This window comes from Balaenoptera musculus, chromosome 14 (assembly GCF_009873245.2).
Source record: "Balaenoptera musculus isolate JJ_BM4_2016_0621 chromosome 14, mBalMus1.pri.v3, whole genome shotgun sequence".
Classification (NCBI taxonomy): Eukaryota; Metazoa; Chordata; class Mammalia; order Artiodactyla; family Balaenopteridae; genus Balaenoptera; species Balaenoptera musculus.
In genome coordinates, this window is record NC_045798.1 from 26,650,145 (window position 1) to 26,716,665 (window position 66,521).

Consider the following 66,521-nt stretch of genomic DNA (forward strand, 5'->3'; position numbering starts at 1 on the left):
CCCTCGCTTGGCTGAGGGCTCCAGGCCCCACAGCCACGCACCAGCCTGCCTTGAATTCCCTACGCAGGCTGCTTGGCCAGGCCACCCAGGGGTCTTAGGCAGACAGGGATGGAAGGCAGGTGGGGGGACCCTGTTGGAGAATTGCTTTTGGTCTTTTTCTACCCCTAAAACCCAGTGTATTTGCTTGCCGGGGCCGCCATAACAAAGCACCACAGACTGGGCAGCTTAAACAGCAGGATTTATATCTCACAGTCTGGAGGCTGGGAGTCTCAGATCAAGGTGTCGGCTAGTTTGGTTTCTCCTGAGGCCTCTCTCCTTGTCTTGTAGACAGTCATCTTCACCCTGTGTCCCTGTATGATCACCCTCTGTGTCTCCATCTTCTTATCTTATAAAGACATCAGTCAGATTGGATTAGGGCCCACCGTAATGGCCTCATTTTAATCTAATCACCTTTAAAGACCCCCATCTCCAAGTACAGTGACATCTGGGGGGACACAGTTCAGCCAGTTGACACCCACCTGACTGGGTCCTCGGGGAGGCTGCCTGCACCCCGGCCTCCGGGACACAGCTGAGAAGGAACCAAGCCCCTGCCCACCATGGCTGGTGTCCTGGTGAGGGGAGGGGGCAAGAAACCAAACCAAGAAGACACTTGCTGGGGGGTGTTAAGGAGGGAAAACAAATCCAGGGGATGTGAGGCAGCGAGTGGTGGGCACGGTGGTCCCCCGAGCTTGGAGGGCATGGGGACACATTTGAGCAGAATCCCGGGAATGAGGGGCCTTCGGGAGAGGGGATGGCAGGTGCGGAGTCCCCGAGACGGAGCGGAGCGGCAGGAGGCGCTGTGTCTGGAGGCGGTGAGCAAGGTGGGGCTTCCTGGGAAAGAATTTACCATCGCCCCTTGCTTCTGGGAGGTGGTCTCTCAGCCCTCACAAGAGCGCCCATTTGCCTGGGGGCCTGGAGCCTGAGATCAGTAAGTCATGCCTGTGTGATGGAGCCCTAGGAAGAACTCTGCCCCTGACCCTGTGAAGGCCGAGTTTAATCTGGATCCTTTCTCTGCTGTAAACTGAAACCATGAGTGTAACACTTTCCACGAGTCCTTCTGTGAGACGGTCAAACCTGAGGGTCATCTTGGAGACCCCAAGCCTGCATTTGGTGTCAGAAGTCCCCTCCCAACGTCCAGCTGCCTCAAAGCTTGAGGGGACAGAAGCAGGAAGTTAGGGGAGCCGGGGACCAGCCATGCCACGTGGGGCATTGGAGGGACTCTGGCTTTTAGTCTGCGCGAAGCAGAAAGCTCCTGGGAGCTTTCAGAGATGGCGGATCTGGTTGTTATTTTAAAAGCATCTGTCCACAGAGAACACAGTTAAGGAGGCAAAGCCTGCAGCTCAGGGCCACGTGGGCTGGGGCAAGGATCTAGGCGAGAGAGGAGTGTGGCGTGGCCCTGGGTGCGGGGGTGGCTGCGGGGTGTGATGGGGAGAGAGGAGGTGAGGGGCTGGGGGTTCTGGCTGGTGCTGGGAGGGGGCAGCGCCTTCTGCCGAGGTGAGGAAGAAGGCAGCTTGATGGAGGGTGTGCAGAGCTTGAGGTCTCATGGAACTCCGAGGGGGATGCAGTCGGCAGCTGGACGTGAGCCTGGAGTGCGGGGCTCAAGGGAGTTGTCAGTGCTGGGAACTGTCGGGGCCCCAGCCTCAGGAGGGTGGGAGCTCCGGTGACGCGGGGCCAGAGAGGAGGAGAGAGCAGAGCCCGGGACCAGAGTGAGAAAGCGGTTAAAGAAGGTGACCAGCTGAGTGAAATGCTGCTCGGACCGTCCTGTCAGATGTGTCTAGGACCAGACCCGAGGTTTGGTGGGGAGGGTGGGATGGGAATCTCAGAATGGGAAGAGCCGGGCTGGCTCTGCAGGGTTGCAGGGAAGCATGGTGACAGCGGAGGGGGGTGTGGAGATGACAGCAGGTCCCATAATCTGCTGGGACCACCCAGGGAAGAGGGGACCGAGGATGCAGGAGAAAGGGTGTGTGCACTGGTGGACCGCATGGACTGGTGGTGGCGGGCGGGCAGGGAGCCGGCTGGGAGCAGGACACAGCAGAGGGGGAGGAGCAGAAGGAGGGAGGAGCACCGTCCAGGAAGGGGGCTTGGACGGACAAAAGAGGTGTGGCAGGTGTAGGGTAGCCAGGAGGAGGGCACTGCCCCGGAACCCAGTCTCCCCGAGCCACGCAGAGTCCCATCCACCCGGGACGGGGTCTGCCCAGAAAGTATGTGGTGTGAGAAGGGGGCCGAGGCAGGAGGTGAGACATGAGGGTGGGTAGGTGGGGGGGGGGGGGGACAGTGAGTGTGGCCCTGAGTGTGGTGACGGCGGTTGTGGTGGGGACGCCAGCAGGAGGGGGCCAGGGAGCAGAGTGGTGTCCCAGAGAGGGCTGCCCATAACTGAGGGTATGGAGGGTGGTGACCAGGGAATGGGTGGCAGCCTGCTGGCTGTGGCGGATGGAGGGCTTGTGAAATTGTGTAGGGAGTCATATGCAGGCTGTGGTTAAGTAAAATAAAACAGGAGAGTATAGAAAACATTAGGGCCTTGCACAAGGATGCAGATTATATCATGAAACTTGTCCTATACATGTGGGTGCTGGATCATAATGTAGAATGTGTTTTGTACTATTTTTTACTATAGTAAAGCACAATAACATAACATTTGCCATTTTAACCATTCTTAAGTGTGTAATGCAGTAGTGTTAAGTGCATGCACATTCTTGTGCAACCATCCCCCCGATTTTTCATCATCCGAAACAGAAACTTTGTACCTATAAAATGTAAATTTTACTGTGGTCATAGTTAAAAACATTTGAAAGGCACTGGTCAATGGCCAGCGAGGGGGTTCGTGTCTGGGGTCGTGCAGAGGGCAAGATCCTTACAGGAGAGGGCCAGTGAGCTGACAGGCCAGGGCACTGTGGCTGCACTCACTTCGATTCTAAGGGAAAGCTGTGTCTCCAAGAAGGAAGCCAGGAAATGCAAAGAACAACAGCGAATCTGGTGCTAAATTTTTCAAAGAATGAAGGGGTCTGAAGAAATAGTGCAAAACTAATAAAAGTGCCCAACTACCACTCATAGCTAGATATTTAGGTTAGTATTGAGCAGCCAGGAAAAATATCTGTTAAAAAACCTGCAATAACAGAATAAAAGCAGGATACAAAATTATAAAACTTTGCCTCACATCAAAATTAGGATTTTTTTTTTCAGCAGAGGACTGGCTGAGAAAAAATATTTACAATAGCAAAAACAACCAAAGCTTAATATTTAAAACAATCAAAGGAATCTTGAAAATTCACAAGAAAAAAGAAACCCAGTTGGAAATGGAAGGAGACCTGAAAGGCTCAATAGTTCTTGAAAATGTGCAAGAACCGTCTTCAAGTCACTTAGCAGCGGGCTCTGTGGAAGCCGGGAGCTGCGGACGTGGCCGGGAGAACGGCCGCGCTCCAACAGCAGATGGGACTCCCCCAGAGGCACCGAGAGCTGTGCGGATACATTGCATCACAGGAAGGAAACAAAATCATGGGCGCTACCATGTATAGAAAGGGTATCTACGCTGTGACCCAAACGGGGTGGGCTGATGCTGATGCTGGGATTTAAACATCAGTCTAGGGAGAAAGGCCGGGGGACCCACACAATGAACACAGGGGAGGCCTGCGGGGCGGAGTGCGGACGCGGGGCGGGGCGGGCTGTCCGGAGCTTCCCCACGGGCCACGTGTGCATCCAAGGCGCTCAGGTCCAGCAGCTCCGAGCGGCCGGGAGGGGGGCGGGGTGGCGACGCGGAGGACCCGCCCTCGGGACGGGGTCGTCGAGGGGTCCGGCCAGGAAGCCCGGCCCGCGCCCCCTCCCCCAGCCCCCGGGGCTGTGAGCCGGCGTGGCCTCCGCCGACCCACGTGTGCCGGGGAGAGCGGGCGACCGCCAGCTCCCCGGACTCGTGGTTCCGACCGCCGCTGACCCCGCAGCCGAGATCTCAGCTCAGGGCAACCCGCGCCTGCGCGGCGCGCTCCTCTTTTGAGCCCGCCCCGCCCTAGCCCCGCCCCATCCTCCCCTCCCTCCCCGCGCGGCCCCGCCCCCGCACCCCTCGACCCTCACTGGCGGGCTCCGAGGCCGCGCTCGGCGGGCCGGCCAATGGGAGCGCGGCGCGCCCCGCGGCACGTGCGCCCTGCCCTGCCCAGCCGAGGGCGAGCCGGCCGAGCTGCGGGCGGGGGCGCGCGGGGCGGGGGCGCGCGGTCGGGGCGGGGCGCGGGGCGGGACGCGCGGTGTGTCCGGGGGCAGGGCCGCGCGCTGATTGGTCGGCGCCGCGCTCCCAGGCCGTTAACGGCGTCGCGGCGGGGCAGCGGCTTCAAAACAAAGGGCAGGCGGCCCGGGGGCGGCGGCGGCGGCGGGGATGCCTCGCGCGCGGCCGGGGAGCCAACGGCCGCAGCGCGTCCCGGGCCGCGCCGGGGCCGCCGGAGAGCCGCGCCCGAGCTGAGCGAGGCCGGGCCGATGGGCGCTGCGGGCCGGGGCGCGGACCGGCGGGCGGCGGTGAGTAGGGCGGGCCCGGCGGGCGTACCGGGCGGTGTCGGCCGGGGGGCGGGGGGCGCGCTGCGGCGGGACCACACGGGTTCGGCGCGGACCGCGACGCCGGGTCAGGAGCGTTTCCCCGGTTCTCCCTCCTCCCGCCCCTCCCCACCCCGCCCTGGAGAAGGCTCGGGAGGAGCCGCCCGCCTGACGGTAACAGGCTTTTCCCCTAAAAGAAAGGTCGCGCCTGGGGAGGGAAATGAGGACAAAAGGGGCCTCCCAGCGTGTTCATGGAAGGGGGGCGTTTAAAGTTGCCCACGTGAAGGGCGAGGCCGAAATGCCTCGTCCCGCATTCGTTCCCCACTTGTGGCACCGACTGAGCTTCACGGGCGCAGAGCCTGCAGGAGCCTGAGCCTCCTCTCCCTGGCGGGGCCGGCCTCCAACGGGCATCGCCGGGAGTCCAGGTTAAGTGCCGAGTTCTGCGTGGGAAAGGGCTGCAGTTCCGTCTTAGATGGACCACGGTGTGGACGACGTTGGCGTCCCCACCCCAAGCTTTTTCTGTGCAGTTGCATTTTTCTTCTGTATGAAACATACACACCTCAACCTGTTGTTTCCTTTGCTAAGAATGTTAGTCTTTCCACCCATAACCCTCAGTCTCCTGAACTCCTACCCAGGCCTCCCTCCTCCGGGGATGGCCTTCAGGTGCGTCCCTGAGCAAGCTGCTGCTCTCCCTGCACCTGTGCCTGCTGCGGCCTCCGCTCTGCTCCAAGAGATGGAACACACGTTGGTTGAGCCCCTGCCCCTCCGCGGCAGCTGTGCTTAATCCCGGTGTTGAGCGTTGCGATCCTGCCCGGGTCCCCCCCACCCTCGCCGTGGGATCTGGTCTGAGGGGAGCTAACTCAGGCTCTGGGGGCCCCTCCCGCTGCCTCTCCTTGCATCTCAGGGGCTAGAGTGTCTTCTGCGTGTGGGAGCCCCTCAGCCAGGACCAGGGGGACCCCATCTTAGCACAGCTGTAGCACAAGCCTTGGCCTGTAGTGGGCACTTTAAAAAAGTAACTGAATGATCCTAATCACCAATCTGATTAATCGTCTTTATGATTTTTTTTAAAGGATATTTATTTTACTTTTTTTTTTTTAAAAGGAATTCCTTTTATTTTTATTATTTATTTATTTAGTTAGTTAGTTAGTTTTGGCTGTGTTGGGTCTTCGTTTCTGTGCGAGGGCTTTCTCTAGTTGCGGCAAGCGGGGGCCACTCTTCATCGCGGTGCGCGGGCCTGTCACTGCCGCGGCCTCTCCCGTTGCGGAGCACAGGCTCCAGACGCGCAGGCTCAGTAATTGTGGCTCACGGGCCTAGTTGCTCCGCGGCATGTGGGATCTTCCCAGACCAGGGCTCGAACCCGTGTCCCCTGCATTGGCAGGCAGATTCTCAACCACTGCGCCACCAGGGAAGCCCTGATTTTTTTTTTTAAATAAATTTATTTTATTTATTTATTTTTGGCTGCGTTGGGTCTTTGTTGCTGCGTGCAGACTTTCTCTAGTTGTGGCGAGCGGGGGCTACTCTTTGTTGCTGTGCGCGGGCTTCTCCTCGCAGTGGCTTGTTGCAGAGCACGGTCTAGGTGTTCAGGCTTCAGTAGTTGTGGCACACGGGCTCAGTAGTTGTGGCTCGTGGGCTCTAGAGCACAGGCTCAGTAGTTGTGGCGCACGGGCTTAGTTGCTCCGCGGCATGTGGGATCTTCCCGGACCAGGGCTCAAACCCGTGTCCCCTGCATTGGCAGGCGGATTCTTAACTACTGCAGCACCAGGGAAGTCCCCGTCTTTCTGATTTTAAATCAACTTCTTTATTTTGGAAACTTCAGATTTACACAAAAGTTGCAAAGATAGTACAGACAGTCCCAACGTGCCCCGCGCTCCGTGTCCCCGGTGTTACCATCCCATGTAGCCATGGTACGTTTGCCAAAATTAAAAACTGATAGAGGTATATGCCTTTGACTAAACTCCAGACATTACTTTTTCCGTTTTTGAAGCACTAAAATTTATAAAGCTCTTTATGTTGAGAGCCTTTGACCCCTACCTGCCTTCACCAGGTTCCGCCAGGATCCTCTCAAGGGGCGGGGGTGGCAGGTACAGAGGGCAAGGACTTTCCATGCAGTGTCTTTTTCTCCCTGGTAGCCTGATGAGTGGAACATAGTTTCAAATATGAAGAAGCAGTAGAAGTCCCCTGCTTTAAAACCTTCTCATCTCTGACACTTTATTCGCAAGTCATTTGCTTTTAACTTTTTAGAAAGTAGTTAGATCTGCTAATCAGCAAAACCTGCAGGGAGTGGGAATTGTGAGCAGAGAGTTGAGTGAGGGGAGGATGGAGAAAGTTCTGAACCGCCAGGTCACTGGAGGCTGAGGGTTCCGGGGAGGGCAGTGTGAGTTGGATTCAGGAAAGAAGTCGAGAGAATGAGGTCCAGTCAGCTGCCGGCGACATCACTCCCGTGATGGTGGCACCGGCACTGCTGAAAGCCTGTCGCCGGTGATGGAGCCAAGCCACGTAGTCCACACCTGGGAAGCCTGAGAACCAGGACCAGAGTTCCCCGTGGGGTTTGTGAGGCGTTGAGACAGCTTGCCAACCCTCGGCCACTGCAACAGCAACCTGACACCTGGTATGATTCTCGGGTCCTCCGTGGGACTCACGATTACCCCCATTTTACAGATTGGGTACCAGCTCGGCTTGAGGCCCCACAGGCTCCGCATATGTGGCTTGGTTGGGTCGAGCCCCCGCAGCAGCCTGGCCCCCGCAGCCACACGGCCCCCACCCCCCAGCACCAGCCCCATTCTGGCTTCTCTCTGCCTCTCTGTTTTTTCCCTTCCCTTCCCCAACACAGGGATGCTTGATTATGTTTCAGTTAGCATGTGGTTAATAAAATGGCATAAGATTCCCAGGCTCTTTCCTCCCACTTCCAGCTGAAGACAGGGCAGCCCTCCCTCTGTCATGCCTGCATCTTCCCTTCTTAGCGAGGAAAAAGGCAACCTCTGCTAGGAGGCATCCCAGGGCCACGGCTGGGAAACTTAGTTAGTGGGAGAAATTAAAAAGAATGTATCACAGGTTCTTAGAAAAGAAAGGCTCAGTGCCAGCGCCCTCCTCAGCAGTCTGGTGGGAGGAGGTGGAGGCAGGCCACGCTGGGGGAATGAGGGGGCTGGTTACGGGGGGACGCGGGGGCAGCTGGTGGGGCATGAGGGCAGAGGGGGCTTCATCTGAGGGCATAGGAGGCGGCCGGGAGAACTGAAGGAGTCTTCTCGCCCCTCCCAGCGGATCCAGGGATCCAGGAAGGCTGCGGTTCCAGAGACGTGGAAAAAAGCTTTTCACCCTGTAATTTAAGTAGGAAGTCCATGTGTGCGAAGGGAAGCTGGTACTGCCCGAAGCAAATTTTACACATGCTGTTGCTCTTTGATGGACACCTTCCAGGCCCCCCGACGCCTTGGGCCCATGTGCTGTGTGTGTGTGTTTGTGGTCAGTACCTACACTTGGTATCAAGATCAAAAGTTACAAAAAAGTAGATGGTGAGAAAGAAGTGGCTGAGGCCCCACCTTGGAAACAGTTCTGATAAGTCCATCAGTGCGTTTGGCCGGTCCCTCTTAGTGAGATGGGAGATGGTTTCTAATCTCTAGTTATTACAGGCAATGTTGTAACAGCCTTTTCCGGGTTACTTTGCGCAGGGGCCAGGCAGCCTGGAGGGAAATGCCGGGGATGGACCCTGGGCCTGGGGCCTGCGCCCGGGTGCGCCAGTGGGTGCTGCCAGATGGCAGCGATGTCCCAGGTGCCTTTGCCAGTGGAGTTGTCAACTTTTTAAAATCTTTGCCAGCCTGCTAGGTTGTAAGACAGGTACAGTGCGCCTTTGGTTTGCATCCGTTTGTGATGTTCACACCTGCTCACCTGTCTACAGACACATGTTTACAGGGGTCCAGGGTGTAGATTCTCAGCTTTGAATCCAGCTGCACAGCTTGCTTACTAGCTCTCGGGGTGTCCGTTTCCCTGTCTGCACGGTGGGACTGATCAGACCACTCGTGTCTTAGGGCTGCTGTTAATTCATGGGATTCTCATAGACCAGCAGCAGCCTGGGCCACAAGGCTCTTGGGCGCCTCGTGATGGTGCTGGATGGGCTGCTCTCTCCTTGCTGGATGGCGCGGGCGCGTGGGCAGCACCTCGGCCTTCTGAGCTGTGTTCTTCCCCGCTGTTGCCAGCGCCGGAGCTTGTGCACCAGCCCCAGGGAGACCCGCTTCCCTGCCCGCCTGTGCCTCCGTCCCTCCCCGCAGCCAGGTGGGCGAGGCAGGGCCGGGAGGACAAGTGAACCCGTATGGGGACGAGAAGGGCCGGGAGCCCGCGCCCTCCCGGGAGTGTCAGCTGCTTGCTTGGGTGGTGGTTCTCAGGATTTGTCTTTGGAAGCGTGGTAACAGCACCATATGGACATGGGCCTGATTTACGCTCTCTTAAAATAAATATCCATGCTTATTTTAGGAGAGAAACTTCTGGAATCCAGAATGTTGTTTTTGGCCTAAGAACTTACCCCACACTAACATCTTCGTGGGGTGGTGGCTGCTCCCCAAACCCAGGGGACACGGCGGCTGCAGTAGAAGTGAGGCACGTGATGCATTTCACCTCAGGTACTAAGGTGGGTCCTGACTTGTCAGCAGGTGTGGTTGGAAGAGCCTGTTTGTGTACTGGTGGCTGGAGAACTTGGCCAGGATTTCCCTGCCTCGGGGACATCCAGCCTGAAAACCTAGTTTAATCACGACACGCTTCTCTGTGACTGAGATCCAGCCAGGTTGGGCCGCTGCTCCTCTAGGACCCCCGGGAGGGCGGTGACAGGGGCGGAGGGCAGGACACAGATGGCAGGACGCCAGGGTGGGAGGCAAACCCAGCCCTTGAAGGGTGACTGTGGGTGCTGAGGATGGACCGGGCTCCACAAAGGTGACAGGAGCCCAAGAGTGGGGCTGCTCCGAGGGAAGGGGCGTTCAGGTAGGCCCCCTGCATGTGGGGGGCATTCACGGCGTGGAGAAATTCAAAGAAACAGAAACGCTTGGCAAGTTGCCACTTTATTTTATTTGCGGGATCTTAGTTCCCCAACCAGGGACTAAACCCGGGCCCCTTGCAGTGGGGGATGGAGTCCTAACCTCTGGACCGCCGGGGACATCCTAAGTTGCCCCTTTAAACAGAGTCGCCCCATCAGAGGCCACTCCGATTTAGAAACGAGGGGTGTCCTGCTTTCTAATCATGAGTCAGAGTGGTGTCATTTGTCTAAAGGATGGGCTAAGTGAAGGCCGTTTCTTTAGTCTCTGTTCAGGTCACTGGGAGCCATGCTTCTGCCACTAACGGGGCCCAGGACTCTGAAGGCCTGAACCACCAGGGATAAGAGAGGAGTTTATTCATTTAAGGGTCCTTTAAATACAAAGAGAAAAACTCAGGTGAAGATACTGAAACAGACAACATGCGTTCAGTCAGCACTGCAGTCAGAACAAGTGCATTCTGTCCTTGCTAAGGCTGGTTTTTCTATCCTGAGCCGGGATACCCCAGCCTTGGTGAGTCTGAATGACCCTGAAATGACCGCTCCCGGGCCGGCTCCGGCGCAGCACGAGCTTCCCTCTGGCTGCTTCTGGCCTCTGATGTGATGGAGTTCAGGACACGCCACCCTAACGTGTGGCACCTAGGCTTCCTGAGTATCTTAAGCTTGAAGGAGTTTGAGAAAACAGCAGAAGGGGGGTGGTCAGAGTGACCTTCTTCCCTGAACCTGGCCATGAAACTCCCCTTTGAGAGGGCCCCCTCCCTGCACCAGGAAGAGGGAAGGCAGGGAATTGGGGCCGAGAAATCTGTATAAACAAACCTTGTCTTGTCTTCCTAGTTACTCCTTCACCATGGACCACCCCAGCCCAAACCCCTCCGGCCTCGTCAGTTCTTCACAAACTTATTGATTTGTTGTCTAAAAGGTATAAAAGCTTCCTGCTCCTGTTACTCTGTTCATTTTCAGACCCAGCCAGGGACCCTAAGAGGGTCAAGGAAAACTTTCCCTCCCCTACAGACACTTGTAAGATAAGTTCTAGACTCAAAGCTCTCTCTTTGTCTCACTGGCTCTCTGGCTCATTTGTACACACACATACACCCTCCTGGATTGTGATTTGAATTGCATTTAACGATTACTTTGGGGACGATTCATATATTTACAGTATCTTCCAGTCCTGGTCATGATTTAGCTCTCCATTGATTTAGGTTTTTATTATACCCCTCAGAGTTTTCTAATGTTCTCTGTAAAGGTGTTTCCAGTCTTTGAATGTGCTCTTAGATACTTTATTGTTACACTGTTGTATGAGAGTATGTTTTCCCTTATAAGCCTTTTCTTGACTTACCAGCTGGCTGGGACTTCTGGTACCGTTGAATGGAAGTGGCGGTATAGAGAGCATCCTGGTTTATTCCTGATGTCAAAGATAATGTTTTCTAAGTTTTACCATTAAGCATGATGCTTGCTGTGAGTGGTTTTGGGATTTTTTTATTTGTTTGGTAGATGCCTCGTAAAAGGTAAGGAAGTTCTCTTACAATCTTAGTTTGTGTGGAATGTTTTTTAAATTGTGAATGGATGTTAAAATTTTGTTGAATGCTTTTTTTTTTTTTTTTTTGCATCTATTGAGATAAACAGAACAATTGGTGGTAAATTTTTCTGATATTAAATTATCTTGCATTCCTGTGATAAAATCACCTTAACTATATTGTACCATCCTTTAAAATACTGCTAGACCCTGTTTGGTCATATTACTTAGGATGTTTGCATCTTGGTTTCTTTGAAGAAACTTAGTGAATTCCCTTTTTTTTTTTTTCCCCTGCACCGCGGGGCTTTCAGGATCTGTTCCCTGACCAGGGGTTGAACCCGGGCCACAGCAGTGAAAGCCCAGAATCCTAACCACTAGGTCACCAGGGAACTCCCCTGAATTCCATTCTTGTACTGCCCTGACCCAGGTTTGGTGTCAGTTTAAGCTACATCAGATGGTTGGAGAGTGCTTCCCCTTTCTCTTTCCTGAAAGAGTTTGTGTTGGATTGAAATGAATTCTTCCTTGAAGTATGGTGGAGCTCTCCAGGGAAGCTCCTTGCCTGTAGGTGTATTTGATTTGCATTGATATGTGTGCATATTGGGGGAGGAGACTTTTTACCAGTGATTTGATTTCCCTAATGTTTATAGGATTATTCAGGTTTTCTATTTCTTCTTGAATCATATTTTTAACTTAACGTTTTCCAGGAATTTATCTGTGTGGTTTACATTTTCCAATATATTGACTTAAATTGACCACAGCACCTCTTCCCCATGAGTCTTGCCCCCAGAAGGCGCTACCCGTTTGCATTTCTGATGGCTGGCTCTGCTGTCAGAGGTCATTAGTCTTTTCCGAGAACGCACATTTGCCTTGTCGATCCCCCCTAGTGGATCCAAGTTTTCCTTTTCTGTTTCAATATTTTTTTCCTATTTCTTTCCCTCCTTATATTTTTTGGGGGTTGTTTTCCTGTTCTCAAACTTCTTAAAGATGGGTGTTTAGCTCATTAATTCCACCTGCTTATTTTCTATTAAGAGTCTACATTTCCCTTTAAGTTCTGGTAAGTACCTATTCTGTTATTGTTTAGTTCAAAATATTTTCTAATTTCCATTATTCTTAGACACATGGGTATATAGAAGTACATTTCCTAAATTATAAACATATGAGGATTTTTCTAGTTATACTTTATTATTGATTTCTAATTTAATTGTATTGTGGTCAGAGAATATACTGTGGTTTCAGTCCTTGAATTTGTTGAGATGTGCTATGTGGTCAACTTTTGTAAATGTATAGGTGCAGTAAATGAGTCTGTGGTTCTTAGATAGTTTTTTTTTTTTTTTTTTTTTTTTAGAATGTTGGGGGGTTTTTTGTTTTGTTTTTAATTAATTAATTTATTTATTTATTTATTTTTGGCTGTGTTGGGTCTTCGTTTCTGTGCGAGGGCTTTCTCCAGTTGCGGCGAGCGGGGGCCACTCTTCATCGCGGTGCACGGGCCTCTCACTGTCGCGGCCTCTCCCGTTGCGGACCATAGGCTCCAGATGCGCAGGCTCTGTAGTTGTGGCTCACGGGCTTAGTTGCTCCGTGGCATGTGGGATCTTCCCAGACCAGGGCACGAACCCGTGTCCCCTGCATTGGCAGGCAGATTCTTAACCACTGCGCCACCAGGGAAGCCCTCTTAGATAGTTTTCTACATGTATTTTAGTTCCAGTTTCTTCATTACAATGTGCAAATCCTGTATATCTGCCCTAGTTTGTGGTGTTCTACCAGTTAGTGAAAGATGCAGTAAAATACATACTATATTTTATACAACTATATACTATGTATTTATATATACTAAATATACTATAAATATATAAATTACTATGTAAACTATTTATATACTACAATTACTAGTCCTATTGATTATAAATTTACCTCTTAAGGTTTTTTCAATTTTTGACTTACATATTTTGAGACTGTGTTATTAGGTAACAAGATTTACGCTTGCTGTTTATCTCCCTGCTGTTTTATCTCATAAAGTTTTTCTATTAAATGTTACTATGTAGGGACTTACTGGTGGCACAGTGGTTAAGAATCCGCCTGCCAATGCAGGGGACATGGGTTCGATCCCTGGTCCAGGAAGATCCCACATACCCCGGAGCAACTAAGCCCGTGCGCCACAACTACTGAAGCCCGCGTGCCACAACTACTGAAGCCTGCACACCTAGAGCCCGTGCTCTGCAACAAGAGAAGCCGCTGCAGTGAGAAGCCTGCGCACCACAACGAAGAGTAGCCCCTGCTCATGGCAACTAGAGAAAGCTTGCGCGCAGCAACAGAGACCCAATGCAGCCAAAAATAATTAATTTTTAAAAATTTAAAAATGTTACTATGTAAGCAAAATATAAATATATTTAATATAGTTTTTACTTTATTATTATTTTTCAGTATTTGTTTTTATTTATTATTTATTTTGGCTGTGCTGGGTCTTTGTTGCGGCATGCGGGCTTCTTAGTTGCGGCATGCAGTATCTAGTTCCCTGACCAGGGATCGAACCCGGGCCCCGTGCATTGGGAGTGCAGAGTCTTACCCACTGGACCACCAGGGAAGTCCCTTTACTTTATTATTTAAATATCTTTCTCTGTCCTTTTGCTACTTCTTTTTTTTGTTAATTTTTATTGAAATATAGTTGATGTACAATGTTGTGTTAGTTTCAGGTATACAGCAAAGTGATTCAGTTATACATATATACATATATTCATTCTTTTTCAGATATTTTTCCCTATATGGGAACGATTACAGAATATTTAGTAGAGTTCTCTGTGCTATACAGCAGGTCCTTGTTGGTTATCTATTTATATATAGTAGTGTGTGTAAATTAATCCCAAGCTTCTAATTTATCCCTTCCCCCCAACCCCCTGCCCTACCTTTCCCCTTTGGGAACCATAAGTTTGGTATTCTAAGTCTGTGAGTCTGTTTCTGTTTTGTAAATTAGTTCATTTGTATCAGTTTTTAGATTGTACCTGTAAGTGGTATCATATAATATTTATCTTTCTTTGTCTGACTTACTTCATTTAGTATGATCATCTCTAAGTCAGTCCATGTTGCTGCAAGTGGCATTATTTCATTCTTTTTTATGGCTGAGTAATATTTCATTGTAGAACTATACCACATCTTCTTTATCCATTTATCTGTCAATGGACACTTAGGTTGCTTCTGTATCTTGCCTATTGTAAATAGTGCTGCAATGAACATTGGGGTGCATGTATCTTTTCAAAGTATGGTTTTCTTTGGATATTTGTCCAGGAGTGGGATTGCTGGATCATATGGTAGCTCTGTTTTTAGTTTTTAAGGAACCTTCATACTGTTTGCAATAGTGGCTGCACCAATTTACATTCCCAACAACAGTGTAGGAGGGCTCCCTTTTCTCCACATCCTCACCAACATTTGTTATTTGTGTTCTTTTTGATGATAGCCATTCTGACAGGTGTGAGGTGATAGCTCATTGTGGTTTTGATTTGCATTTTTCTATTTTAACTTCTTTGTGTGAATCACATACATACAAGATATTCATAAAACAAATATACTGTTAGCAAATAATTATGATTCATAGGTCTGTGTTGCCACCACCGAGGTTCTAGCCATATCTTTTTATCCTTTCTGCGTCCTTGTTTAAGGTGTGTGTCTCATAAGTAGCATCTAGATAAAGTTTGTTTTCTGTCTAGTTGAAACCTTCAACTCTAACATTTAGTTCATTTATATTTAATATACGCATTGAAATATTTGGGTTTAAATCTTCGGTCGTTGTGCTTCCTGTTCTTCCCATGGTGTTTTTCCTCCCTTCCTCACCGCCCTTTACAGTTTTGGAAGTTATACACCTGCTCTTTGTTCTTACAGAAGTTTCATCAGAAATTACAACATTTATCCTTAATGTACCAGAATCTACATTTAATCCATATGTGGGTCTTCTTTTTTGGACAGTACCCAGACTCTGGGAGTCGTTGGTCTGCGCCTTCACCCTGGCTTCTGCTCACATATCATGAGCGGATCTCTTCAAAGTTCCGTGAGACACTGCTGCTCTGCCCACCTGCACATGGACCGTTTTCTTTACTCACCATTCTGCCTTCTTTTAGAGTCTGAAGTTTAGACTTTAGTGGGGTTTTTTGTTTTGTTTTTCTGTCTGAATCATATCCTTGAATTTCCTTTAGAGATATTTTGCAGAAGTCAAACTTTTTAGTTGTCTGCAAATGTCATTTCCTGAATTCTTTTTATTTATTTATTTATTTATTTATTTATGGCTGTGTTGGGTCTTCGTTGCTGCGCGCAGGCTTTCTCTAGTTGCATCAAGCAGGGGCTGCTCTTCATTCCAGTGTGTGGGCTTCTCACTGAGGTGGCTCCTCTTGTTGCGGAGCACGGGCTCTAGGCACGTGGGCTTCAGTAGTTGTGGCTTGCGGGCTCTAGACCGCAGGCTCAGTAGTTGTGGCACACGGGCCTAGTTGCTCTGCGGCATGTGGGATCTTCCCGGACCAGGGCTCAAACCCTGCATTGGCAGGCAGATTCTTAACCACTGCGCCACCAGGGAAGCCCCCATTTCCCGAAATCTTGAAAGATATTTTCACTGCATGTAGAATTCTGGGATAGCAGTTATTATCTTTCAGGAATTTACAGGTACCTTCCCCTACTGCCTTCTGGGTTCCACTGTTTTACTTGGGAAGTTGCTGTTGAAAGGTAATTTTCCCTTCCCTTCTGGATGCTTCTAAGACTTTTTTGCTTTTTTCTTTGGTGTTCTGCAGTTTCACTATTATGTGATCAGGTGTGGCTTTTTTATTTATCTTGCTTGGGATTGTTGGACTTGTCTGTGGATTGGTGTCTTTCTTCAGTTCTGGAATCGCCTCCTCATCTCCTCACATAGTGCCTCTGCCCCATTTTCCTCTCACTTTACCTTCTGTAAATCCACACACATCTGTGCTTTTGCTATCAGATCCAAGAAGTCACTGCCAAATCCAACATCGTGAAGATTGTTCCCTACATTTTCTTCTAAGGGTCTTATAGTTTTAGTTTTTACATTTAGTTCCTTGATCCATTTTGAGTGCATTTTTGTATATGGTGTGAGGCAGGGGTCCAACTTCATTCTTTCACATGTCAATATCTTGTTTTCCCGCACTATTTGTTGAAAAGACTGTTCTATCCACATTGAATGGTTGTGACACCCTTGTTGAAAATCACTTGACTATATATGTGAGGGTTTACTTCTGGACTGATACGTAATTTCTCAGAGATTAATACCGGATCCATCACACGTATTCATAAATGACATGGTGCTTTGAGTCGCCAATTCCATCATTTGGGACAAGATGTATCCAGTGCTGCTGGCCTCACTCAGATGGGAGTCGTGTTGGCTGCTGTTTCTTTCACGTTTTCTGAGCCACACGATATAAGATGTATTTGGGCAAAAGTTTTCTCAAATTATTTATGTGTAAAAGTAGTTCACCTGCCACTTCCAACTAAATTTAGAATGGCTAAGCCGTGATTAGCTATTAGTATTTTTATGTACTCATATTACTATTTAAGTATTAGATCTTTAACATCTAGGCCTGCCCTTCCCTTCTTTACAACAGGCTTCCTAAACACACTTTTTGTGTTTCATTCTCTCTGTGACCCTCTGCTCTGTGTTGACTTGTTGACAGGTTGTGGCGTTTTTCTCTCACCCCAGCTGTGTGGACAGGGCCACACGCCCTCCAAACAACAACGGCTCTTGCGTGCATGTTCCAGTGTTTCTTCTGTCAGAGAGCCCAGCAGAGCTGCAGCTCCTCCCGTGCCAGCCCTGAGCTGAGCCAGGAGTGCCCAGCGGAGATGGTGAAGATGACAAGGTCCAAAACTTTCCAAGCGTATCTGCCAAACTGCCACCGAACGTACAGTTGTGTCCACTGCAGGGCCCACCTGGCCAATCACGATGAGCTGATCTCCAAGGCAAGTGTCTGGTCAAGAACTCGGCAGGCTGCCCTCAGCCATGATCACTGAGCCTAAGTGTAGACAAATACTGAACCACCCCATGGCCTCCTGGGTTTGCTGGGCCCAGAATGTCTGGAGCCCTGTGGGCGGCACTGAGGGAAATTGTGTGTGTGAGTGAGGACAGCTACGTCGTGGTCTTGGCCGTGGTCTTTGCCGAGTGGTGGGTTTTGGGGGCCAGGCCACGGGCCTCTGAAGATCCCACAGTAAGATGTCAGTGACTTGTCAGAGCAGTTAAAGTCATGTAAAGCCAGAGGACATGGACAGTACAAAGGAAGCCTGGAAAATCTGTGTAAATAGTTTCATAATAAGGGAATTAAGAAAGTTTTAAAACTCAGAATGGTTAAGAAGAGAAGAGGCTGCCTTGGGGGAAATGGGATCTTTCAGGAAAGAACCTGGGAGGGAAGCTCTGCCAGGGCTGCAGCGCTGTGCGGGCCACGAGCAGCCCCTGGGGGCGAAGAGGGCAGGACCCACCTCATTGCCTTGAACTCTTGACTAGCAGTTTGTCATGTTTATAACCAACCACTTGGGAACATTTAAAACAATCCCTCGGGAGACAGTGACTGTCCTCTCTCCCCGTGCTGTGGGTCACGACCCCCACCCGTCCTCTAAGTCCGCCTCCCTGGGCAGGAGCCTTCTGCTCCTTTGAAAACAAAGTCATCAAGAAGTTTCTGGAATCCATGCTTAGGCCTCTTGTTTCAGGCAGTTAGAAGAACATCTCTGTACTTGTGGTAAGGAAGTGACAGGGTCCTTTTTTTGGAGGGGACACACGTGCGGCTTGCAGGATCTTAGTTCCCTAACCAGGGATGGAACCTGTACCTCGTGTAGTGGAAGTGCAGAGTCCTAACCACTGGACCACCAGGGAAGTCCTGGGTCCATCATCTTAAGGGAAAACCGTCAGATAAGGTGGTGTCTGTGCCATCACTGCTTCTGTGGCCCCTCTGTGCGTCCAGAAGCTTCAGTGGAAGGGCAGCCCCTCAGCACCGGCTTCGGAGGCAGAGCTGCTCCGGGGCCTCCAGATCGGCCATGTAGCTCAGGCGCTGCTCTGGCCACACGGTGGGGGGGAGTGGGTTGTTAGTGTCCAAAAGGAATTTGAGGTGCTTTTTTCAAAGGACCCCAAAGCCAGTAGTAAGCTGTTCTTTAAAATAATCAAGCACAGAGGCCCTCTGGGTGGAGCCGCCCTGACGTGGCCTCGCGTTCCAGCTGGTGATGAATGGCGTCACTTCCATCTGACCACGACAAAGCCTTTAACCCCTCTTTCTTCTTCGCAGTCCTTTCAGGGAAGTCAGGGACGAGCCTACCTCTTCAACTCAGTGTGAGTATCGCTGCCGTGGCCTCACCAGTGCCGCGTCCGCCACCAGGCCCTGCGTGCTGCTTCCGAGAGCCTGCCAGTGCTCGCTGCCGTCGAGGGCTCAGGAAAGCAGTATGCCTTTTTCCCAGGCTGGGTGTGGTTTGTTTCCTACTGGGGTAGATCTTGATTTCCACCGAGACAGCAGGACTGTGGGCCCCTCCCCACAGCCTGTCCCATCCTGGATTCTCGGGGGAGGCAAGAAGTTGTTCCTTCTCATCATAGGTGGGGGGAGGCAGGGACAGGAGGGGAGTCAGGAAGGACACCCTGTGTCCTGGGAACAGCTGGTGGGGGCGGAACTGTGGGCCCGGGGCCCCATGAGGGTCCCAGCACCTCCTCCCCACAGGGTGAACGTGGGCTGCGGCCCTGCGGAGGAGCGGGTCCTTCTTACCGGCCTGCACGCCGTGGCGGACATCTACTGTGAGAACTGCAAGACCACACTCGGGTGGAAATACGTGAGTGACCGCGGGTCCGCTGTAATAAAGAACACGTTCCCAGTGGAAACAAAACATGCCAGGAAGCGGGATAGGTGCTGCCAGTCAAGGAACACGTTTTAAAACCGCATCTTTCAGAGTCCATGGACTGGGGGAGGGAGGGATGGTCACCAGCCAGGTGGGAGGTGGGGAACTGGACATGACCCTGCAGTTGCGCTCACGGCAGACCCCTCTGCAGCGCTCGGGGCCCCACCCCCAGGACCCACCTGGGCCCTGTGCCCTGGTGCTGTCCCACACACCACCCACTCCCATACTCCAGCACGGGGCAGGGGGGGGCCTGTGTCTGAGCCATTGCATCCCTTGCCCCTGAGAAGGGCCTTCCCCTCTCCACCATCTGTGACCCTGAGGACTTCACTCCCCTATACCTGGAGTCCCGGGAAGGAGGCCTTTGCTTGGCTTCCCTTCCCAAACTAACCCCGCACGTGGTCGGTGCTCAGTAACAAACTTGAATCAGTAGTTCCCGACAAGTTTCACCATCACTCTGCAAGTCCAGGCCAGACCTGCCCTGCTCCTGAGGGCTGGTCACCCAGATAGCCACCCCTCCCCGGCCCTGGACCGCACGGCACAAGGGGCGTCTGGGGAGACATGATACTGCAGTTATTTTCTTTGCGAAGTGTAAAATGAAGTTGAAAAACAAAACTGATTCTGTCCTGAAACCTTGTCTCTCTCTTTTCAAGGAACACGCCTTTGAGAGCAGTCAGAAATATAAGGAAGGAAAATTTATCATTGAGCTTGCTCACATGATCAAAGACAATGGTTGGGAGTAAAGTGAAAACTTCCTGTTCTCTTTTGAATATGATTTTGTGAAAGAGACGGTAAATGTAATGGAAACATAGGCACATCTGATGGCAGTGTTTCTTGAACTCAAGTCTCACAGGCGGCCTCTCCAGGCCAATCCCCTGGGTAAGGCGTCCCTCCGATCTGTGTCTTCAATAACACGGTTATTTCTGAAAAGTTTCAATGACCTTTTTCTAATTTCTCAAGATGTAGAGAAAAGACCTAACCAACTGGTGACTTATCCATCCAGTTAACACCTTCTTTAACCAATGCCTTTAAGATAGTTTGGCTCTGCTCTTTCGTGTTTGATAGAAAACCAGACCGAAGCCCCAAAGCCCACAGGGAGGTCTCTTCGGAGAGCCAGCTTCCCCTCTTGTTTGGATAGAAGGTACAGTAACCACTGCTCCCCGATTCGTGGAACAACACGTTGGTTATTCTTCTCGCAGATGAGCTGTGAGGGCAGTGCTTATTTAGGAATCTCTCAGACATCTATGAATCTATGCACCAAGGGTGTTTTTTAGCCTTGTTCAAAAACCGAGGCCACCAGTGATAACATTTTAGATAAGCTATAAATAGAGAAGTGTGTCTAATGGAACATGCTGTTTATTTAAGTCAGTAGCTCCCTTATCTCACAGGCAAGTGAATGAGTAGTTAGCAGAGACAGTCTCGGGCTGGTGTGCAGGCACAGGCCCACGGGGGCTCCAGGTCAGGCACTGGGCCGCTGGTCCATGGAGTTAGGGTGGAACGCGCTGGACCAAGAGAAATCGGGTTTCCTTTTCTACTCTGATGTATTTGAAGAAAAAATTATTTTTTGCATATTTGAAAGAGGCCAGAGCAGGCTAGGCTTCCAAATTTAACATTTGCCAGATAGTTTTAAAATTTTTTTGGAAAAGGTTACAGTCAGAAGACAAGGTTTAAACTTTGCAGTGAAGATGTTTGGTTTATTCAGCAGGTCCCCGTGCCTCCCTGGTTCTGTCCTGTGGGCCGACACAGGCAGGGCCCAGCAGCCTCCCGAGTCCTGCGTTTCTGCCACAGGTTCAAGTTCCGACTCACCCGTGCCTATGCAGGGAGTGGGCACCACCCACGGGTTTTGGCCGCTTTGCAGAGAATGGAGGCCAAAAGGCATCCCCACAACAGTTTTCGTGTTCAGTGTTCTACCTGGCTCTGGCCAGTGGGCCCAGCCTGCCACTGGGCGTCTGGGGGCCTTCAGTGTGGTCACCGGGGCATGAGACTCCCGGGACCCCAGTGCTGAGGGTCAGAGAGAGGGCTGAGGGAGTGGGGAAGAGAGGAGGGCACAGGCCGGCTCCCAAACTCCTTCAGACGAGGTTAGTCCTATGGCCACAAGCGCGAGCTGGCTAGGGACAGAGAGGGACCGGCTGCCAGTTGGTGGGTGGCCCTCCCCTGACCCCCAGCCACTCACCTGGGCTTCCCTTTGACACCATCTCTGCCTGGACCTGCAGCCTGGATTGTGGGGAGTGTCCTGCCTGCCCTGGGTGCTGGGTCGTCCACGAGGGTGCCCAGCGGGCCTGGATGCATCTCAAGTTGCCAAGGAAGTGCTTGGCACGGCGCAAGCCTCCACTGCAGGCACTCTGCCGCCTCCCAAGCTGGGCCCCGGGCCTGGTCCTCAGTGCCCCGTGAAGGCCCGGCCAGCACCTTCCCTGAGACGTGAGTACGAATCCCTGAGACCCCACCTGAGCCAGCGGCTCCTCAGCCGGGCCTCCTCCCCAAGCTTCAGCCTGTGGCCCAGCTGCTTCTCCAAAAGATGCTTGCTGATGCTGAGGAACCTCCTAAAATTCCTCTGTATACACTCAACTTATATTTAGAGCTTTTGTATGTTCTGGGCACAGTTACCGCTCCTCCGCTCTGAGCACTTTGGTTTTGTGCCGTCTCTGTGGTGGCATTGAAGTGTTTTTACCAGTGGTCCATGATGACTTTTGTATTTTTGTAGCTGACACCAACAAAGACTCTTAACAATTTTCTTGTTAGTCTTCTGCAAAATCCGAGCTCCTTTTGAAACCAAATGAACTGACTGTGAGCAGCTTCAAGGACGGACACTCACGAGACCACAACCAGATGTGCTGGTCGAGTGCTCTGGAATGCGCCACCCTTTTAAATTCCTAAACAGTAAATATCACCCTGTGACTTTTATTTATTTAAGATATTTTTTTCCTTGCGAAGAGTGGGAGGTGATGCCAGGATTATAAATGCATTTAAGTTAAACTATGTAATGTCTTCTGCACAGTACATATATATATAGTATTTTTATACCTTAACGCTTGTTCTTGATGGCATCTGTCAGATATTAGGAGGGATCAGAAATGGGAATTGTTTAAAAAGTCCTTTAATTTACCTGATAACCTCACCAGGGACTTAACAAAATCTGAACGTTTTTAATATCTAGAAAACTAAAATTTAAGCTCAAAATGACCTACAGAAATGTAAACCCTCATTTATCAAAGCCTCTGGGCAGGCCTGTCCTCTGCTGTGGGTGGCGCCGCGGGGCTGCAGCCCAGGGTGGCCGGCCTTCCCTCAGGGCAGTTGGGCACAGCTGCCGGACAGACGGATGGACAGAAGCCCAGGCCAGCCCGAAGGTTTGCCCCTCAAGCAGGACTGCCAAGCTCACGTGCACAGGCTTCCTCTGGCCCCACGTCCGGCTCTCCGTCCTCTGTCTGTGTGAGGTTTAAAAATAAAGCTTCCAACATCCAGTGTCTCCTAGTTAGCAGCATCACGGGTCTCGCGGCCTGACGGGGTAGCCAAGGAGCTGCTGAGGGCAGAGCCCCCAATCCGGGGGTCCAGGAGCCCTAGGCAAGCGTCCCCGCGTGGCCCACAAGGGCACTTAACGCTGGCCGTCACCAGGCCCTGCCACCTCCTCCCCGTGACCCCAGCTCCCGGAGACAGCACGGGTGTGTAAGCCCCTCAATGGTGAGAGGGTTGGGAAGATGTGAGGGACAGCAGCCTGGCCCAAGGCATCGGGGGAGTGGGAAGGTCACCATAGAGTCCAGGTCCCAGCTGACGGATATGGGCAGGGGCCTCGGAGGACGGGCTGCAGGGCGGGTCCGTGCGCAGGGAAGGCGCCGCCATCCGTGGGGACCTGCACGTGAGGCTCGGAGGAGGCAGGTGAGACAGGCCCAGGGCTCAGAAGCAGAGATGCGGAAAGAGCCACAGTACCTTCTAGAAATAAGAGCTGTAGGCACTCACTGACGTGAGGTTTTGGGTGACGCAGGAAAGGAGAGAAACGGACCAGAGCCCAAGGGGGTGGTGGCCGTGCTGACCCGAGGGCACAGGTGCTGAGAGTAGGGGAGGGCAGCGATGACCCTGTTGGCCTCGCAGCAGGAGCAGACGGGGCCTGGGAGGAGGCAGCTCCTTCCTCCACGGGAGCTCCTTGGAAGCCAAGGGAGCAGTGTCACAGTCAGGAGGACTGCAGGATGGAGGGTGCAGAAAGGGCAGGCTTTGAAGATCTTCAATAGAGACACCCCCGAGCAGGTCCCCAGGTCGTGTGTGAGCACAAGGCCAGGCCCTGAGGCTGGAGAGGAGTTGGCAGGGGGGGACACCAGCTCCCAGGGCCTCTGCTCGCCCTTTGCCAGGAACAGTGGGAGCCAGCTGGCTTCGCCCTCCTGACTGAGGCAGAGGGGCAGAGGTGGAGACAGACAGGGCCAGGCCATCCTACCCAGGGAGAGACGAGGTGGCCCGTGGACTCCCAAGGCCAGGAAAGAGGACCCAGGCCAATAAACCAGAGCTTTATTGAGTCGCAGCTCGAAGGGCAGACAACTCAGGGACACAGTCCAAGTCCCTACCAGAATCCAGAGCGGCCAGCCTGCTGCTACCACGAGCTGAAGTCCCCAAAACCTCGGCTGGGCTTTTTCTTGGCCACGGGGACAGCTGCACTGGTGGAGGGTTCTTCCTCTGCTACCCGTTTCCTGGGGAGAGAAGCAGCAGACGAGAGCTGCCATGTGGGTACCAGGCCCCGAACTGGGAGCCCTGACCCCCCCTCCTTCACCCTGCACCAAGGCGCCCCCAGCAGCCAGCTCATGGCACAATCCCGTGCCCCCGGCTGCCCACCCCCCGGCGGTAAGTGCAGGGAGGGCACCGTGGAGACTCACGTGACCACCGGGCTGATGTACTTGCCCACCCCCTGGCGGTACGTCTGGGGGCCCTGGCTCCCCTGCTGGGGCTGGCTGGTCTTGGCTGTGCTCTCCAGGGCCGCTGCCTCCAGCCGCGTCTTCTTCCGCTCCTCAGCGATCTGCGGCAGGCAGGGGAGTGTCTGGCCTGGAGCCCTTGGGCCAGGTGGGGCTCCTGGGGACAGAACGGGCCCCGAGTGCCCCCCTCACCTTGGCATCGGCTTCCTCGTAGGGGTCCACAAACACTGTGGCGGAGTCCATGCGAATCTCCTCCTGGTGGGGGCGGGAGGGGGTGAGCAGAGCTGGCGCAGGCCCCCAGCCCGCCTAGGGCCCGCCCAGTGCCAAGCCTGAGGAGCAGCCCCCATGCTCCCAGGCACATACCTTAGGGCGGTCAGTTTTGGGGTCACTCTCCACATTCTCCATGGCCGTCAGTGTGTCAAAGCCTCCAACAACCCTGCAGCAGAGCAATGGGGCGCCTGAGAATGTGCCCAGGGCAGGGCACCCACAAAGGCCATGTCCCTGCGCAGGCCAGGGGCACAGAGTGGCTCCAGAATGAGCCAGTAGGACCCAGAGATGAGGGGCGGGGTCCCCGGGCCCGGCTGGTGGCCAAGTCCAGCTGGCAGCCAGCTCTGTCAACAAAGATTGATCGGGACCCGTCCACGCTCATAATGTCTGTAGCTGATTTTGTGCTATGACCAGAGCGGGGGTGTAACAGAGACCATGAAGCCACAGAGCTGGAAATACCATCTGGGCCTTCACAGGATGGGTGCCGAGCCCCAGACAGGAGATGGGGAGAGAGACAGGATGTGGCCCAGCTTTGAGATTCGGGACCATTCAAGGGAGAGCCTGAGGGGGTCAGGCAGGGCGCTGGGTAGGCCACTGGGGCGGGTCTCAGGTCCAGAGGGCCAAACTCCCTGCCCACCCCCATCCCCCCCCCCAAGAGAAGCCCCAAGCCCCCACTTGTGCAGACACACAGACGGGGCAAGTGGGAGCTGGCCCAACCCAGGGAAAGGTAGACCTCACGTGCAGCTCCTTACCGCCCGAAGATGGTGTGCTTCTTGTCCAGGTAAGCGCAGGAGCGGAAGGTGATGAAGCTGGGGAAAGAGGGATGGTCAGGGAGAGCCTGCGCCCCCCCCACCCGCCTGCCTCGGCCCCCTACCAGGCCGCCCAGGAAGGGGCAGGGGCTCTGCCTCCAGGCCTGACCGCCACCAACCTCCTCCTGGGCCTACGCTGTGCCCAGAGCCCGTCCCATCAAGAGACTGACTACAGGACCACAGACTGTAGCCTGGAAGAAAGGAGGCGACGAGCAGGAAGGGGTCCGGACACAGACACATGCGGGAAAGGGACACAAGGGCCAACCTCAAAAATCTTCACGTCTAATTTGGTATAAAAATGGGCAAATCAGGGGGCTTCCCTGGTGATGCAGTGGTTGAGAATCCATCTGCCAATGCAGGGGACACGGGTTCAAGCCCTGGTCCGGGAGGATCCCACATGCCACGGAGCAACTAAGCCCGTGCGCCACAACTACTGAGCCTGCGCTCTAGAGCCCAGAAGCCACAGCTACTGAAGCCCACGTGCCACAGCTACTGAAGCCTGCGCGCCTAGAGCCCGTGCTCCACAACAAGAGAAGCCACCGCAATGAGAAGCCCGCGCACCGCAACAAAGAGTAGCCCCCGCTCACCGCAACTAGAGAGAAAGCCCGCATGCAGCAACGAAGACCCAACACAGCCAAAAATAAATAAATAAATAAAGATTTTTTTTTTAACGGTAAATTAAACTCCCCGAGGACACGGATGTGAGAGCCGGCGGGTTGACTGAGAGGGAGGGGGGGAAGGGCGCTAACCAGTAACTTCAGACATTAGACGGATGTACTTCCTGACGTGAGGCCACAAGGAAAACGTTTAAGTTCCAAACCAGGAGAGAGAGAAAAGAAGGAAACAAAAAGAAATAGAAGAAAAGGCTAAGTAGAAAACAAATTAAGATCACCAGAAGCAGCAAAGTGACTGGAAAGTTAAATACACACTTAGGACTGTCAGGCTGAATTAAAATAAACCAAGATCTAGGTGTGTGCTGTGTAAGATACTGCTTTAAGACTTCAAGAATCTACAAGGCTAAAAGCAGGGATAGAGGCAGGAAGTGTGGCGACGGTCGCAACATGGAGCAGTCCCCAGAGAAGTGCAGCGATGCCCCCACACCCCCACAGCCCGTGCGGGACCGAGCTCCATCAACACGCGTCAGCAGCCGCCCAGGGAGCGCATGCCTTCCAAGCCCATCGGACTGCCAAACGTCAAAAATCGCGGAATTGTGCGTCCCCGACCTCCGGCCGCCAGGCAGGGCTCCTATTCTCACTTCTAACACAGTTAAAGAAACTCAAGAGAGAATGGAATAAACCTAAAGTAACAGGAGGAAAACAGAAAAACAACAAAAGGGAGACCAAAACATAACAGAAAGGAAATAAAGTCTAAAGTTAGCTCTTTGAAAAGACAAAGAAAACACCCGATAATATTAGAAATAAAAAGAGAAAACCGCCACCAATCCAGCAGCGGTTTTACTGGCTATTTAAGCAGAGTCGGAAATAATAAAAAAAAAGGTGACACCACCAGCCCTGCCAACAGCACGCAGAGCACCCACCCAGCCCCGTGGGGCTAAGAAACGCCACATAGCCCTGCCAGGACAAGACAGACGGAACCACCAGCCACCAGCAAGCAGTGGGCGGGGGATGCACAGGCCGAGGCTGCAGGGGGAGAGACACGAAAATAAGAAAGGAGAGAACAGAAACCAGGAAGAAGCAATTCGAGGTAGAAACTGAAAATAACTACAGAGAAAGTGAGAGTAGACAACCCTTGTAAGCCCCGAGGAAGAACGGACACAGATGTGGTCAGGGATGGGGAGAGAGGGGGATGCATGGACACAGGCTGAGAATCCAGAGATGGGTGAGTCCCATTCCAGCAAAATGTGAATCAGTGCTTGGCCGGAGCAGCAAAGCCCACCTAAGGGTCAGCAGGACGCTCTGCGGCCGTCCCTGCCCAGCGAGGTCACAACAGCTGCCTCGCCTCCAAAGCTGCTCAGCTGTCCCCCCAGAAGGCACCGGCCACCTCGCCCTGTGGGCAGCGCCCACGGTACTCAGACCCCATCAAACCAGTGCAGATGACCCAGGCCAGCCCCCATGTGGAGGGAGCAGCAGTCTACAATCTTGGCCAGGACAGACACACGGACACAGCAGAAAGGCTGGCCCACAGCCTCCGGGAGAAAAACAGCATACGCTACAGTGACAGACGCTACAGGAAAGCGTCTGCAAACTCAGCAACCTCGCCTGAAAAAGTAGGCCCAACAGCAAACCTGATCGGGTGACACAACAGAGCCCATGTCCTCCCCCGCACAGCCCGACGGTGAGGGGACCATGTCTGCACCAGGAAGGAGAGGACATCCCCTCAAGCTGATAACGTGAAATGTCTACGAAGCCTAAGACAGTTTCAGTAAACAACTACTGGAAATATAAGAGAATTTGATAAAGTGCCTAAGTAATAGTTTTTCTCTACATGAACAATAACCACCCAGAATTAGGGGAAGAAAATTCTGTTTTCAAAAATATCACAAACTACAAAATCCTTAAGGAATAGCTTTATCCAGGAAGGCAAAGGACCCAAGTGAAGAAACTGTAAAATCGCATTAGAAGACAGAAGACATCCACAGGAGAAGTCAAGGCACATCCTTAGATGGAAACTACCCCACGCACGTCCGTTGTTCTAAAACACACGTCGCAAAAAAATTTTTTTTAATTTTTAAATTTTAAATAAATAAATAAATAAATAAAACACACGTCATGTCGCTCCAATTAGAATAAAGTCCAGATTAGAGAATAAGCAATCAAAGCCAAAGCAACGTGCAAACAGACAGTGAGGGTGGACCTCCTTCTGGAACTCACTGCAGAGCCCAGTGCGGAGCTGGTGTGAGCAGGTTAAGTGTAACGTTGGCGGAAGTAACAACAAACAGAGTGAGAGCCAATTCCCACAGGAAGGTGCCGAGTGCCAGGGCACGAGGAGGACGACCCGAGGCCCTCATGGCTGGCGGGAAGTGCCTTCTCTGTGGGAAGCTCTCTCAGGGGCTCCGCTGGAGGATGAGCAGGGAAATCACTGGGAAGGAGTCACCTAAGACAGGGGACCACCCATCAGGTAGGAGGGCGTGTTCCGCCCTTCGGGGGCCCCTCCCCACTCCACCGGTGCCCGCGATGGCCGGGGGGCCAACTAGCCACCTGACAGCCTGTGACGGGCATCCTGACTGTTCAGTCGCCAGCAAGGCTGCCATCCACCTGGGGATGCTCTGAGTGACACCAGCACAACTGGGAGGAAACAAACCCTGTGCCCATGCCACACACAATCACCACGGACAAGCGAGATCTCAAAACCAAAGCCTTCCACAACTTCCCCAAGACACACGCACGATGGCACTGGGGACTCCTTAAGCACAAGTGGAAATGCCACAGGAGATATGTAAAAACATGTGCCACCTTCCCACGAAATTTTTAAAGTCTGGGGAAAATATCTGGAACACAGGTAAAAATTTAAGGATTTTTAAGAATCATAAATCAAGAAACGTAGATGAACTCATAAAGCTCCTAGAGAAGGCTGAGCGGGAGAGAAACACTCCACCTGGGGCCCCATTCCACCAAGCCAGGCGGCTCTGCAGGTGAAGCCAGCAAACGTGCATGCGAGCCGCCACCCAAACCGTCCTCGACGCGCCATCAGTGGCCATGTGGCCCAAACCAACCTCCGCAGGCAGCGTGTGGCTCCTGGGAAAACACTCTCCTCTGCGGCCCCGCAGCTCCCCTGCGCCGCCCCCCACCTTCCACTGCTCCTGGTGGCCCCCACGACACTTAGACACAGGCCGCCCAAGCCTGTACGTCTAGCCTGTTCTCACCCTCTCAGCACCAAAACTTAGACCTACTAGGACCAAGGTGGGTGTCCTGGGTATCTAACGCCGCCGAAACACTCACAGCAGAGTTCCCGACCCCTCATTGGGTCTCTGCCCCCCGGCCGGGCATCCACATCCACACCCGTATCTGGTGCCGCCCTGGCCTGTTGCAGGCACCACCACGAGGCACGGGGTTGCCGGATGACTCGTTTTACGTGCAAGTGCACACGCCCAGCGCTCAGGCAGGTCTGCGCGTGTCCCCACACTTTCTGGATTCGGGGGAGGGGTGGCACAACATGTAGGGCGAGGCTGACAGAGAATCTGCAGGAGCCACCCCCTCCCCGGGCCCCTCCCATGGCCGCGCATTGACTCACAACTGAGACTTGTTGGTGTTGGGCCCTGAGTTGGCCATGCTGAGGACGCCGCGGCCCGTGTGCGAGAGGTTGGGCCGGAACTCGTCTCGGAAGGGCTTTCCCCAGTACGACTCCCCCCCTGGAGGAGGAGGGGGCATGTGGCAGCAAGAATGACCAGGTCCCAGCTGAGCGCAGCTCTTGGGACGCGGCCCAGCTCAAAAACCTGTGCGCAATCCCTGGGGTCCTCATTACCAACTCCCCGCAGGACATCCCCGCAGCCCCAGGGCCCTTAGAGCCCCTGGTTAGGGCCCGGCCCCCAGAACAGGGAGTAAAGTGCCAAGGAGACGGGTGGTTCCTGCTCACACCACACAGGGTGAGGGATGAGCTGGCCCAAGCAGCTGGCAGGCTAAGGGGGGCTCTGGAGGGGCAGCGTCCAGGGTGGGGCCCAACCTCCGCCCACTGTGGGCCCCCTTGGTCTGTGGACAGAGGGGGTGCCCCTGGAGGCCCAGCGGGAGGTAACGTGCCCCCACCCTTCATCTGTGGCTGAGGCCTCACAACCACCTTGAAACGAGGAAAGAGACAGCACGTGGGGCTAGCAGAGTCCCCACGCCCCTGCCCTCAGAGCCTGCTGTGCAGCCAGAGCTCCCAGGGGCCCAGCACGAGCACCTACCTGTGCCTGTGCCCGTGGGGTCACCCCCCTGTATCTGCGGGAAGAACCAGCCAGTGAGGAGCCGCACCCATGAGCCTCAGCCCCCTTGCCCCCCCTCCCCCAGCTGCTCCTGATGAGAATGGGGCCCTCCCGGTTCACCCCCGAGAGGCCTGGTGTGGCCAGCTGGCCCCCGGGTACACGTGGGTCACTGCAGGACTCCGCACGTGGGCACTGGGGGGCCGGTGCATGGCACTCACCACGAAGTTGCGGATGGACCTGTGGAAGAGGGTGCCATCGTAGTACTGCTTCTTGCAAAGCTTGATGAAGTTCTCACAGGTTTTTGGCGTCTACAAAAAAGGCAAAGTGCTCCCCTGAGGCATGTGGCAACCAGGGAAGGGTCCCAAGGACCCCCAGGGCCCTTGGGCAGTGGAAGGCGGCCCCGTCAGTGAGGAAGGACTTGCAAGGCCCAGCAACCAGGCAATCGCAGGCGGCCACCTCACCCACCAGGTCACAGTGCAGCTCCAGGTTGAGGTCGCCCAAGTTGGTGTGCAGCCGCACGTAGCCCTTCTTCTTCACAAACCGGTAGCGCAGCACGTCCTCGTCAATGGCGGCTGCAAGCAAAGGCCTGAGCTGCCTGCCTGCCCGTGGCCCGGAGCCCCCAGGGGCATCGGGGAGGGCGGAGCAGCAGGGCCTGAAGGCTCCTCAATGTGGGGAGGGGAGGGGAGGAGAGGGGGAGGGGGGCCCTACCAGCCAAGAACAGGAGAGGAAGGGGGCTTGGGGGCAACACCAAGGTGGGACTTGGGCTGGAGCCTGAGGTGGGGTGGCCCCAGCATGGGGAGGGCCTCCCACCACCAGGGAGCCCCCTGGACAGCCGCCCCTATCCCAAGCACAAGCCCACTTTCAAAAGGGGCCATGCCTGGCCACTCCTGAGTTGCCCACGAGCCCACAAAGCCCAGGCACGACAGAGCAGCGCTGAGAAGGGCACGGACAAGGGCGCCCCCACCCTTGGCCGCTGTTAACGCTGGCGGTGGAGACAAAGGCCACTACCTGCTTCATGCGTGGTCTCGGGAACCATGGCAGTGGAGGTGAAGGAGGCGCTGACCTTCCCGGTGGAATAGTGGGCCTGCCGAGAAACCACGGTGGCTCCTCAGCCCCGGGAGGCCACCCCGCTGCTCAGGTCCTGCTCGGTGCCTTTCCTCCAGGAAGGTGTCCCTGACCACCACCCACAGGCGCCCGCAGGGGCCTACCAAGGCGGACAGGACAGCCCAGCCCGCACTGGCCTCTCCCCAAGGGCCCAGGGAGCGGGAGCACAGTGAGCCAGCAGCCCACGGGCCTCAACTGGGCTGAAGGCCCGGCTGCCAAAGCTCTCACATTAAGTGAAACCCAGAAAAACACACCAGGCAGAGCCTGGGCATCTCTGGGGTTCAGAGCACCAAGAACTTGAGCTTCTTTTTAAATGTGTCAAGTCCCTACAGGAAAAAGTAAGCCTCAATAAACGGTTTTTTCCTTCTAAACAGAAGGACAAAAAAGTTTCTTCCCATGAGAAAGAAATACACCAAAATGCTAAGAACCATCGTGTTAGAGGTGGGATTAAATTATAAACAACAAACCTTCTTCTTTTAGCACGCTTAGTTTTCTGGACAGTTCTTTAGGGGGGCACCTCAGAGTTCCCCCCCCAGGGTCTCCCAGCCCCAGCTTACCAGGTCCTGCCTGAATAGGGGAGGGGCAGCTTTGGGGCTTGACAAGCCAGGGTGCAAACCCTGGTGCCCTCACTGCCGACTGGGGGTCCCAGGACCAACCATGGGCTGTGTGGGACGAGAAGGTGAGGGCGGGTGCCAGGTACCCCCAGTACCACTGGCTCCCTCCCCCCAGCAGCTTGGCACCCCTGAGGTTGCTCTGGGCACCGAGTAACCAGCTTCGCAGGGCAGTGTCTCTGCCCATACCCCAGGCAGCTGTGGGGCGAGGAACCACTGAAGCTACCAGGCAGCTGTCCACCCAGCACATCTGCTCCGGGCCGGCCACACCTGTCCGTGGCCCCAGCCTTGCTGGGCCAGCCTCAGTGCAGCCCCATCCCCAGAAGTGCCCCGAGCGGCAGAGAGGGCAGCGGCGAGGCCCGCTGCCTACTCACAGCGTTCAGCCTGTCCACCTTTGTCTTCTCGGGGACCTTCATGGTGGCCGCCAGCACCTCGTCCCCTTTGAACTCCTTGTAGAGCTCCTGCAGCGTCTCTCGGGTCTCCGTGTTCGTGTTTTTCAAATAATAAGATGGGTCCTGCTTGGCCTTTTCTTCATCTACAAAACAGCACAGTCGCCCTGAGCAGCCGAGACCCAGCAGCATCCCCAGATGTCGTGACGGGGACAGGAGGCCAGAGCCGCTGAGAGCCCCGGCCGGGACACGAGTCTGAAGTGACCAGAGCCTCTGTCACAGTCACAGCCTCCTGGTCACAACAACCCAGGGAGGAGCCAGTGGGGGAAGAAAGAGCGAGGCCACTGCCCTGTCCCCAGACCGGCCCCAGCTCCAGGGGTCACAGCCTCGCATCACAGGACTCAGTGGCCATGAGCACTCACCACCCTTCATGGGACCTCCATACCCACCCAGCGGCCAGCACGAATGGCCCATCCCTGTGGTGGGACACAGACAATCTCTGAGGAGAAGGCCCACCCAGGCCCCCGAGCACGTGGGAGAGGAAGCAGCTCTGACAGACCTAGAGCCAAGTCCTGATGGGGTGGAGGTGGCGGGGAGATGGCCAGGCTGGGCATCATGGTGATGGCCCGGCTGGCACCGACATGTCTGGCCCCCAATGGCAGGCATGGGCCAGGGTGGTCTGCCAACCCCAGCACAGAACAATGGAGCATCGGCTCAGGAAATGCAAGACCTGTGAAAACCTGGGTGAGACTCCCAGACGCTCAAGCCCCAGGGAGGTGGGGGGTTTCGCCCAGGCTCTTCTACCCAAGTCCCTGGCACCCGGGCCAGCCCTGGTCATACATACCTGGGTCTATTATTTTCATGTTATTCTTAACATGAAAGAAGTTGGAGACATTGAATTTGTCCAAACTGGTGGGGTCCTATGGCAAAAAGAACACGTGTGGCAGTGAGCCTGGCACCACAGCCAGACCCGTCCTGGGCCGTGCGGCTGCTGGGCAGCAAAGGACGGGTGGACCAGCACAGGGACCAGGCTGGAGGGGAGAGGCTGGGGGCTGCATGGGCACTGCAGGTCAACAGGGACTCTGCCCTGCGCAGGGTGATGAGCAGGGGTGGGGCGCGGACAGTGGCACAGATGGCTGCTCAGCCAGCTGTGTCCCCTTCTCCCCACACACAGCCGAGCACCCTTAGCTGTTAGCACGGGACGTGGGGTGCCCACCTCCAGGCCTCCTGCAGGCCTCCCCCGCTTCAGCCCGGCTGCCAGACTGACCCCACGGTCTGCCCTGGGGACAGCGAGCCCACCACTGGGGAGAGCCATGCACTGGCCTCTGATTAGAACGGGATGAGCCACAGGAGGATCCAGACACCCTGATTTTCTAGGGCCGGGTTCTCATGAACTCACTCGGGGCTCTGACACCTACAGGCACACCCTACACTCGCCCCTGGGTCCCGAGCACACCAGCCCCAGCCCTCAGGCCTGCAACGGGGCTGCCTGGACGTGGAGGTGGCTCTGGGGGCAGAGACAAGGGCCCTGACACGGCAGGGGCGGCCTCGGAGGGGAGTGGTGAGCCCCGGACTGAGGAGACTGCCTGTGTGGAGGCCCAGGGTGACTGAGGGCAGGGAGGGCGGGAGGGGCTCTGCCAACAGGCGGGACAGCTGGGAGCTACGCAGGCAGGGGGCCGCGAGACCACTGAGGCAGGAGGAGCCAAGGTCCTGGGCAGGTGGTCCCCGGGCAGGCAGGGAAGGGGACACCCACCTGCAGGGTGATGATGTCCTGCCGGGAGAAGGGCTCGTCGGTCAGCAGGTCTCGGAAGTTCTTGGCCTTGATGTTTAGCTGCTCCACCGCCTAAAGCCAGGAGAAAGTCCGCTGTCACGTTGCCTGCCCTCTGACCTGGCAGCCCAGAGCCCACCCAGAGGTAGGGAAAGGACCAAGGTGGGGGGACAGGTGTGTGCCACCAAGGGGCGGGGCTTCCTGCACCCCAGACAGGTTGCTGTTGTCACACATCTGTCTCCCAATGAGCCACCCAAATCCGTGACCCCAGAGCCCCGCGAGGCCAACCTCCAGGGATGGGCGTGAAAAAGGCTTAGGGAGGGTTTCCCACATCGCGGGGCCATAGCCCTGCCATCTGCACCCAGCCCAAAGCAGGCCCAGAGCAGGACGGGTGTGGAAATCGGGACCCCCCCCCCCAACATGTGCTCCCCTGGGGCGGCACTAGGAGCTGAGGTCCCTCCAGGGTCTTTGCCGATGCCTGTGGGGGGCACCAGGGAACAAGGACCTGCTCAGTGGGAAGAACTGCCCCGGTCCAGTCTGGAGGGCACGAGCAAGCCCCGCCATTTCCTGGCTGCGCCGGTGGCTCTCAGCCCATGAGCCGGCCTGGGGCTTCCCAAGGACCCACCTCGTGGGCATAGACGTTGCCGGTGGTCCTGATGGCCACGATGTGGCTGTTGTTGGTGAACACGGTGAACAGCACAGGGCAGTGGTACTTCCCTGGAGAGGAGGCACACACCCAAGGTCAGAGAGCGGGAGAGGCGGAACCCTGCATCAGCATGCCCAGGGCGGACCCGAGGGACAGCCCGTAGCTCAAGCTCCTCCTCCAAGAGCATGAATTCCCATTCATCCTGCAAGACCCAACCCCTGCAGGGCCTTCCTCAGCAAAGTCGGCCTTGTCAGCCCCCAGCCCACCTGGCCTCCCTCTCCACCTCGGGCGTCCGTCACCCCTGCCCACCCACCAGTAGCCCGTCCTTCAGACCCTGACCCGTCCCCGTACATCCTGCGTCCCTCGCCTGGGTTACTGCAACCAGCCCCGGCTGCCCTCCGTGCCCTGCCCCACCAACACCAGCCCGCAGCCAGGGAGCCTGTTCAAGTCCCAGCAAGAACACTGCAGAAAGGGGAACACTTAGAGATGAGAGACCTTGAGTTGTATAGATTCTAAAAATCCCAATTTCAAAACTACAAAAAATAATTATGAGAGCATTCTGGAAACTTGACCACTGGCTGGATAGTCAATGATACTACGGCATTCCTACTAACTTTTTAGATGTGACAATGGTATTGTGGTTATTATTTCTTAAATCTTTAGCTTTTAGAGATGCACACTAAAGTACTTAAGCAGGAGATAGTATGATGTCAGGGATCTGCTTAAAATCACCTGAGTAGGTGCAGAATGCAAGCACAGGTAAAATCAGACACGTTGACAATGGATGGGAGCTGAAGCTGGGGATGGATACGGGGCAGGGAGTCACACACTAACTCTACTTTCTTTCTTTTTTTTTTTTTGGCTGCACCACGGGATCCTAGTTCCCAGACCACAGATCAAACCCGGGCCCCCCCACAGTGGAAGCGCAGAGTCCCAACCACTGGACTGCCAGGGAAGTGGCAGGGAAGAACTTTCAGGGAAGTTCACATCCCTGAAAATTTCAACTAGGGACTTCCCTGGTGGAGCAGTGGTTAAGAATCCGCCTGCCAATGCAGGGGACACGGGTTCAAGCTCTGGTCCAGGAAGATCCCACATGCCGTGAAGCAACTAAGCCCGTGTGCCACAACCAGTGAGCCTGTGCTCTAGAGCCCGTGAGCCACAACTACTGAGCCCATGTGCCACAACTACTGAAGCCTGCACACCCAGAGCCCATGCTCTGCAACAAGAGAAGCCACTGCAATGAGAAGCACGCCCACCGCAATGAGGAGTAGCCCCTGCTTGCTGCAACTAGAGAAAGCCCACATGCGGCAACGAAGACCCAATGCAGCCAAGAATAAATTAATTAGCAAAAAAAATAGAAAGAAAATAAATAATGCTTTCTTTAAAAAAAAAAGGACTTCCCTGGTGGCGCAGTGGTTAAGAATCTGCCTGCCAATGCAAGGGACACAGGATCGATCCCTGGTCCAGGAAGATCCCACATGCCGTGGAGCAACTAAGCCCGTGTGCCACAGCTGTTGAGCCTGCGCTCTAGAGCCCACAAGCCACAACTACTAAGCCCGCATGCCACAACTACTGAAGCCCGCGCGCCTAGAGCCCGTGCTCTGCAACGAGAAGCCCGAACACTGCAACGAAGAGCAGCCCCTGCTCGCCACAACTAGAGAAAGCCCACGCGCAGCAACGAAGACCCAACGCAGCCAAAAATAAATTAATTTAAAAAAAAAATTTTCAACTAAAAGACGAAACAAAGCCAAAAAAAGGCATCTCTAGATCAAAGTTAGTAAAAACTTTAAAAAAGGCAAAGTTAGGTCAGATCTTTCTTGCTGGAATCTCTGAGTTCTCCCATGGCCACCCTGGCCCCGCATGACTGCTCTGCACCCCATCCCACCTGACTCTGGACCACAGACCCTGCTTCCCGCTCCGCTCACCCTGATGCAGCAACACTGGACTCCTGGCTGTGCCTCGGGGCCTTTGCACAGGCTGAGCCCGCTGCCCGGAATGCTCTCTCCACATCCCCACAGGGCTCCCCTCCCCCGCCCTTCCTCCCCCTCCCCCCAGATTTACACTCAAACCCTGTCAGCGAGTCATCCTGTGACCCTCTCTCACCCTGCTTTACCTCTGACCTGGTACACGCAGCACCTGATGCACTACAGTGATCTCATTTCCAATTTCCTCCCTCCCTTTTGTTCCGGGAGAGACCTGGCCTGTCTTGCTCTCCGCACACAGCAGGCGCTCAGTAAACACTTGTGAAGGAGACACACCGAGGGCCTCCCCGAATCACCCGCTCTCAGAGCAGGGAGCCACACGGCACCCAGGGACCATCCATGGGGTGCTGTGCTCCTGGCCACCAAGGCCTGCTTGCTCGTTCACTGCCATCTGGCACCTGCTGGGAGCCAGGCCAGCCTCAGCTGCTCCAGCATCTCCCGGAACACACCCGCCCAGCGAGCCCCGACACCGACCTCAACCACGGCACCCGCACGCGCCCAGGGCACGGCGCCAGGCCCACAGAGAATGGAGAACAAGGTCGGTGTCCACGGAGGTCGCCTCGGCGCAGGCGTCTGGCCAGCGAGAACAGTGGAGGGTGTGGAGGGGTGCAGAGCAGGACCCCAGGACTGGACTGCAGCTTTATGACCAGTGCCGAGCGGAAAGCAGCCCAAGAGCCACCTGGCAAATCCGTCAGACCCCCCACACCCACTGCCCAGCCGCCCGCCCTGGGCCGCAGCCTGAGCAGCTTGTCTCCAACGATGACTGGACCAGAGCCACGGCCAGGTAGGGCCTGTCTCCCGTGGGGCCCAGCTGGACCCACAAAGGCCACCGGCGGCCCACATGGCCCAAGTGCCCTTGTGGGAAGAAGTGCCCCAAGCCTGAGGTTTCACCTCCACCCCAGCTTTAAACCATCTGGACCTTTAAGAAAAAATTATTAGCCTTTGAGAAATCAAAAGCAAGCCTCCAGCCTGATCAGAAAGGAACAAAAACTTGGTGAGAGGCGGGGGCCTCGGGTCCTGCGGGCCAATCCTAGAACTGGCTGTAAAGGATTACTCACCTTCACTGTTCTTTGCAAAGTTCAGCTTGATCAGACACCTCCCGTCCAGTTTCTGAAAGAAGCGTAATTAATAATAACAAGTAACTCACATGAAGAAGGGCAAAGGCACCCGAACAAACTTTTTGGCCAAATCAATATCTCCTTAGCTGGGCAGTGGGGACCCAGGCGTTTGCCCTGCTGTTCTGCTGTGTGACGACCCAAGAAACACCGGGCACTACAACGTGGGGGAAGAGGAGTCAATACATGCAAATGCCAAGAGGGGATGGGACGGGATCCTTTCTCAAAACTTCTGGACTTCGCCTGCAGCTCACCTCTCCTCCAGGAACCTGGACAATAAAGCAAAGTCCAGCAGCCAGAAGAAAGCCGCCCAGTGGGGAGGCCTCCGTCAGAGGAAGCGAGGGGGCAGCGGAGACCCTGGATGGGGAGGCACAGGCCCTGCAGCGCCGGCCAGCTCCAAGGGCCACCCGGAGGAGATGCCAGGCATCCTTCTGCCAGGGCCGAACCCGGTTCTGCCCCACGTCCTCCCTCCCCTGGCACAGTCCCCGTGCCCAGCCCCGTGCCCGCTCCCCAACAGCCACCTCGGCCCTGCCTTCGTTAGCCAACCACCCCCCCGCACACACCTGTGGACAGATGGTGGGTGCCCGCCCCAGGCACAGCCAGCCCAGGGAGACCCACACACAGCACCCTCCTCCTGGGGCCCTGGGAGGTGACAGGAGCTCACGGCAGCTGACACCACAGGGACGGTCCTCAGGGCCACAGCCGCGGGGACTCTGGGCACGGGCCGGGAGGGGCACGGGCCCCGCTTGAGGACGCACCACAGACTCCCTGACAGGACACCCGCAGCAGAGGCGATGGCTGGGGGCAGGCGATTGGTGTGCTGTGGGGCTGGGGAGCACCCGGGGAGCGGCTGTCCACAGTTACCGAGGAGACCAAGGACAGGGGGCCAGACGTGGACCAGGAAACACGGGGGGCTGGGGGCAACGGCAAAGCGCAGCCCCCACCCACAGAGGAGCGAGCTCCAGCCTCGACACAGCTGCAGCCTGATCCCAGGGGAGGCAGTGAATCCCGAAAACAAGGCCACCGCCCAGGGCCCCAGAGTACACATCCGCCTCCAGAACACAGGTAACAAGCGCACAGCTGAGCAAAGACTGAACCCACGACACTTCACACGTCCGAGGCTGGTGGCCAGGACCCTGCTCACACCCCTCGTCTGCCTCCCTCCCTCCCCCTAGCCTCAGCGCACCCGGGTCCTCTTAGGCCTCCCCAAAGACGATGACAATGACAGCCTCCACTCTCCACAGGGCCCCCAGGGTCTGTCACAGAGCTGACCAGGCCTCATCCCAGCAGACGGGCTCTGACCACCACCCAGCCCAGCTCCCAGCTCTGCAGTGCCAGTCACCACACTGCCCGCCACTCCCCCAACGCAGGCCGGACTTCCATCAGGCTGACACCCTGGGGGAGCCAACCTGGCTCCCAGGGTCTGCAGAAGGCCCCGCCCTCCCTGCTTGCCCACCTCTAGCCCCTGCACTGCACCTCCTTAGCCTGCACCCTAGCCCAGGCTCACCCGGCACCTCTTGCCCAGAAAGTACACGGCCCCTGCTGCCTCCCTGCTTCCATCCTCACCTCCCTGAGGTCTGGTCCCGACACAGCAGCCAGAGCCAGGCTTCCAAACAGGCCAGATCACAGCTCGCTACGGCTTAACCCATCTGGCCGCCAGCCCATCCAGAACGAAGCCAGGCTCCCTCCAGGGCTGGCAAGACCCCCCTGATGTAACTCAGACTATCTGCCGCCATCTCCCATCGTCCCCAGGTCACAGCTTCCATGGCACTGCTCCACAGACATCCCCAGGTCCCCCATTCTCCTCTGGTCAGCATCCCGTCCCACTCTGCTCACAGCGCCAGGCACCGTGCTGCACGGCTAACCCCTTTCTGTGAGTAAATGGGTGCAACCGAATAAATGTGGCAGAGGGAAGGCGCGCTGAGAAGTGAACAGAGAGCAGCGGGAGGAGCGGAAAGTGGGCGCCCCGGGGCTTTACAACAAGGCATGCGGAGGGGCGGGGGGTGTCCAGCAGGGAAGTATGCTGGAACTCAACTCCAGATTCTCTCCTGCACCTGTACATGTGACACATCAACAGCTGCTTAACCTAACTCTCCACAGAGTGCACGTCACAGAACGCTGGTGCCCACAAGCTACATCACCCAAAGAGATAGGTGACTCCTAGAGCTGCCGAGGGTCTGGGACGCGCATCTCCCCTGACACGCCGCTGTTGGGAGTCTGGAACAGTGCGACTCCTCCAGGGGGCAACTTGCCAGGAGCTACCAAGCCTAAAACGCAGCCCCCAGCGTCCAGCAGTCCCAGGGGTACACCGCATGTGTAACCACCATCTGCAACAGCAGAACTCCAAATGCCCCCCAGAACTGTGCCACCACAGGAGGGCACACGCAGCCACCACGGACGCAGGCAGGGCCGGACGCACCGACACCTCGGGGGTGGAAGCAAGGGGCAGTGGGATCACCGAGCAACTGCGTCCACGAGTGAGGTAAGACAGATGCCTGCACACGTGCACACAAGTGGGGAACACTCCAGAAAGGACCGGTGTGGGTCCTCCACCACGTTCCTGTACCTGACACCTGGTGTTCACCGGCATCACCAAAGCTCCTGCACAGCCACCTACCTCTCCGTTGCTGGGGTTGGTCCCATACTTCTTAAGCCAAGGGACAATGTTCCTGAAGGGAAGAGGACAGTGCGCGTCAGCGGGAGGGCGGGTGCAGCCTGGCGACAGGGCCACAGTGCAGGGGGCCTGCCTCTGGGGGGAGCTGGGAAGGGGCTATACTCCACTTCACTTTTTGCCTCATCAGAGGAAACGGGGGAATATTTCTGGCTACATGGGCTTCAAAGTACGTTCAGGGTTTTTACTCCAGTTACGCATAAACATGGATAAATAACATTAACAGAAAAAGACGTACATACAATGAGATACTGGGCCAGCATCAAAAATCACACTTCCAGAGAATTCTGAATGACATAGGGGAAAAAAGCTCTCATCTGAGTGAAAAATGGATCCTGAACTATCTTCAACAGTATGATCTCAAACAGGTTACCACAAATACACTCCCAGAAAAAGAGCACTACAGATATTGACAGTGCTTTCCCTGGACAGTGCAATTATGACCAATTTTCCCTTTTTCTTTGAAGTATTTTCCAAATCTTCTAAAATGAGCCTGAACTATGAGACAATTACAGAAGCTGGTTTACGTTGGGACATAAAACTGAGCATAAAGCTTCAAAGGGAAGCACTAGAAAAGTATGCGCCTCAACTATGGCTCTGCCTTCATGAAGTGAAAGCTACTCAGCTCATTAACACTCTAACAGGTACGGGGTGCGAATTAGAGCACTAGGGACCCCCACACGGGGGAGAGGCCAACGCCCCTCCAGGCAGAGGTCACAGCAGCACTGCCGCCTCGTGCCTGAGGCCCATCCAGGGCTCCCGAGGCTGCCGGGACCTCGGCGTGTCCAGGCTCAGCACTGCCTGGAGCCCAAACACTCCAGCTGCCCCACAGCCCCTTCCTGAGTGGGTGCCAACAATCTCACCACATCTGTTAGTCAGAAGTCAAGGGAAAACTCACAGCAAGTCAAAGACGACGCCTTCGGGGGTGCAGACCGGGTAGACAAAGGGCTGTAGAGAGAGACTGAGAAAGGACAGGGTCACTGCTGAGCACTGCCCCCTCCCAGCCCAGGAGACTCTGGGGGTGTTACCATGGTCTGGAGGAGCCCTGCCTGCTCCTGGCTGCACAGCAGGCTCCGTTCCCGCCATGTTTCCAAGGAGTGGATAAGTGACTCAGACAAGACCTGACGCCCGGGAGCCCTGGGTAAGTTCCAATGCAGGGATATGGGTGTCGAAGGCCACTTCCTGCCTCGTGGAGGGTCCGCATAGGAAAAGCAGAGCCCACAGGTGGAGGAGGATGGTATCCGGTGGACTTCCTTGAGCCAATAACCTTTTCTTCTGGCCTGGGGTCTCCATCACTAGTCATCAAGAGCCCTGGCTGACTTGGCTTGTTTGTACATCAGTCACCTACGAGTTCGGTCAGCACAGGTCAGGCACCAGGACCTGGACAGCCTGGCAGCATTGGGGTCACCTCCCCGGATGCTGCCCCAGGGACCCCTTGTGGGGAGACCTCACCACCGCCCCCTCTGGCCCAACCTTCTACTCTAACCCAGTAGTACTGCTGGGGACCGACCAGAGCAGGACCCAACAACAAGGCAAGCTCCAAACAGCAAGACAGTGAACATGCGTCTTCTCCCAACAGGGCCTGAAGGGCACATTCTCAAAGCACGTGTTACCCAGAACCCAAGGTAGTTACAAAATGGGCGAGACACAGAGCAGAGACCTCTTGGAAGAACTGGGAACCAAAGATTTCCATAGAACCAATTTACAAGACTACATTTCCAGGAGGCTGATGACAAAACTGGTGGCGGTGGTGAGAAATGCAGCTGATGATGTCTGGGCCTCACTTGTTCATACTTCCTGAGCAAGTGAAACAGGTGAAGCCCTCACTCACCACATGGGGAGCCTCCTGGGAGCCCTGGGCAGATTCAGCGGCTGTGCCCCCAGCCTCCCCTGCCCCCTCACTGCCCCGTGGTATCGGCTGACCTGCCTCACCACAGTGCTGGGATCACCAGGAGAGCTTGGTCAGCTCTCAAGGCTCTCCCTGACCTATGGAATCAGAACTTTGGTCAGAGGGAGAGGAGGGCAAGGTGGGGAGAATGCTGTGTAGATATGTGTGTCCAGGACAGAGCTGACCATGGCTCAAACTTGGGGAAACTCAGGCCCATGGGGACCACCAGACCTGCCCACTACCCCAAGCCCTAACGTGTTGCGGTTCATTAGTCTAACGAGGGTGGGAAGAGACATCCAAGTGGCTGTGCAGCTGGGTCCCTCCTCGCCCCCACAGTGACCTGCATTCTCAGGGAAGGGGGAGGGGCCCCAGTATCATGACTATCGGGGTTGCTGTCACTACTCAGACTCTGGACCAAAAGGAAAGCATGAAAGCCCTGGGCTCAGAGTCAGACCACTTCCTGGATGGGATACCTGGGAGAGGGAGCTCACTCTTCGAAGCACTGGTTCTCTCAACTGTAAGGCAGGCTTGATGACAGAGCCTACCTACCTCTGTAGGTAAGAACAAGGTTAAAAGACAATGCACATAAATGGAGACACAGAACAAGCAGAAAACCATCATCATTTCTTTCCATTGCTGGGTCCCTTCTTCCAGTCCACGGAAGATCCGAGTGGGAGAACGCAGACAGAAGCTACACCTGCATCTCCAGGGATCAGATTCACTGTCAAACAGTTGAGTACCCGAGAACAATCATGAGGGAAAGGTTAAACTCTCCAAACTCTTACCTGCAGTGGTCAAAAGGTAGACGACGAAAATCTGTTTGTGCGATATCTGTGCAAAATGAAAATAAAGGACAGAAAACTTACTCTGTAAAAAATTTCACAGATGTGCTCTACCAACAAGTCAACTACGTTTTAAGAAAAAGTGCATGTAAGTCACGGGGATGAAACGCACAGCATGGGGACTGTAGTCAATGATATCTTAAAAATTGTGTGTGGGGCTTCCCTGGTGGCTCAGTGGTTAAGAATCCGCCTACCAATGCAGGGGACACGGGTTCAAGCTCTGGTCCAGGAAGATCCCACATGCCGCGGAGCAACTAAGCCCGTGCGTCACAACTACTGAGCCTGCGCTCTACAGCCCGCAAGCAACAACTACTGAGCCCGTGCGCCACAACTACTGAAGCCTGCGCACCTAAAGCCCGTGCTCCTCAACAAGAGAAGCCACTGCAATGAGAAGCCCACGCACTGCAACAAAGAACAGCCCCCGCTCGCCACAACTAGAAAAAGCCCACGTGCAGCAACGAAGACCCAACGCAATCAAAAATAAATAAATAAAATAAATTTTAATAAGTAAATAATAATAATAAATTGTGTGTGGTGACATACGGTAACTAGACCTATTTTGGGTTTTGTTTTGCAACGTACAGAAATATCAGACCACTGCATTGTGCACCTGGAAGTCACTCAGTGTTATAGGTCAACGATACGTCGATAAAAATAATAAAGTAAAACCTGCTAAGATAAAAAAAAAAAAAAAAAAAGAAACAAAAGAAAACGCTGATGTAAATTACCCAGTGCAAAAATTGCTGTGGGGGCTTCCCTGGTGGCGCAGTGGTTGAGAGTCTGCCTGCTGGTGCAGGGGGCACAGGTTCGAGCCCTGGTCTGGGAGGATCCCGCGTGCCGCAGAGCGGCTAGGCCCGTGAGCCACAACTGCTGAGCCTGAGTGTCTGGAGCCTCTGCTCCGCAACAGGAGAGGCCGCGAAAGTGAGGGGCCCGCGCGCCGCGATGAAGAGTGGCCCCCGCTTGCCGCAACTGGAGAAAGCCCTCGCACAGAAACGAAGACCCAACACAGCCAAAAATAAAAATATTAAATAAATAATAAATAAGAAATTAAAAAAAAAAGAATTGCTGTGTACTAAAACCTTTCTCTAGACAGAACCAAAACATGGGGTACATCAAGAAAGAGCTCAGAGGAAAAAGCACATACCGCAGGTGGGTTTCTGCCACAACCCTAACTAACACCCCTGCTGTGGGTCTCCCTCTTAGCTTTCCTTTCCAAGAGGCTGGGCCAGTTTTGCTCCCACCAGTGACTGTGACAGTGCTCTTTTGACTGCAGCCTTGATAGCTTTAGGTATTATTGTTCCTTGCATTCTTCTTCTTTTTGTTTTTTTAATTTATGTATTTTTGGCTGCGTTGGGTCTTTGTTGCTGCACACGGGCTTTCTCTAGTTGCAGCGAGCAGGGGCTACTCTTCGTTGCAGTGAGCGAGCTTCTCATAGTGGTGGCTTGTCTTTGTTGCGGAACACAGGCTCTAGGCATGTGGGCTTCAACAGTTGTGACACGTGGGGGCTCAGCAGTTGTGGCTCCTGGGCTCTAGAGCGCAGGCTCAGTAGTTGTGGTGCACAGGCTTAGTTGCTCCACGGCATGTGGGATCTTCCCGGACCAGGGCTCAAACCCATGTCCCTTGCATTGGCAGGCGCATTCTCAACCACTATGCCACCAAGGAAGTCCCCGTTCTTTGTATTCTTTATTAACTTGACAGAGAAAATATTATTGTAACCTATGTTAAAAAAAATCACCACCAATATTAAACATTTTCTCCTATGTTTAGTGTATTTCCTCTTTTGTGAACTGTGTCCTCAGCCCATTTGTCTACTACAGTTTCCACGTTCTTATTAATTGTTCATTTTTACACTTACTGCATTGTGAAGACATCATTCCTTAATTATACCCCCACACACACCAAAAGGAACAGAAGGATTTCAGGCCTTACCTGGTTTCTTGCCACCATAGAAGTGAGTGTATTCAGCACAGGTAATGTACCTGGAAAGAGAGATAATCTTATTACCACCCCTTTATAAAAAAAATAGTCTCTGGAAGTAAGAAGTTGATGACCGAAATCACTTCACTCATTCGGAAAATGTTTATTTAACACGTACTATGTGTCAGGCACATAGTGAAAAACACAACAGAACACGGGGATACGCAAGCTCGTAAGCAAACCCAAACGGTCCTGCTCCAAATAGCAGGGTTAACAATGAGAAGCAGCTGGCCACATGAAGACCTGGGGAGAGAGCTTTCCCGGCAGAGGGACCAAGCCGACTAATCACGTATAAAAGCCCTGAGGCAAGAAAAGCTAGTGTGTTCCCAAAGAAGAGCAAAGCCACTGAAAAAGAGTGCACATGGGGGCACGGGGCCACTGATGATGGAGACGCGGGTGGTGGTCGTATCACAAGGGGCCTCGCGGGCCGTGGGAGGACTCTGGATTTGCTTCAGGCAGGATGGAAGGACCCTGATCCAGCATAAGTCCTCAAAGCATCACTCTGGCTGCCGTGTGCAGAGGGTCAAGCAATAGGCAGCAGAAAACCAATCTGAGGGCGACTACAAAGGTCCAAGAAGGAGCTGGCATCAACTCCACCTGTGGGAGAACTGGTGGATGAGTGAGAAGCGGTCAATTCCTGGAAGAGCCAGCAGGACGTACTGATGGACAGGAGGCAGAGGGAGCTGAGGGAAACTCCCGGGCTTCTGACCCCAGCGAGCGGAGAGCGGTGTGACCACTGAGATGGGAAAATGGGGGAGGAACACGCTTAGGTGCTGAACATCAAGAGTTGCTTCCCCGCGGGGCACACTGAATTCGAGAAGCCCATCGGATCTCCAAGTGGAGGTGTCCTAAGCAAGACTGGAGATCCCCCGGGGCAGGATGTAAATGGAGAGGGAACCTGGGGAGGAGACGTAGGAGGTCCGGAACGGGGGGAGGAGGATCCAGCAAAGGAGACCAACAAAGAAAGACCCCTGAGGTAGCCTGAAAACAAAGAGTGTGGTGTCCCAGGCACCGTACAAGGGCTTCAGAGGGAGAGAGGCGGTCAGCCGCGTCCTACGCTGCTGAGAAGCCCAACAAAACGAGGACTGAGGACTGACTGACCCCCGGATGGAGACGTACGGAAGTTACAGGATCACGACAAGAGCAGTGCAGCGGGCAGAGCCCGACTGGAATGGTTTCAAAGGGAAAGCAGAAAACAGCCGGTCGACAGAGATCTTCCTCTTCTTGTCATAAAAAAAATCAAAGAAACTCGGTGGCAGCTGGTGGTGCCAGGTGAGTTTGTTTTAATTGTAAGGTGCTGTAGCCCGTGAGCAGGCTAGGGAGCGAGAACCGCGCCCGGGGAAAGCCGGCGGGGTCAGAGCTGGCAAGCGGAGGGGCCGAGGGGACGGGATCCGGGAAGACCCGCGCCTCGGGGAGCCGCCCCGCCGGGGGACGGCGGAAGCTTCCGGGGAAGCGACGTCGAGAGGGACTCGGCGCGGCGCAGAGTGCGGACAGGCCCGCTCCCGGCGGCGGCTCAACTTACATCTTGTCCTTCTGGTGCTGTCGCTTCCCCATGGCGGCGGCGGCAGGAGCAGCGAGCGAGGAAAAACAACGGCACACTACTCACACCGCGCCTTCTCGGCCGAGCTCCGTAACTACTTCCGGGTCTCTCGGACCCGCCCCGGAAGCGGGCGCTGGGCACGCCGGGAACTGTGGTCCCTGGCGCTCAAGCGCATGCCCCGCCGGCGCAGGCGGCTCCCTGGGTCCCTGGGCTGAGCTCGCGGTTGGCTCGGCCGCGTCGGGGCTGAGCTGCCTCCGCCTCGAAACCCCGTCTTCCCGGGGGCCTCTAGCTGGACCGCCTTGCCCAGCCGGCCCCGGCTCAACGTCATCCCCGCCCAAACCCGCCCTGGTTTCTCAGGTCTTAGGCCTGGAGCCCCAAGAACCCCCAGCCTCGGCCCCATCACCGCTCCCCGCCAGGCCGAAACCTCCAAAGCGACGTGCACATTCGCTGTCTGCCCACTCACCGCCCATTTGGTCCCCACCGCCTTCAGGCCCCTCTCCTGGGCGGCCCAGGGGCCGGTGGCCATGAAGCCTGAAGGTCCAAAGCCCTGATGATCCCTTCGGTCTCTTCTGACCGACCCTTCCCTAGGCTGGACCACCACGTGTGCATGCCCCGGCCAAGCCCTGGACCTCCCTCTACACTCAAGCACTGGGTGACCTTGCCCAGGCTCATGGCTTTAAACACCTGTATCCCTTGTCTCCGAACACGAAATGGCCAGCACTTCTGACTCCTGACCTCTACCTGGGCACGGACTGAATCAAATTTAACATGTCTGGTAAAAGCATAATTCTCCACCCCCTTCTACCCCTAGTGTCCACTCTCCTCAAGGTACCACTGTCCACCCAGTCACCCCATATATCTCGATCTCAGCTACCACAAGGGCTTATCACAATTTGTAATCCTGTACTAATTTATCTATATACTGGCTTACCACACACACATGGATGGGACATAAGCTCCTTAAGGGCCAGGACCCCAACTGCTTGGTCTATTATCTCCAGTCGCAAGCAAGGTGCAGGGCATCCACAGGGCTCAACCGACATCTGCTAATGGCCAGCATCATTGGGCACTTTGTGAGGACTCATGTCTCACATGCAGGTTTGATTCTAAGGTCAGCATGCAAGGTAATCAGAGTCACCTGTCTTTGAAACTCTTTAGGGAGGTGCCAAATTGGAAACTGACACGCCAGCTCATGTTCCTCCCAGGAGGGAACAGACCACTGTTTCTAAAGTTGCACCCAGATAAGCCTTGTGTTTAGGAGCCAGGTGTAGCAAAAACTGGTAGTCTTGCAACTCAGTGGGGTCAAGTGGGGGCCACAGAGTCACTGCAGGGAGGGGCAGCACACTCCCCATACTCATCACTCTTTCAAAGTACACAGGACTGAGTTCCCAGGTTAGGTGCAAGTGAGGGGACTTCACTGACCTGACCACCTACCGTGTGCAGTCTCAGGCCAAAAAGCCTCAGGCTTGCGCTACCCTGACCACCTCTTGGGGCTGCAGAGAGCCTGTGGGACTGCACAGCCCCTGGGGGGCATGGCACGAGGAAGGCACCACCAGGGGAACTTTATTCATTCTCCTGCCGTGGTCTGTACAGAAGAGGTTATGGGTCCCTCTGGTGGGGCGTGGACTCTGCGCTGCCAGGGTCATTCTCTGAGTCATCTTTGGGTCTGGGCACAGGCTGGAACTTGAGCAGGACAGGCGGGGTGAAGATGGAGGCCTTCACAGATGGGGATAGCATCTCCTCGGTGCTGGCAGAACCACTACAGGCTGAGGTCCTGTTCAGGAGACACGCAAGACATGGGTCCATGAGGGGGACACGGCACACAGGGCCATCAGAGGAACACACGACAAAACCCAGGCTGTGGGATGGCTCTCGATACATTCCTGCTGCTGGAAATCCCTCCCATGGATGTTTGCTCAAGGCTGTTCATTGCAGCAATGTTTGTGATTGTGTAAACCTGGAGACAATCCAAACATCCATCAGGGAACAGCTGAAACAACCATGGTACAGGCATGCAGTGGACTATTCCGCAGCTGTTTAAGGAACGAAGTTGGTCTGTACATCCCAGCAAGTAAAGACACCCCAATGGTACAGTAGTGGAAAGAACAAGTTGCTGAGAAGTACGTGCAGTATGATCCTGATTTGATTTTTAAAATTAACCAATGTATTCGGACTCATATTTCATGTATTCATTTCTATATTGTGACCTTTTTTCCATAGAGTATGTTGTGCTTTTGTAAACTTTTAGAAAACAATTTAAAATAACCCATTTTGGGGGATAGTGCCAAGACAGCACAGCTCACTTAGAAAGCAATACATAACAGGAGGCTAAAAATTGTCCCCATTAATGAAATATTTCAACAAGCAAGGGTAGTTGAGTAAATGATGCTCCATCCACACAATGGGGTGGGTATTCTGCATCTATGATTACTGGTGAATTTCTAGGTTTTTTTTTTTTTTAAATATTGGTTAAGAATTAATTTATTAATTTATTTATTTTTTGGCTGTGTTGGGTCCTCATTTCTGTGCGAGGGCTTCCTCCAGTTGCAGCAAGCGGGGGCCACTCCTCATCGCGGTGCGCGGGCCTCTCACTATCGCGGCCTCTCTTGTTGCGGAGCACAGGCTCCAGAGACGCGCAGGCTCAGTAGTTGTGGCGCACGGGCTTAGTTGCTCCGCAGCATGTGGGATCTTCCCAGACCAGGGCTCGAACCCGTGTCCCCTGCATTGGCAGGCAGATTCTCAACCACTGCGCCACCAGGGAAGCCCGAATTTCTAGGTATTTTTAATGACAGGGAAGCAACATGTTCCAGAACTGGCTGCAAAGCTGCTCACAGGACGCTCCTGATTACGTAACAAACTACTACCTGTGCACATACACTCGTGTCCATGGGGAACACCTACAGTGAAACAGGGATATGTGCCAACAGTGGTTATTTCTGACCTTGGGAGTGAGAGTGATTGGTCTTTTTTGGGTAGTTTTCAAACTGTCTACAGTAACTAGATCCTGTTTTAGCATCTGAAAAATGGTAGTGCTTTTGAAAACTGTTCCTACCCTTTCCCTTGTAATTTCACTTCTGGAAATTCATCTGAGATTCAGGGACAGCTTAGCACATAAAGATAGTGATGCCAGGGAATTCCCTGGCAGTCCAGTGGTTAGGACTCCGCATCTCACTGCCAAGGGCCCAGGCTCAATCCCTGGTCAGGGAACTAAGATCCCACATGCTGCGCAGCAGGGCCAAAACAAACAAACAAACAAGAAATCAAAACCAAACAAACAAAACCCCCAGAAGCAAGAGGTGCAAGAAGGGCATGCTGACCTTCACCCGTTTTCTTCCTGGAAGTGGGAGATAACATATTTATGCCCACCCACCACATACATAGACACACACGCACGCACACACACAAGCTGAGTGAGGGTACCACACATGCTGGACGTCTGTCACATGGCCAAGGAAGCTGGTACTCAAAAGGCTGTCAAGAAGTGGACAGCTCCCCAGGGCTTTAATGTTAAGTGCCAAAGGCAAGATTTTAAATTGGCATTGTCTGATTGAATCATAACTTTATTAAACCATGCCTAGAAAAAGCCAGAAGATCTCTCGACAGATCTTTCTGGGGTGAGGAAAGTGTGCTAAAATTAATTGTGGTGATGCGTTCATAACTGTGAATATACCAAAGACCTGTGGTGACCTGGCCCCACTGTGGCCCCGCTGTTCTCGAGGCCCTGACGGTGCTCAATGCTTTACTGCTAAGCTTGGCTTTGTCACCTCATCACTGGCCACCCCCTGCTCTGTCACTGAAGGCAGTCAGTCACCTTCACACCTCTTCACTCCGCCTCCTTCTACCTGAGAGCCTCTTGCTTCCACTTAGACACAATTCATGGGTCTACACGTTCGTGTGTAATCACGCTGAACATTTTAATTTCTGCATAGTATTCCATAATGATGTGAATGCACATTTGAGCTGTTTCCAGTCTCGCTCTTTCTAACTGACGCTGCCATAAACATTTTTATCACAATCGTTTTTTCTTTCCCTCAATCCTCTCCTTGGGGCCAGGTTCCAGGATGAAAAATACTAGACTGAAGAATTTGAGAACTGGCATGGCTCCTGATATGTTTTGACAGATTGCCTTTTGACAGGACTAAGCCTTAATTTTTGTGCTTAAAAGGAGACCATCGAGGACTTCCCTGGTGGCACAGTGGTTAAGAATCCGCCTGCCAATGCAGGGGACACGGGTTCGATCCCTGGTCCGGGAAGATCCCACATGCCGCGGAGCAACTAAGCCCATGCACCAAAACTACTGAGCCTGCACTCTAGAGCCTGCGAACCACAACTACTGAGCCTGCGTGCCTAGAGCCTGTGCTCTGCAACAAGAGAAGCCACCACAATGAGGACATGCACCACAACGAAGAGTAGCTCACCACAACTAGAGAAAGCCCGTGTGCAGCAACGAATACCCAACGCAGCCAAAAATAAATTAATTAAATTAGAAAAGAAAGAAGAAATTAAAAAGAAGAAGAAATGCAGTACTGACACATGCTACAACATGGGTGAACTTTGCAAATGTTATGCTAACTGAGAAAAGCCAGTCACAAAAGACCAATTTATGGTATGGTTTCATTTATATAAAATGTCCAGAACTGACAAACCTATAGCGACAGAAAGTAGGTTAGTGGTTGCCTAGGGCTGAGGGAGAGGCAGGGCCGAAAAGGCAGAGCACAGAGGACTTTCAGGGCAGGGAAACTATTCCGTACAACACTGTAATAGTGGACACGTGTCATTATACATTTGTCCAAAACCATAAGATGCACGTCACCAGGAGTGACCCTAATGTGAACCACGGACTTTACATAATGACACGTCAATGTAGGTCATAGTTTGTATTAAAGGTCCCACTCTCTGGCAGATGTTGATCGTGGGGGAGGCTGTGGGGGGAGGGCAGAGGGATATGGAACTCTCTGTACTTTCAGCTCAGTTTTACTGTAAACCCTAAACTACTCTAAAACATAAAATCTATTTGAAAATTTTAAAAAGAATGAGTGCTGCTACAACATGGATGAACCGCAAAAACATTAACCAACTGAAAGGAGCCACATACAAAGACCACATATCTTATGATACCATTTATAGCAAACGTCCAGAACAAGCAAATCTATAGAGACAGAAAGTGCTGAAGAGGGGAGAGTGGAAGAGTGAGGGCTATGGGTTTCTGGGGTGAGGAAAGTGTGCTAAAATTAATTGTGGTGATGCATTCATAACTGTGAATATACCAAAGACCATAGAATTGTGTGTTTATTTATTTATTTATTTAATCTTTTTTAGCCACACCGTGCAGCTTGTGGGATCTTAGTTCCCCAATCAGGGATGAAACCTGGGCCCCCTGCAGTGGAAGCACGGAGTCCTAACCACTGGACTGCCAGGGAAGTCCCAGGAATTGTATATGTTAAATGGGTGAATTATACCATGTGTATAATACCTCAATAAAGCTGTTTAAAAAAAAAAAGTCATCTGATGCAATGAAGCAGCCAATCTAAACACTCAATGACGTGGGAAATACTTGACAAAAACAGTAATAAAAAACCCATATTCAGTAAATCCCTGCTTTGCAAAACACGCATGTAGATAAAGCACGGGGCTGCCCACAGCTGATTGAATCGTTCCCTTCTGTTGGCCTCTGGGCTGTCTGTTTCTGGTTTCCCACCATCACAAACACTAGGAAGGGGGAGCAACTTTCCAGCACCCCTGATGACATTAGGGTCCCTCCTGGAAGTGGGAGCAACCATCACACTGAATATCCTTCCAGCCCTCATGCATGCTGCTCAGAGGCCAGATGGTTCGGGGGCACACTTACCAGGGGAAGCCAGGGCAGTGGAGATTGTGCGCATTGTTCCTGGCCAAGTACGAGAACTGGAAGCCTCCAGGATTGAGGACCAAGGGGGTCAGATCGACTACGCGGCTGCAAGACAGGGCGGGGCAGGGGACACACTCAGCTCTGGGCTCCTCCGGGGCGGGGGGTGCCTCCCCAGCCTCGGGGGGCACGGGGGCTCCGTACACAGGCAGACCTCTGAGCCCTGACTCCTCCCCGGGACCAGGAGGGGAAGGACCACTCAGGATTGCGGGATGGATCCACTACGAGAGGGGAGGGAATCACAGCCCAGCTGGCACACAGCAGGCTCCCCCAAACCCTCCCGTCTCATTTGCCTCGGGCCCGGGATAAATCCTCCCACCTCTTCGGGTTCGATGACAGGCCAGTCCAGTTCAATTTTGCTTCAGACCTCGAAACTTCCAATTGCTCCATCTGCAGCAAACAAAAGAAACTTTAGGACAAGGGTGGGATCCTCATCGTGAAGAGAAACACGTTCTCCAAGAACTATGAGAACAATGTGCCTTCCAGTCAATCAGCAAACACATCAGGCTCATCCTCGGTGCCACCTGGAGCTTGGTGTTAGGGGGATGGGGCCCAGCATGGGGGCTGGGAGCCAACAGAGGAGATCCCAGCCCCGCCTGGGGGACAGGTGACGGATAAGCGGGAGTAAGGAAGGGTAGGCGAGTCGGAAGGGCACTGCAGAGGCACTTAGAGGGCAGCCTGGAGAATGACACCCACGGGGAGAGGCAGGCTTCAGGCATCCCCTGGGAGCCCCGGGATGGCGCCGAGTGCACTGAGGCCAGGCAGGCGGAGCCCTGTGCCTCCCCCAGCCCGACTCTGTGAGCAGAGCCGCCCCCTTTCATCTATCTACTGCTGCCTGCAGAGGAAGTTCTGGGAACCACTGATGTGGGCCCGGGCATCACTGGGGTGCTTCTGAGCGGGGGGTTAGAGGCTGCCCCTCCCAGGGCCACTGACCGACGTGCTGGGCAGCGGAGGGAAGGGGCCAAAGACCCTGGGAAGAGTGTAGACAGGGGTTGATGGGGCCACCATGGGGGCCATGGTGGTGGCAGGCGGTGGCAGCAGGGTTGGTGGCAGGCACGGGGAGGTCGACCGGTCCCGTAAGAGGATGGGTTCTGGTTTCTTCGGTTTTGGCTTGCTTCTCTTCTTCTTGGCATCTGGGACAGAAGGTGTCGGTGAGTACCTACCCCAAGGCCCGAACAGGTTAGGGGGGCGCCAAACACAGGCCCTCCAACAAGGAGGGAGGCAGGCCCACAAAGGGCACCACTACTGACGGGCACGAACATGCGCCACCTCACTGGCCCCAAAACCGCCCCACAGGGAAACAGTACTTTTGTCTCTATCTCACGAGCGGAGCGAGAAGCTCGAACTACACAAGGCCCAGGCAGGAGCCACGCCGGGCTGTCTGCCTTCCAGGGCAGAATCTCACAGGAAGTGATGGAGTGTCACCACCAAGGAGGGCTGGGCTTGGCCCGAGCAGGTTGGCCTGCCACCCACCCTCCCAGGCATGGCACAAAGCCCCGGAGTCTGCCAGCACCCCAGTGGGGTGTCCAGTCCCCAGAGAGTGAGCCCACCGACTACACGCAGCCCCGGGTCATCCTGGGGGTGCGCAAAGGGTGCACGGGGAGGAAGTCTTGCAGGGGTGGGCTCGGGGAGGAACCTAGGGCCTGCACCTCCTCCTTCCTGTTCTGATGAGTCTGGGTCTTTCTACTGTTCAAAGCTAGGTCCCACCAGCAAAGTAGGAGTTAACAAGCCCCTCCTGCAGCCCCTCAGACGGCTCACCTAGAGTGAGATAAGCACTGCCAGGGAGCACTGGCTGGAGGCTGAAAGCCTGCCCTGAGTCTCAGTCCAGCTCCACCACACCTGCGTGGCCTACACATGCCGGACAACCTCCCCGGGCCTCCATTTCCTCTTCTGTAAAACAGGGATAAATAACACCACACCAACATCTTGGGAGGCCGCGGTAAGAGCTACACATGCTGTGGGTCCAGCTGTTTGATGAAATGGTGCCGTGGGACCCCTCCCCCAGGTGAGCTGGGCCCCCCGATGTGAGGCGAGACAAAGAAGCCCAACACCACCATCCACCCCTGAACACAGACACTCCCAAGGACCAAATCCAAACCTCATCAAGGCTTTAGAACGACCATCCAAGAAACTGGCAGAGGAGGAAGAGCAAACACATCAGCGGACCCAGACAACAGATACAAACCCATCGAGTGGGTCCCCCAAAGGACAACACAGTTCTTTAGTCCATAGCATCGGGGAAAGCTGAGGGTATCCCGCGTCAAAAGGAACTTCAAAAGACAGGCCAGAATCCCCACCTGCCACCCTGTGTGGCCACTAATGAGGCCGCCTCTCATTCCACTCTCGCGGAGCCCGGGGTGTACACGAATTTGCCTCCCACCCAAACAGTGTGCGGGCCTCGCCGGGTCCTGATTGACAGACCAAGCGTAGATAGCCTTCTGTGGACCACTGGGGAGGTGTGAGTCAGTTCAGCCAAGCCGCTCAAGCCCAGCGCGGATGGAGCCTCACCCTGGGAGTAGAAGTACACGCGGTGGATGCGCCTCTTGAGCTGCTCCAGGCGCTGGTGCATCTCCAGGGCGCCCATGCTGTTGCAACAGTTCAGCTCCCCCTGGACGGCACACAAGACCTTGGCCTGCGACGACAGCGGGAGAGGCAGGGAGGAGGAAGCCGGACGCGTGAGCCGCCTGGCCGGGGCCACCTCCTTAAAGACCCCTCCCAGCAGCTCAAGCAGGGCGGACACCGGCGCCCCCGCCCCCACCTCGGAACCCCGGAGCCCCGCCCTCCCGGGCCCGCACCCAGAGAAAGGACAGGAGCCCGCGCCGCTCGCACTCCGCCTGCTTGCCCTTGCGCACCACCCTCTCGGCCAGCGCCGGGTTGCGTTCGAGGCTGCGGAAGAGGAGGCGCAGCGCGCGCTCAGTGTAGGTCGCCGCCTGCCTCTCGAAGTCCTCCTCGGAGATGAGCTGGCAGAAGGTCACACTCTGGGGGAACTCGCTGTCGAACTCGTCCAGAACCTCCATTCTCGAGGGCTTCGGCTGCCCGGCTGCCTGGGGGCGGAGCGGCCGTCGGGGCGGGACCCCGGGGGTCCGGACGCGTCCACTCCACCCGCCCCAGGAGGGGAGGAGGGAGACCCCCGAGGGCCAGAGCTCGGGTCACCATCCAGGCGGGGCCACCGGGGTCCGGGCGCGCCCACCCCACCCGCCCAGGTCAGGGAGAGGAGGGGTCGGCCCCAGAGGGCCAGGCCCGGGGACACACCGCTGTCCCCCTCCCGCCGCGCCGACACAGGCTCCCTCCGCGCGCGCCGCCCCACGGACAGCCCCGGCCAGTCTCAGGAGACGGCGGGCCAATCCGCGCGAGACGGCCACACGTGACAATGCCCGCCGCTCTGCGCATGCGCCCTCACGCTTCGACGGGGTGGACGGCGGGACACAGCTACACCTCGCGGAGGCCCATACCCCGGGGTCCCGCCCGTGGCCACGCCAATTCTCACTTCTTTAAGGCCCTCAGCCCCCGGCCGGACTCCAGTACCTCCCATCCTGACTGCTCCCCTCCTCCTCACCGTCTGTAGACAAGGCCCCAGGAGTTCTTTCTGCCCGCAACTCCTCTAGCCCCGGACTTTTCACGCTCTTCTGACTTCCTCTCCCGCTTCTGTCCTGTCTCCTCTCCTCATGAGGGTCCTGTCTTCACCATACCTTCTTGGACATCTTACCCACTTCTTAGTCCCAACCCAGAACTGACTTAACTAACCCCAAGTCCCTTGACTTACAGACTCACATCTAAGTGTCCCCGGGGGACGTTTCCTGGGCATCTCACGCTCAGCACATCCGGATTGGCACGCAGCTTCTTCCCTCCCACCCGGAAATCTGCTTCTCTTTTCCCTCTCCTACTTGGTCAGTGGCCGACCCCACCATCCACCCCAGCCGCTGATGAGGGGGTGCACCCTGGACTGCTTAGTTCAGGTCCCCTCCTAACCCTCCCCCACCTCCATCAGCCCTGTGACCCATGGAGTGCACCTGAGATTTTTTCACCTCCTACCACCAAACAGCCAGCCCCAGCTCTCCCCAACACAGGAGGTGGCATTCACTTCCTCTTGCTTTGATGTCACAGATCAAGATGGACACAACCAAGGAGGGAGAAGGTCTGGCCTGTGCATCTCGCCTACAGGTGCAGGCAGACTCAGAAACACCTGCATCCAAATCTCTGCCACCATTCTGCCACCTGCCCCGGGCAGGTGGCCCCCGATGTGAGGCGGGGCCCATATGACTTACAAAATCAGATTTGACTTTAAAATACATAGTAGGTACCTTTTTAAAAACAGGACAAGCATCCTCTGGGAGGTCAGGCAGACCCCTGATTAACACCCCCATCATGTTATGCTTATAATACTTTACACTTTTTTTGTTTATTTGGATTTTTAAAGTGTATTGTGCCAGGCACTGCCAAGAAAGAAAAAACTACATGCTCCCTGCCTTCAGGGGCTCCCTGTTTAAAGAGGGTTTCAGCCACAGGGAGAAAAATGTGATCTAACATGCTCTGGTGGAGGAACATTGGATGTCTTGGAGCCCAGGGAAGGCTTCCCATAGGAGGGGACATTTGAGCAGAGCCCTGAGTTCACAAGCCTCTCCCAGCAAGGGCAGGAGACAGCTGCATGGGGGTCTTTGGCCAATGGGTACAGAATCTGCACGAGAGCAAGAGGTGGCCACCTCCAGCCATGGGCCTAAGTCAGGTGACCTTGGGATGGAGGAACCCCAAGGGGTCAGGCCTAGGAGACAGAGGAGCATGTGTCATTTCCCCTCATCCTCCCCGGGATGCCAGGGCTTCTACGCCCAGGGAGGGGGTGAAGCCAGGGTCCCTCTGTGCTCAACCATTGGTGAGGGGTACTCCCAAATGCCCATCCGAGACCTGGGCCTCCTCTCAAGGAGACAGGCTTGAGTGGCTGTCACTGGGCACATCAAAATCTTTTGTGTCTGGTCCTGATGCTGGAGGTGACCCTGCAAGCACGCCTGGGGCCAGGCTTCTTGGCAGTTGGGCTCCACTCCCCCCGATTCCAGCTGTGAGGGTGGGCATGCCAGGCACCTCACAGTCTCTCCTGCAGGCTCAGGGCAGCACATGTCCCTGTAAGAGAACAAGTGGGCATGGTTGGAGGGCGTGAGCTGCAGGCTTTGTATCCCGAGTCCACTGTCCGCCCAGCTAGTGCTGCTCCTGCTGAGAACCCAGGAGAACATTCTCTCCAGAGCTTGGCCCTCCCCAGGCCTTCCAGGAGGGCTGGGCCCAGGGCACCTCCACGTAGTCAAGGTTGTTGAGCTGGCTCTGAGCCAGGCCCGGGCAGACCCTCTGTGCAAAGCAATGGGCCTCTTTCTCCACAGGGCCCTGACCAAACCTCGAGCCCTCCGGCTTACCTGGGAGCTGATTGTAAAGATCCTCTTCAAACCATAGCTTTTCTGAGGCCTCTGCCCCTTCCCCCCGTCCAGCCATGACCCAGATGGACAGGTTGGCGGAGGACCCCCCAGCTCTGCCCTCACCTGATCCTCCGATGGAGAGTCCAGACCAGCTCTGCACCTGCGCCTTACTGCTGGTTAGTGGAGTGAGGCAGCAAGACTCCCCCCCACCCCCCAGGCACTGTGGGTGGTGGGCTGGGCCTGACCGATGCCCTTTCATCATTGCACTGCTTCCCAGTGGCCCACAGTAGTGCAACAGGGAAAGAGTGTCAGGCAGGCCTGCCAGTGCCTCTCCCAGTGGTAGGTGGGGATCTGAAACCTGGAATGCAGGCCCACTGGGGCCTGGGGCGGGGCCTCTGCCTGGGGAAAGGGTGCCCTCTGACCCCAGAGGCCCAGGCCTGGCCAGGATCTCAAGTTTCCATGGAGAAGGGACCGGAGCTGGGCAAGGGGGAGGGGAGGGCCTGCAGGTCCAGGGGCCAGGCCTGGGGAGGGAAAGTGGCAGTGTCGGGGAAGGGGTCCCCAAGGCTGGTCCCAGATGCTTTGACAATATCATTGCACTGCTCCTCAAAGCACAGTAGTGCAACCTCGTCAGAGCACCTGCGGCCAGCAGGAGGGAGCCCCACCACCCCCAATACACGCAGAGCGGGAAGCTCAACCGTGGGTGGGTGGGGCTAGGGGCCCATTCCTAGACAGCAGGGCGGGGAGGGGATTTCAGCGGGGCTGCGGTCCTCGGAGTCCTCAAGACCCCAGAGGGGCCGGACCCTCCCCAGCACCCTCCAGATTGCCGTGGGGTTGCGACCCCAGACTGAGGGGCAGCTCCACACCCTGAGCGGGAGCGCGCCCGGGAAAGGGCGCACACACAAAGGAAAGGGGCCCGCGCTCCACCGCGGTCCGAAACCCACTCGCGCCTGCGGCGGGAGTGGATATAGCCCGACGACCCTGCGCCCTCCCGCGGCCTGAGGCTCCGGGAGAAGAAGGGTGGTCCCACTCCGGGCCGACGCGCCCCTGCCGGCTCAGGCCCCCAGCCTTGGCCCCTGGCTCCTGGCCCCCAAGTTGGGCTCCGCATTCTGTCCCAACAGATTCCCTGCCCGGCAGCCCAGAGCGGAGAAGAGGAATGGGGAGCTTCCCGCCCCTCTGGGGTCCCCTGCCCGGAGGGGGCGCCCGGGGTCTGGGCTGCGCCCCTCCACACCGCCCACCGGGTAGGGCCGCCCTTCCCGCGCCCCCACCTCAGACCCAGCTACTCACGCGGCGGGACGCCCTTCCCGCCCCGGGCCGGGCCAGGACTCGGGAGGTTGCGGGGAGAGGTCCCGGCGGCCGTCAGCCCGCGCTGCCCCCCAGGACCACCCCGCACCTCGTGGCGCCCTCCCGCCGCCGGCTCCATCTTTAACTCGCTGACAGGCGGCGGCCCAGCCCCCGGTTCCTTAGCATAGCGCCGCGCTCATTGGCCGGCGCCGGCGGGGGCTTCGCCTTCTGCACGCCCATTGGCTGAGGCCGGAGAGATTTCAAAATAGCCTGCGGGCCCGGATTGGCCCGGCGCGGGCAGAGGCTGAGGCTCCGCGGTTTTAACAATGAGTTCTACAAACACTTTCTCCCCATTCATAACTTATCAAAGGGAACTTTGCCCGCCTTTTCGCAGCTCTAGTCTCGGTGAGTTTTCTCTTGGAAGCCCAGTGGGGGGCGCCGGCCGCGCGGCCAAGCCCTCTGGGGAGGGGGCTACGACCGGAGGAAAATGTCCGGACCCGCGGTCAAGCCTGCACCAGCCGGGCCACAGGCTGCCCCGTTTTGCAAACTGAAATTGCTCCCTGTGCCTCTCGGATGGCATGTTCGGCTGCGGTGGGCTTCCTGGCTGGGGTAGCCACCTCCCCACCCAACCCCACCGCATCGCCCGACTTGACCCAAATGAGATTTGTCTGAAGCCCAAGGGTGGGCCTGGGCTGCGGGACCCGGTCTTGGAGCCCCTGGAGGCTTGTGGATCTGTGGGAGGCAGGGGGAAGGGGGCGTCGCTTGGGTCCCTGCGTGACTGAGGATAAGCATTCATTAAATGCTTCCTCAGGGCTGATGACCCGGAAGGATGTACACCGCCCGCCTGGCCCTCATAGAGCTGCAGTGTGTGCCGGAGCGGGTGGTGCTTAGGCTACTGTGCATCTGGGCCCCCTCCTCTTTTATTCTCTCAGTCCAGTGGCTGAGAGCAAATGTTTTGGAGGCAGGCAGAGCTGGGTTTGAATCTTTAGCAACCTCGGTTGCCTCCTCTGCAAAATTAAGATGACAATTGAATGTGCTATGCTTCATAGGGTTGTTGCCAGGAGCAAATGAGATGCTCTGTAAATCGTTGGCCCAGTGCCTGGCACTTAGTTTTCAATAAATGAGAGCTTGGCTGCTGCTGCGGTTTTAATTTTTGGTCTTGTACTGCATTCTGCCTGCAGCCCTCTCACCTGCTCCCACAGCTTTGGCCTTGATTTCCCAAGGATTCTTACATGCTGTGTACTGTCGGAGTCTGCTCTTAATTAACACTCCTCACTTTTGTATGTGTGGTGGTAGGGAGGTAACAGAGGCAGAAGTGGGCTCTTACAGCCCAGAGGGGCCAGGGGTGGACCAGAGGAGTGCCCCTTAGATTTGCAGTGTGCGCCACACTTTTGGTGCCCCGCCTACACCCCCTTGGCACTCACCTCTACCTAAAGGATGTTCCTTGCTGGCACCTGCGGCTCTGCCTGAGGGCTTCATTCTGGCTGTAGAATACAGGGCAAGTGGGAAGTGCTGCAGAGTAATCCTCCCACCTGCCCAGCAGCCCTCAGCCAATGAGAGAAGATATGCTGGTTGGATAAGTACCCCCACTTTCTTGCCCCTTGGTTGGGACAACTCTGATGCATGTTCTACATGGGGGCCCAGCGCTCCCCAGTGGGATGAAACCCTAGTTGCCCACAGGGGTGACTTGCTCAGTAATGCAACCTTCACCAGCTGCCATGCCTGCTCCTCTGAGCCCCACTCCTCTGCCCCAGTGTTTTCTGGGATCACTTCCCAACCACCTGCTTGCACTCCTGTCTCAGGTCAGGTGAGTGATGGGAGAGAAGTGGAGACTTGTAGACGATGCTCAAGAGGTTTGAGCAGAGCAGGACCTCATGGGGGAGGGGGCAGGGGTGTAAAGGGCCTAATTATGACCCTCCTCCCCTCAGGTCTCACAATTGGCTAGAGCTTTTCTCCCACCCCCTAAGGTCAATTGATTTCTCAGAAGTAAGGTGCTCTGCTCACCCGCCTCCAAGACCCTTCCAACCAGTTGCCACCCCCAGCCTCTCCTTCGGCTCTTTTATTCTCCTGCAGGAAAGTGGCAGCTCCCCAAGCCTCTCTGACTGTAATCTCTGCCATAACCTCTAGAGGTCACCCACGCACCAGCAAAATAGCTATTACCTTCCTTTATCAAGGCCCGCCTATTTATTGCTCCTTTCTTTAAATTGCAATGCTTTGCCGGCTTAAATTGTGCCTCTTCTTCCAGGAAGCCTTCTCAGATGTCTGCAGCTGGCAGTTCTCTGTGGTTATCTTCCCTTGCAATATCTTTTGAAGTTTTGTTAGGGCCTCTGGACTTTGGAAGGTTATAGTGGGGCCTGAGATGCCACACGTCTGGGCCGGCTGGGTGTGTGGGGTGCCATCTGCACTGAGAGGGATCCTGCGATGCAAATTTCCAGCAGATGAGCAGAGTCCTGACCCAGTGCTTGGTCAAAGGCAAGTGTCCAGACTGTCACAACTGCCAGGGGAGGGGTGCCAGAAGGAGGGGGCGCACCTCAAGGGATGAGGGGCTGGAGAGCTTGTGCCCATCCCAGCTGGTAGGGAGTGGGGCTCCTGCTACCTCGCTGAGGCCCCAGCCCTCATCAGGAAGGTTCATGAAGCTCAGGGGCTGGGGAACTGGGGTCACTGGGGCCACTGGACCATCTGAGGGTGGAGAGGGAGCTGTGATGGCCCTGGGCAGTGTTGGGAGTGCACGGAAGAGCATCAGAGAGGTTTGGACGGGTTCAGCTGCCAGCTGTGGGACAGAGGATTTGCACTGAGGAAGAGATGCTGAACTGGACCAGCTGGCAGCTCCTGGTCGCCCTCAGGCTCACAGCAAAATGCAACCACAGGCCAATATTCTTTAATCATAAAGGCACTTGAGAACCCCTACAAACTCAAAGTCTCCCCCAAGAGTGGCCCTGCATATGACCCACCCTTCTGCCCTCCACCTGCAGGTCCACGGCACTCAGAGTTCATCGTGGCCTGCAGAGGCCTCCACGCTGGGCTTGATGAAGATGCCTTCCATGGCCTTCCACCTATTGTGGGTGTTGGCGCTGGGCATGCCATGCACCTCGAGCTGCCCCCGGATGGGGCTCCCGTACTGCTCGCCGGTGACCGACAGGAACACGGAAGTGCCCACGTGCTGGAAGCGCACAGCGGCCTCCCGCTCCCAGTGCTGCCCCGAGCAGCGCACCATCCACAGGTCCAGGTCATCACCCTCGCCGTCCTCCCCAAAGGCGCTCACCTCCTGTTGGGGCGGGGGTGGTGTGGGAGGACAGTGGTCACGCATGACAAAGTGCACACTGAGTCCCCCATGGGCACTTGCCTGGCAGATGCACTCACACCCAGGTCCTTCCCTGCACCTCTCTGAGCCTCAGCTTCCACAGCTGCAAACTGGGACACCACCACCCCCACCCCCAGCATACAGAAGGGCCCCCCAACACCAGCTCTTCAAACACATGCACACCCCACCTCATCTGCCTGGACGGTGACCAGTGGCCCCCACAGAACCAAGACATCCCCCTCCTTCCTCCTCTGGGTTTCTCCTGTCCTAACCCCTCTGACCCTCACTCAGCATCAAGTCCACCCTTCAGGCTGACAGCCAAGGTTCTATTATCTCATCCTTTCCTTCTGATAACCTCCCCAAAGCACCCTCTGTTCCAGTACCACCTCCCACCCAGTTTCAATGAACTCCACTCACAGGCTCTTCCCCAGGCCTGGAAAGACACCCTTCTCTCTGCGGCCTGGCGGACTCCTACTCATCCTTCCAGGCCCAGCCCCAATTCCTCCTCCCCGCGGGGTTCCCATTCCCCACCCCAACGGCCATGCGGATCCCCCTCCTGTGTCCAACTCGCCCCCAGGAGTGGAGCTATCCAGACGGACAGCTCTTCCTGTCTGTGTCCCCGCTGGGCTGAGGGCTCCAGGGGGCAGGACCCTGGCGTAGTCACCTCTGTATCCCCAGAGGGGGCGCTCGGCAAACATTTCTGACTTGAAATTCCCGTTTCACCCAGGAAGCTGGGGCTCCGAGCAGATGCCGGGCCCCTCGCACACACGCCAGGGGCTCACCTGGTTGTGGGACAGCGGCGACGGGAAGTGGTGCGTGTGCAGGTTCTTACCGGTGGGCACGTGCGTCAGCCGCACAGCCTGCCCGCAGCGCACGGGGGACCCGCGCGGACACCCGCCCTCCGAGCCGCCGCGGATCCGCCAGTAGCTGTTGGCGTCGTCAGACGCCTCCACGCCGGTCACCGACTGCTGGCCGCTGCCTGGGGGGCGACATCCAACCCCCGGGGTCGCTGTCAATGCGGGAACTCCGACCCTCGACCCGGACACCATCAGCTTTCCCGGACAACCTCAACCCTGGGATCCAACGGCTCCCCCAGCCCCCGCCCGCCTCCGGCCGCACTCCAAGTCCCTTGGCCGGCAGCTCCGAACGGCATCCCGAAGACCCCCTCGAACCGCCGGCTTGTGCCCCTCGGCCCCCAACTACTCCAGCCCCTGATGACTCCCAGCCCCCTGGCCCGCAGAACTCCGCCGTCAGACCCCAGCCCCGGCCCGCGCACCGGATCCGTATTTGATGTCGTGCGAGTGCAGCCGCACCCGGTGCTGCGTGTTGAGCAGCTTCAGCACCGACCCGCAGGTCACGAGCCCCGCGCCGGTCTTGACGGCACAGCTGCCCGGGACCGAGATCGCCAGCAGCAGCCCCAGCAGCGCCGGGCCGGCAGCTCGGCCGCTGCCCGTGCTCCACATCGCCCCGGCCGGGCTCCGGCAACTCGGACCCTGGTCGCTTCCGTCTCCGCCGCCGGCCAATCCGGCTCTGACAGGGCCCGCCACGGCAGCCAATCGCCAGCCCGCACGGCGCTCCGCCTGCACTTCCATTGGGTCCGCCTGGAAAGGACCCGCCCGCAGCTTTCCAGAGCGGCGGCTGGGAGGGGACTGGAGACACGAGGAGGGTTTTGATTGGTCCACGCTTCCGAGGACTCACTAATGAGTAGCAAGGGAAGGCCGGGGTAGCGTCGAGCGGAGAGAGTGCGGACAGAGCCGAGGGCGCCCCTCCAGCGCCCGCCAGGTCGCCGGACACTCGGTTCGCCAGTTCACGAAGCCCCTTGATCCTAGACCCCCGAGCCCTCAATCATGGTCTCTCCCTCGACCCCTAGATTATGTGCTCACAAGTGGACGCATCTCAGATACTCAGTCACTTGGTCCTTCAGTCCCTGGACCCCGGGATTAACTAATCCCCCAGTAGCTCGGTCATTGCCCACTCTCTGACATTGAGTCACCTCAGTCCCTGGACCCTGGGGTTTCTGAATTCCCTGAGCCACTCATTGACCCCTTCCAGGGCTTCTCATGGTCCCTAGGCCACTGGGCAGCAGAGGGCACCAGGGAGCTGTGATGTAGAGGGTAGTGGCCGGTGGTCACCAGAAAGCCCCTGAGCTGTCTTGGGAACCTGGAGCCCTGGGAGACCAAGCGACTGGGAACCAAGCCTGGGTGACTGTGTGTCCCAGGCTTGGGACTCACTGCCTTCTCAGAGGGTTGTCAGCTCAGTCGGTATAAGGGGGGAAACTTAAACCACTGTTTATTTATTCATTCGTGGAACATTCTTACATTGAATTCACTCCAAGCCCATCAATTCAGCCCAGCCCAGGAACTGGCTCTGGGATATGTTACTCAATAGGCTGACCACCCGTGCACTTGGTGCACCAGCAAAGCAGGGAGAAAAGTTCGTGTTTAATTAAATCATCCAGAATTTTGCATTCAGAAAATCCAGGGTAGAGCCATTTTAATTACAGCAATGGGTTATTTTTTGGTTTTCATGTCTCCCTACCCCCACCCCTGGGGCCATGGGGCTTGTGAGATCTCAGTTCCCCGACCAGGGATAAAACCCGGGCCCCCTGCAGTGGAAGCACAGAGTCTTAACCACTGGACAGTCAGGGAAGTCCTGGTTTTCATGTTTATCATTGTCTTTATTTTGAATTCTATATGGGTCAAGGTGTCTTGATCTTTTCAGTGCTTAGAATGTTTAAAATGCTTACGGTAACTTCCCTGGTGGCGCAGTGGTTAAGAATCCGCCTGCCAACGCAGGGGACACGGGTTCAAGCCCTGGTCCGGGAAGATCCCACATGCTGAGGAGCAACTAAGTAAGTCCAGTGCACCACAACTGCTGAGCCTGCGCTCTAGAGCCCGCGAGCCACAATTACTGAGCCCACATGCCACAACTACTGAAGACCGTGCACCTAGAGCCCATGCTCTGCAACAAGAGAAGCCACCACAATGAGAAGCCCGTGCACCGCAACGAAGAGTAGCCCCCGCTTGACGCAACTAGAGAAAGCCCACATGCAGCAATGAAGACCTAACGCAGCCAAAAATAAATAAATGTGTGTCTTTTTAAAAAATGCTTACGGTCTGCCCTGGATTTGGTAGACCGCGCCCTTGAGGGGCCGCCGACCCAGGGCAGAGGGGCTAGAGTACAATCTGGGTGTGTCTTCTCAGACACACCAACAAGCATCTCGAACCTAATATGCCCCAAGCAGGACTCCCCGGTCTCCCTCACACTGCTCCTCCCCCAGGCTTCCAAGTCTCGGGAACGGCACCTCCATTTACAAGTTGTTCAAGCCCCAAACCTGGGATTCATCTTTGATTCCTCTCTTTACCACACTCCTCACATCTACCCCAGCATTTTGGAGTCTTGATGGCTCTGACTCCAAAACAGATTGGAAGGCATCTCTCCTGCATTCCCCGTCACCACCCTAATCCAAGCCACTCCATCTCCCCTTCAGATATCTACCACCCCTCCTAGAAGATTTCCCTGCTACTCGGGCCCTTCCAAGACATTCTCCACCCAGGAAAGTGATTTCTGTCTTAAAAAGCATAAATCAAGGGCTTCCTTGGTGGCGCAGTGGTTGAAAATCTGCCTGCCAATGCAGGGGACACGGGTTCGAGCCCTGGTCTGGGAAGATCCCACATGCCACGGAGCAACTAGGCCCGTGAGCCACAACTACTGAGCCTGCGCGTCTGGAGCCTGTGCTCCGCAACAAGAGAGGCCGCGATAGTGAGAGGCCCGCGCACCGCGATGAAGAGTGGCTCCCGCTTGCCACAACTAGAGAAAGCCCTCGCACAGAAACGAAGACCCAACACAGCCAAAAATAAATAAATAAATAATTCTTTAAAAAAAAAAAAAAAAGCATAAATCAAGGCACTTCCCTGGCGGTCCAGTGGTTAAGACTTTGCCTTCCAATGCAGGGGGTGCAGGTTTGATCCCTGGTCAGGGAGCTAAGATCCCACATGCCTTGGGGCCAAAAAACCAAAACATAAAACAGAAGCGATATTGTAACAAATTCAATAAAAACTTTTTTAAAAAAAGTATAAATCGGATCATGCCAGGTGCCTGCTGAAAGCTGCCAACAGCTTCCCATTGCACTGGGAGCAGACGATGGTAAGGACACAGCGAGTAATCTCCCTGACAGGCAAAGAAAGGGTTCCAAGAGCAGCAGAGACCCAAGGGCTGGAGTCGGGAAGCCAACACGGCTCTCCCTGAGTCTCTGGAGCCTCATGGCTTATCCTAGCTGTTCCTTTTTCCTGCTCACCTCGTGGGCAGATGCTCGGGGCCCTCCACCTGGAGACCGCAGTTTGTCTCCAGGTTCAGATTCTCAAGAGG

At 55.4% G+C, this 66,521-nt stretch overlaps 4 protein-coding genes across 7 annotated transcripts; 1 reads left to right on the top strand and 3 right to left on the bottom strand.

Moving 5' to 3' along the window:
- The first annotated feature begins 4,394 nt into the window (after positions 1-4,394).
- On the top strand, positions 4,395-22,368 carry YPEL1 (yippee like 1). 2 transcript variants are annotated; one of them, XM_036875062.1, is made up of 6 exons: positions 4,399-4,533; positions 9,010-9,155; positions 16,727-17,009; positions 18,320-18,363; positions 18,743-18,851; positions 19,568-22,368. In XM_036875062.1, the coding sequence occupies exons 1-6, from the start codon at positions 4,495-4,497 to the stop codon at positions 19,655-19,657; spliced, it is 711 nt and encodes a 236-aa protein (XP_036730957.1). In that variant the 5' UTR covers positions 4,399-4,494; the 3' UTR covers positions 19,658-22,368. The 2 variants fall into 2 exon arrangements, with proteins under 2 accessions (XP_036730955.1, XP_036730957.1); XM_036875060.1 differs by lacking the exon at positions 19,568-22,368 and having other exon boundaries at positions 4,395-4,533; positions 18,743-19,561.
- Positions 22,369-22,946: 578 nt separating this feature from the next.
- On the bottom strand, positions 22,947-46,382 carry PPIL2 (peptidylprolyl isomerase like 2). 2 transcript variants are annotated; one of them, XM_036875059.1, is made up of 21 exons: positions 46,253-46,382; positions 44,683-44,732; positions 42,697-42,742; positions 40,922-40,984; positions 39,970-40,021; positions 37,296-37,347; positions 34,235-34,326; positions 33,595-33,684; positions 32,686-32,761; positions 31,827-31,987; positions 30,746-30,821; positions 30,203-30,309; positions 29,956-30,045; positions 29,720-29,753; positions 29,071-29,188; positions 24,823-24,879; positions 24,167-24,239; positions 23,996-24,058; positions 23,768-23,907; positions 23,462-23,584; positions 22,947-23,085 (listed from the first exon to the last, which is right to left on the bottom strand). In XM_036875059.1, exons 1-20 carry the CDS (start codon positions 46,282-46,284, stop codon positions 23,488-23,490), a joined length of 1,569 nt encoding a protein of 522 aa, XP_036730954.1. In that variant the 5' UTR covers positions 46,285-46,382; the 3' UTR covers positions 22,947-23,085; positions 23,462-23,487. The 2 variants fall into 2 exon arrangements, with proteins under 2 accessions (XP_036730954.1, XP_036730953.1); XM_036875058.1 differs by lacking the exon at positions 22,947-23,085 and having other exon boundaries at positions 23,389-23,584.
- A 1,408-nt stretch (positions 46,383-47,790) lies between these two features.
- LOC118880355 lies at positions 47,791-55,340 on the bottom strand. Of its 2 annotated transcripts, none has more exons than XM_036824015.1 (6): positions 55,028-55,340; positions 54,684-54,807; positions 53,109-53,308; positions 52,495-52,565; positions 52,119-52,223; positions 47,791-48,044 (listed from the first exon to the last, which is right to left on the bottom strand). In XM_036824015.1, the coding sequence occupies exons 1-6, from the start codon at positions 55,190-55,192 to the stop codon at positions 47,870-47,872; spliced, it is 840 nt and encodes a 279-aa protein (XP_036679910.1). In that variant the 5' UTR covers positions 55,193-55,340; the 3' UTR covers positions 47,791-47,869. The 2 variants fall into 2 exon arrangements, with proteins under 2 accessions (XP_036679910.1, XP_036679909.1); XM_036824014.1 differs by having other exon boundaries at positions 54,971-55,340.
- Positions 55,341-61,708: 6,368 nt separating this feature from the next.
- On the bottom strand, positions 61,709-63,697 carry SDF2L1 (stromal cell derived factor 2 like 1). The gene is made up of 3 exons (XM_036824017.1): positions 63,430-63,697; positions 62,936-63,132; positions 61,709-62,117 (listed from the first exon to the last, which is right to left on the bottom strand). The coding sequence occupies exons 1-3, from the start codon at positions 63,614-63,616 to the stop codon at positions 61,836-61,838; spliced, it is 666 nt and encodes a 221-aa protein (XP_036679912.1). The 5' UTR covers positions 63,617-63,697; the 3' UTR covers positions 61,709-61,835.
- Positions 63,698-66,521: the final 2,824 nt, after the last annotated feature.

Excerpts from the sequence above, each read along its gene's own strand:
- PPIL2 (XM_036875059.1), bottom strand. The coding sequence starts at position 46,284 with ATGGGGAAGCGACAGCACCAGAAGGACAAGAT. Across the intron at positions 34,327-37,295 it reads CTTTGCAAAGAACAGTGAAG|GGAAGTACCACTGCCCTGTG; the intron begins GTGAGTAATCCT and ends CCTCCTCTCCAG. Across the intron at positions 24,880-29,070 it reads AACACCAACAAGTCTCAGTT|CTTCATCACCTTCCGCTCCT; the intron begins GTGAGTCAATGC and ends CTCTTTCCCCAG.
- SDF2L1 (XM_036824017.1), bottom strand. The coding sequence starts at position 63,616 with ATGTGGAGCACGGGCAGCGGCCGAGCTGCCGGCCCGGCGCTGCTGGGG. Across the intron at positions 63,133-63,429 it reads CGACATCAAATACGGATCCG|GCAGCGGCCAGCAGTCGGTG; the intron begins GTGCGCGGGCCG and ends GTCGCCCCCCAG. Across the intron at positions 62,118-62,935 it reads CGCCGCTGTCCCACAACCAG|GAGGTGAGCGCCTTTGGGGA; the intron begins GTGAGCCCCTGG and ends CCGCCCCAACAG.
- YPEL1 (XM_036875060.1), top strand. The coding sequence starts at position 4,495 with ATGGGCGCTGCGGGCCGGGGCGCGGACCGGCGGGCGGCG. Across the intron at positions 9,156-16,726 it reads CGTGATGCATTTCACCTCAG|GTTGTGGCGTTTTTCTCTCA; the intron begins GTACTAAGGTGG and ends ACTTGTTGACAG. Across the intron at positions 17,010-18,319 it reads ACGATGAGCTGATCTCCAAG|TCCTTTCAGGGAAGTCAGGG; the intron begins GCAAGTGTCTGG and ends TCTTCTTCGCAG.
- LOC118880355 (XM_036824014.1), bottom strand. The coding sequence starts at position 55,192 with ATGGAGGTTCTGGACGAGTTCGACAGCGAGTTCCCCCAGAGTGTGACC. Across the intron at positions 53,309-54,683 it reads CGTGTACTTCTACTCCCAGG|ATGCCAAGAAGAAGAGAAGC; the intron begins GTGAGGCTCCAT and ends CTTCTGTCCCAG. Across the intron at positions 48,045-52,118 it reads CACTGCCCTGGCTTCCCCTG|GACCTCAGCCTGTAGTGGTT; the intron begins GTAAGTGTGCCC and ends TCTCCTGAACAG.